Here is a 72,089-nt window from a genome sequence, read left to right on the forward strand (position 1 = left end):
GAATAGGGGGTATCAAGAGCTTTCTAATTCGTTCGTAGGGTTTCAAGCATATAGCTTAGGTGATTCAAGACTTGTTCAAATCGGGTAATCTCTATCTCTTGTAATTTTATTCTTTTATAGTGAATATATGTCACTTTGTACCTTAATACATCCTCAGTGGAAGTCAACTGACCAATGAATTGTTCTGCATCACCCAAAAATGTCTCCCACTTGTGAAAATTAAAAACTATGCATTCTGTGCAAAGATGTGGACCACTGTAATCAAACTATTGTACAAGGACACCAAAAAAGTTGATAGTCAAACACTATAGTTTGAACTCTTTTCACTACAGTACAACTCATACACATGATAAGGACACTACCCTATTTCACGTGTATACCAACATCTAATATATAAGGAAAGGACTACATCTCAAACACATGCATCATGAATTTCTCCATCTTCTCTTGTTCTAAGGCCATCCATACATTGACACCTCCTCCTCTCCTCACCCCAATACCATCAGAGAGCAATAACACAAACTCATCAATTCCACTCACAACTGGGCCACAATAGGTGGGCTTCCCATACCTAAAATCCAGCTCATGGAAGGGCAGCTTCCATCAAGCTGACACATAAAAATTCTCATCTAAAGTGGAAGGGACCCCTCTATAAACCTCCAACCAATCCACTACTGATTTCACATACTTATCTGCCACCATCTCTATTGCTTCCTTCACCTTCTCAACACAAAACCCCAAAGACTCCTTATTCAAATCCACCACCTTTGCACTTGCACAAGCTGTTACAACTGCATTCCCAACAAACCCATGTGCAAGGGTGGAGTTATCTTGCTCCTAATGTCCACAACAAAGAGTACTGATGAAACCCCACATAGGTCTTCAAAGACAGCCCTTGTCCTTGATTTCCACAAGTGGGCCTCAAAAGTTGAGCACTTGGATCATGGCCTTGTTTTTTAGGGTGGTGATCATTTCAGGTGTGAAGTGGAAAAGTTTGTGGCTGTGATTGTGTAATACTTTTAAGAGGGATTGGGGTGGGAAAGGTTGGTTGGGTGATTTGAATGAGGTGGGAATGTTAGTTATTTCAGTTAGCTTTGTGTATTCCTTGTGTGGGTATTTGATCTGAGGTGGGATTCTTGTTTTGATACATGTCCTGTCATTGTTGAGAACATGGGTCTTGAGGCCTTCACCCCTGCAGATGGAGGCCAGGTTGTGGAACATCTCAGCCGCTGATTTCCCATCAAGTATGCTGTGGTTGATCACAAACCCAATTGAGAATCCTCCACATTTGAATCTTGTGACTTGAAAACATAAATAGATTTTATTTTTAGTTTTTTTTTTTTTTTTTAAAAGATCAGAATCTTGTTGTAATTGCTGATTGATCACATAGTGTTTTTTCTTCTTCTTATTTTTTTTTTATTTTTTTAATATCAAGAAGATGGGAGGAATTATCTCATCCATGCATTGTACCATGGTCCATACATTTGAGCCCATGGTCGACCAATCTTTGCTGTTGATACTATGGGGCCTACATTATATCTGGATTTTCCAAACCCCCCCCCCCCCCCCCAATCAGAATGCAGTAGGTCATCAATACGCGGCCCACAAATAGACGGCTGAGAAAAAAACATAGCAATTCACCACGTGTCTAAAAACTGAGACAAATATTTGGATGGCTGTTATCATTCAATCAGGGAGATTTTTAAGGAAATTCACATCCATGGTAGACTGGATCAGATCAATGGGTCTGGATCACCACACGATGACCATTGATCAGATAACTCCATAACAAGGAAGTAACAACATTGCCTGAATTGTAAAAAGGGAAAATTTCTTGAGACTCATACTTAAGTTTGCCCCGCTCATATTTCAGTTTGCCCTACTCATAATTTAGTTTGCCCCGCTATTTTTCTAGTTTGCCCCGCTCATAATGCAGTTTGCCCCGCTGTTTTTCTAGTTTGTCCCGCTTATATTTCAGTTTGCCCCGCTGTTTTTCTAGTTTGCCCCGCTCATAATGCAGTTTGCCCCGCTCATAATTCAGTTTGCCCCGCTGTTTTTCTAGTTTGCCCCACTCATATTTCAGTTTGCCCCGCTGTTTCTCTAGTTTGTCCCGCTCATACTTAAGTTTGCCCCGTTGTTTTTCTAGTTTATTCCGCTCATACTTAAGTTTGCCCTGCTCATATTTCAGTTTGCCCCGCTGTTTTTTTAGTTTGCCCCGCTGTTTTTCTAGTTTGCCCCGCTCATAATGCTGTTTGCCTCGCTCATATTTCAATTTGCCCCGCTGTTTTTCTAGTTTACCCCGCTCATATTTCATTTTGCCCCGTTGTTTTTTTAGTTTGCCCCGCTTGGGTGGTAGACTCTTAGGAGTTTCAACACCCGGTCAAGCGTTCGAGTATCCGTAGGTGGTGAAATTCCACTAGTGTGAGTGTGTGTAAAAAAAAAATCATTCTAGTTTAGGAGATATGCTTGTTAAATACGTAGACAAAGAAATGAATTAAAAGATAGGAAAATATTTTTATATACTTATATATACATATTTACATAATTATGTATTAGAGAAAAATGTAAGGGAGAAAAAGTTCTCCCTGTATTAAATAAAAAAGTAAAAAATATCTGCCAGACTGTCGCGGCACTGCCGCCGAACCGGCGATAGTGCTGCGACAGTCTGTGTTTTTTTTTTTTTTTTTATAACTATGTTGCTTTTGTGGGTCCAAACCGTCCATCTATTTGACGGGCTCATATTAAGGCTTGAGACGAAAAATAAGATAGATCTAACTATCAAGTGGACCACACTGTAAAAGGTAGTGGGGAATTGAATGTCTACCATTGAAACCCTTTTAGGGTTTACAGAAGTTTTGGATCATTATGAAATTTGTTTTTCCTCTTCATCCAGGTCTTTGTGACCCTATGAATGAACTTAGATGGGGAGGATTTCTCACAAACATCACAGTGGGCTCCACCTGAGTTTCTAATGGTTGACGCTCATTCAACACTGTTTCCTGTAATGTGGTACACTTGAGATTTGGATATACCTCATTTCTGGTCTCATACCATAAAATGATCTGGAAAAATATATGGACGGCATAGATGAAAAGAATACATCATGGTGGGGCCCACAGACCACCGACGATCTGCCATGGGGATTGGGTAATATATCAGCCTAATGCAATACTTCTGCTGCCTCGAAAAGTTTTCAATGGTAGGCATTCAATTCCCACTGTCATCTAGAGTAGTCCACTTGAGCACTTTATCTACCTGTGTTTCAGTCCCACCATCTAAATTTATCTGTCAAAATGTGTCAAAATGGATGGACAGTATGGATAAAACACATACATCGCGTTGGGCAATAGATCTCCTCCCAGATCCATCAGTCTCTAAGTAGGTCCCGGTGGGGGTAGTACCCAATCCGTAAGCCCTAGTGGGGGTAGTACTCAATCTCTAGATAGGTCCTCGATTGGAGCGGGTAGACATTTGATACGGTGCAGCCTTTACTGTGGCCCACCTTAATGTATGTATTTACATCCACGCCGTCCATTCGTTTTTCCAGGTTAGGTCCACCTGAGATTTGGATCTTCTTCGTTTTTTGTCTTGTTCCCTAAAATGATCTGATAAAACGGATGGACGGTGTGGATATAGGATACATACATCAAGGTCGGCCCCAAGGTAAGGGCCGCACCATCTTGGGTTAAGCCGGGGATGCGTCTAATCCGCTACCATTCGATACTATGGCAGCGTGCGAGGGCCGACGTTCCAGCATCTTTAAATTCTAACATTAGTCCAACTGAAGCATTCCAGCTGTGAGAATCACATCAGACGGATTTGGTTCTATACTTAATGTAAGTTAATGGTATGAATATTCTATCAAATATTTATTTTGTTGAATTTGAATTATTAATTATTTTCATTTGGCCTTTTATGATGAATGGCCTATTTGGATACTCTCTAATAATTAACTTATTTAATAAGTTAATAAATTACATTTTTAAAGAGGCTCTTGGATCTAAAGTACAAAAGTATGTTTGGTTTCTAACATCAAATACATATTTATATCTCAAGTTTGTTCAATCCTAATTTAATATCCACCATCTATTGTGTGGCCCAATCGTTAATGTGGACCATTCATTATATCGGGCCCGCCTTAACTGTGTCTTCGATGCGAACTGTCCATCACGTGGGCCTTACCTTCAATGTGAAGCATCCACCTTGCGAGGCCCACATTCAATGTGAGCTATCCATCATGTGGGGCCCACCTTGGATGTGGGTAGTCCATCAAGACCTTCGATGTGAACATCCTTATGTGGGGCCCACCTTGATATGGGTCGTCTATCATGTGGGGCCCACCATCAATGCTATTGTCAATCATGTGTGGCCCACTTTTAAAATCCACCGCCTATCATACAATGCCCACCTTTGTTGTGGATTCTCCATTATATGAGACCCACCTTAATGTAGATCATCCATCATATGGGGCCCACCTTCAATGTTATTGCCCGTCATGTGGGGCCACCTTCAATTTCCACCATCCCTCATGTGGAGCTCACATTTGATATGGATTGTCCATCATGTAGGCCCCACCTTCAATGCGGGTCATCCATCATGCGAAGCCCGCTTTGGATGCGAACCATACATTATTAAGGGATTACCTTTGATGTGGACAATCCATTTTGTGAGCTCATCTTGATGTGGGTCATCCATACTATGGGGACCACCTTTGATGTGGACGGTCTACCATGTGACTCCACCTTTGATGAGGACAGCCCATCATGTTGAGCCTCCTTTGTCATGGACCCTCCATGAGAGAGAGGTAAGAGAACTCAAAAGTTGAAAAGCAAAAAACAAAATACAAAAAACTTAACAAGTAACTTTCACTGCGTAAGTTAATTTTACAGTAGTCCTTACTAAACTAACTTAAGTTAAAATGTACTTATTAATCTTGCATAAGTTAAAAAATTACTGACTATTTGTTTTCTAAACGGACCCTTCAAAGTTTCATTGTAAAAGTAACTTCCTCAAATTTTCTTTTTTTTTTTTTCCTTTTCAACTTCCTAGTTTTCTACTTCTCTCACTCATCTCTCCATGTGATGGATTGTCCATGTCAAAGGAGGCCTCGCATGATGGACAATTAGCATCGAAGGTGGGCCAACATAATGGATAGTCCAACATGATGGATGACACATATTAAATGAGCTCATATTATAAATGGTCCACATCAAAGGTTGACTCCTAATGATAAATGGCCCATATCCAAGGTGAGCACCTCATGATAGATGAGCCACATCAAAGTGAGCCCCATATAATGGGCGGTCCACATCAAAGGTTGGCCCCCGATGATGAATGGGGATAGCTTGCATTGAAGGTGGGGCCCACACGATCAACGACCCACATCAAGGGTCTGCTTCACATGATGGGTAATGATATTGAAGGTAAGCCTCACATGATGGATGACCCACGTTAAGGTGGGCCCCATATAATAGATTGTCCACATCAAAGGTTGGACCCTAATGATGAATGACCCACATCTAGGGCGGACCCTTCATGATAGACGACTCACATTGAACTAGGCCAATACGATGGATGGTTCACATCAAAGGTGGGCTCAACGTGATGAATGGTGGATATTGAAGGTGGACCTCACATGATGGACACTAACACTGATGGTAGGCCTCACATGATGGATGATCCATACTGAACCCATACGAGGACAGTTCACATGCATCGAAGGTCCCTAATGATGAATGACCAACATCCAAGGTGGGTCTCACATAACGTACAACCGAATTTGAAGTTGGACTCCACGTGATGGATGACCCACATCCAATGTCCAACATGATGGACGACCCATATCTAATGTTACCCCACATATTGGATAGCCCATATCGAAGATGAGCTTCACAAGGTGGATGGTACACATTGAAAGTTGGCCCCATACGATGGATGATTCACACTAAAGACTAGACCTAACATAATAAGCTGTCCACATCAAACATTGGCCCACATGATGGACAGAGGATATATATCATGGATGTACCCAACAAAATTAAGGGATAAATACTTATATAATATTGAAAATGAAAAGTTACTTCCTACCATTTGGCTGATAAAATGTGTCATTTACCAAACATACTTGTCTACTTGCAAAAACCAAAATAAGCTATTTAAAGTATTTAGTAGCTTATTGAAAGTAACTCACGATCCTCGTCCTAAATATTCACTAATCATCGATTCAAAAAATCAAATCAATGTATTTTTTATACAAATTCATCTGAATCAAAACCTATGATTCCACAGTGTAACTTTATTTCATTGTCCGGCTTAATGCAATGATAGATAATGAGAGATTCATTGACAAAATAGCCAGATAGCTTGCTTCAACCAGTACCTTCTTAGATCAGTCACAACAGCTGTCTAACTCTGTTAAAAGCTATAGTGAACGAACTGCAACCCGACCCAATTGATAATATATTTTTAAATTAGCCACATACCATTTTTTTGTTAAAAATTTTCTCATTTTTTTCTTAAATAAATTAGCAAAGTTATACCTCATCCAAAAAATAATTGTGTGGTTACATTGCCCAAAAAATACTTGTATTATATATAGTAGAGATTAGTAGATATAGCACAGCAACGCATAAGGAGAGAAGTGGTTCATAAGAATTGTAGAAAGGAATGGCTTAGTTGTTGACTGAAAAGGGAAACTTTTTTGATATTCTATCATAGTGAGATGGCTAACTACTGAGAAACATTGAAACTGTGCGCATGCATATACTAACTGATCAATCTCTCTTCGCTAAGTTTTACAATCATTCTAAATTGATTAATAAGCATGCGTACATTAAATTTGGACCTAGATTGTTTACATTTTGACCGTCCATTGATATCCACCAATCAGCTAGGTTTCCTAATTGATCATTGTAATTTTTGATGTATGGTTGCTTTAAGTCTTTCATATGGGATGTGAACAATATTTCAGTGCCTGGGAAAGTAGGTGCATGGGGCCATGGATATTTTAGATGATGCTAATGTTTGTGTTTTTCCATCATCCTGGTCGGAATCTCCTTATGAATCAGTTAGATGTCATAAAAACTTCATGGGGCAGTAAGGTTTCAATGGCAGAACTTTTCATCACCACTTTTTCCTGTGGTGTGGCCCACTTGAGTTTTGAATCTATTTCATTTTTTAGCTTATGTCACACAAACATCAATGTAGGTGTTACAAAGCTTTTGATTACCTATGCTCTCTATAGCAAGGTATTTCAAAATTTGTTTGAGAGGAAGAGCACAATAAGGGCATGTTTGGATACCACCAAATAAGTTATTTTTTCTACTTACAACAATAGATAAGCAACTTATTTGAGATAAGTAAGTTTAGTTTAAGATCAATTATAAATAACTTTCATACTAAAAGTTACTTAATCACTTCCGCCTAATAAGTAGAAACCACTTGAGGCATGAGTAGATTATCTTAAGTAACTTACAATCCAAATGCTCCATAAGTGGCACATGTGTGAATGAGGAAGGGACCATTGCATTGCATGCATGTGCATGGGAAAGAGGCAAGGTAGAGGATTCAATGCCTACAAATACACCTCTACCTACAAGCCACTACCAACTTGCCATTTGTGTGGAACATCTCATAGTTGCATGAAGCAGTTATAGTCCTTTGATATACATTGATACACCGTCATACAGTCCGCTTAAGCGTTTTAAAGAAATTGATTATTTAGCAGAATGTATTGTATTCAAATTCAGATAACAGCAAATATGACTCTTTAATATATTCTCTCACCAGAATAGCAAATATTGATCCCCAATCAGGACTGTTCAAATAACTGGCAAAAAGTGAGCACGTGTTTAATTAGTAAGATACGAGTTTGTGGGGCCCACTGTGATTTCTGTGTGATATCCACCCGTCTATCAATTCTTCTTATGTTAGGACGCTATCCTTAGAAATGAGTAAAATCCAAAACTCAAGTGAGCCACAACACAAGAAACAGTAAAGATTGAAAACCCACCATTTGATACGTTGGTTCTACCTACTGTAATATTTATATGCCATCTAACTCATTCAGAAGGTGAGCATGCCCTCCCCCTCCCGAGAAATTTACAACTGTGGACCCCACCTTTTATCCAGTGGTTTTTACAAAGCAATACAAACTTAACATACACACTTAGACCTCCTTGTACGGACATCGAATTTGAGGACGAAAATAACCCTACCTTCCTCATGCTGGCGTGCAGAGATGAGTGCTGACGGACAGTCCGGCAATGGGAACTCAAGTGGGGCCCACTGTGATGTTTATGAGAAATCCTCCTCGTCTAAGTTCATTCATAGGGTCACAAAGACTTCGATGAAAAGGAAAAACAAATTTCATAATGATCCAAAACTTCTATAACACCTAAAAGGGTTTCAATGGTAGACATTCAATTCCCCACTGCCTTTTACAGTGTGGTCCACTTGATAGTTAGATCTATCTTATTTTTTGTCTCAAGCCTTAATATGAGCTCACCAAATAGATGGACGGTTTGGATATAACACAGACCTTATGATGGGACCCACGAAAGCAACTTAGCAAAAAAAAAAAAAAAGAAGCACAGACAGCCGCGGCACTACCACCGGTTCGATGGCAGTGCTGCAGCTGTCTGGCAGATTTTTTTCTTTTATAGAAAGAACTTTTTCTCTCTTACATTTTTCTCTAATACATAATTACGTAAATACGTATATATAAGTATATAAAAATATTTTTCTATCTTTTAATTCATTTCTTTGTCTATTTATTTAACAAGCATATCTCTTAAATTAGAATGTTTTTTTTTCTTTTTTTTTACACACGCACACACACCCCCATGCACTCACACTAGTGGAATTTCACCACATATGGATACTCGAATGCTTGACCGGGTGTTGAAACTCCTAAGAGTATACCACCCGAGCAAGAGTAAGAATCCTAAACTAGAATGATTTACATACAGGGAAAAATTTGGTTCATGGTGCGACTCATTAGATGACTGGCTTGGATCACCAATTGGGAGCAGAAAGAAAGATTCAAACCCAAAAAACTCGAAAACAAAAGTTTCATCCAAACAAGGAAACTATGTGGTTTATATATGACGAAATCACTCATGAAAATTAGCGGGGCAAGCATGAAAATAAGTGAGGGAAACTAGAAAATGAGTGGGGCAAACTGAAATATCAGTGAGGTAAACTAGAAAAATAGCAGGGCAAACTGAAGTATGATCCGGGCAAACTAGAAAAACAGCGGGGCAAATTGAAATATGAGCGGGGCAAACTAGAAAAACAACAGCGGGGCAAACTGAAGTATGAGCGGGGCAAACTAGAAAAATAGCGGGGCAAACTGAAGTATGAACGGGGCAAATTAGAAAAACAACGGGGCAAATTGAAATATGAGCGGGGCAAACTAGAAAAACAGCAGGGCAAACTGAAGTATGAGCGGGGCAAACTAGAAAAACAGCGGGGTAAATTGAAATATGAGTGGGGTAAACTAGAAAATGAGTGAGAGAAACATTAAAATGAGCGGGGCAAACTAGAAAATGAGCGGGGGAAACATGAAAATCAGCGGGGCAAGCATAAAAATGAGCGGAGCAAACTAGAAAATTAGCGGGGTAAACTGAAATATGAGCGGGGCAAACTAGAAAATGAGTGGGTCAAGCATATGAATCGTCATTTTTGCAAACACAATTTTGCTATTTGCCTGTGTCATATATAATTGCTACACCTGCATATGAATCGCCATGTTGACAGTGTGTAACAATAAAGCCCATTTTCTCTTCTTTTTTAGTGCAAAACTGACTAAAAAATGAAGGAAATTCTTCCACCGTATACGGCATACCTGCAGTTTGCCTCGCTATTTTTCTAGTTTGCCCAGCTATTTTTCTAGTTTGCCCCACTCATACTTAAGTTTGCCCTGTTGTTTTTCTAAACTAAGCCCATTCATCTAAACTAAAAAATGAGTTTAAGCTTTAAAGTATTGTCTTCTAATGTCATCCATCAACCATACGACTCATATCATCCCATATCATCCTGAAAAGCCTGATACAAGGCGACATATGTTGTTGATGTCTCAAATCTTTCAACAATAGGGTCAGTCGATGCCATCGACAGACCATTTGATGCCATTAAGAGCTATTCAATGCCATTAACAGTTGTTCAATGCCAGCGGAAAAATACGAAAATCTCACGATTTGTTACTGAATACTTTTGGTGTCCTGCTCAAAGCTTTCAAAAGAGGTTCGATGCCATCGATAAACCGTTGATGACATCAAAGTCTCATCGAAGTGCCATCGAGAAAATTTGAAAAATACATATTTAGTCACTAGAACATTTTGGTTAATTCGATAACATCGAAGATGTTCGATGTCATCGAAGTGTTATCGAATGTTTCATTGAACGATCATACAAAGTCACAAAATTGCATAAGTGCGGGATTTATTTCCTATTTCGATTGCGATTCACCTAGATGCCATGCATATATATGGGTATAATCGGGAATAGGGGGTATCAAGAGCTTTCTAATTCGTTCGTAGGGTTTCAAGCTTATAGCTTAGGTGATTCAAGACTTGTTCGAATCGGGTAATCTCTATCTCTTGTAATTTTATTCTTTTATAGTGAATATATGTCAGTTCGTACCTTAATACATCCTCAGTGGAAGTCAATTGACCAATGAATTGTTCTGCATCACCCAAAAATGTCTCCCACTTGTGAAAATTAAAAACAATGCATTCTGTGCAAAGATGTGGACCACTGTAATCAAACTATTGTATAAGGACACCAAAAAAGTTGATAGTCAAACACTATAGTTTGAACTCTTTTCACTACAATACAACTCATACACATGATAAGGACACTACCCTATTTCACGTGTATACCAACATCTAATATATAAGGAAAGGACTACATCTCAAACACATGCATCATGAATTTCTCCATCTTCTCTTGTTCTAAGGCTAGCCATACATTGACACCTCCACCTCTCCTCACCCCAATACCATCAGAGAGCAATAACACAAACTCATCAATTCCACTCACAACTGGGCCACAATAGGTGGGCTTCCCATACCTAAAATCCAGCTCATGGAAGGGCAGCTTCCATCAAGCTGACACATAAAAATTCCCATCTAAAGTGGAAGGGACCCCTCTGTAAACCTCCAACCAATCCACTACTGATTTCACATACTTATCTGCCACCATCTCTATTGCTTCCTTCACCTTCTCAACACAAAACCCCAAAGACTCCTTATTCAAATCCACCACCTTTGCACTTGCACAAGCTGTTACAACTGCATTCCCAACAAACCCATGTGCAAGGGTGGAGTTATCTTGCTCCTAATGTCCACAACAAAGAGTACTGATGAAACCCCACATAGGTCTTCAAAGACAGCCCTTGTCCTTGATTTCCACAAGTGGGCCTCAAAAGTTGAGCACTTGATCATGGCCTTGTTTTTTAGGGTGGTGATCATTTCAGGTGTGAAGTGGAAAAGTTTGTGGCTGTGATTGTGTAATACTTTTAAGAGGGATTGGGGTGGGGAAGGTTGGTTGGGTGATTTGAATGAGGTGGGAATGTTAGTTATTTCAGTTAGCTTTGTGTATTCCTTGTGTGGGTATTTGATCTGAGGTGGGATTCTTGTTTTGATACATGTCCTGTCATTGTTGAGAACATGGGTCTTGAGGCCTTCACCCCTGCAGATGGAGGCCAGGTTGTGGAACATCTCAGCCGCTGATTTCCCATCAAGTATGCTGTGGTTGATCACAAACCCAATTGAGAATCCTCCACATTTGAATCTTGTGACCTGAAAACATAAATAGATTTTATTTTTAGTTATTATTATTTTTTTTTAAAGATCAGAATCTCGTTGTAATTGCTGATTGATCACATAGTGTTTTTTCTTCTTCTTATTTTTTATTTTTTTTATATATTTTTTATTTTTTTAATATCAAGAAGATGGGAGGAATTATCTCATCCATGCATTGTACCATGGTCCATACATTTGAGCCCATGGTCGACCAATCTTTGCTGTTGATACTATGAGGCCTACATTATCAATTTGGATTTTCCAAAAACCTCCCCAATCAGAATGCAATAGGTCATCAATATGCGGCCCACAAATAGACGGTTGAGAAAAAAACATAGCAATTCACCACGTGTCTAAAAACTGGGACAAATATTTGGATGGCTGTTATCATTCAATCAGGGAGATTTTTAAGGAAATTCACATCCATGGTAGACTGGATCAGATCAATGGGTCTGGATCACCACACGATGACCATTGATCAGATAACTCCATAACAAGGAAGTAACAACATTACCTGAATTGTAAAAAGGGAAAATTTCTTGAGACTCATACTTAAGTTTGCCCCGCTCATATTTCAGTTTGCCCTGCTCATAATTTAGTTTGCCCCGCTCATAATGCAGTTTGCCCCGCTATTTTTCTAGTTTGCCCCGCTCATATTTCAGTTTACCCCGCTGTTTTTCTAGTTTGCCCCGCTCATAATGTAGTTTGCCCCGCTCATAATTCAGTTTGCCCCGCTGTTTTTCTAGTTTGCCCCGCTGTTTCTCTAGTTTGTCCCCCTCATACTTAAGTTTGCCCCTTTGTTTTTCTAGTTTATTCCGCTCATACTTAAGTTTGCCCCGCCCATATTTCAGTTTGCCCCGCTGTTTTTTTAGTTTGCCCCGCTGTTTTTCTAGTTTGCCCCGCTCATAATGCTGTTTGCCTCGCTCATATTTCAATTTGCCCCGCTGTTTTTCTAGTTTACCCCGCTCATATTTCATTTTGCCCCGTTGTTTTTTTAGTTTGCCCCGCTCGGGTGGTAGACTCTTAGGAGTTTCAACACCCGGTCAAGCGTTCGAGTATCCGTAGGTGGTGAAATTCCACTAGTGTGAGTGTGTGGGGGTGTGTGTAAAAAAAAAATCATTCTAGTTTAGGAGATATGCTTGTTAAATACGTAGACAAAGAAATGAATTAAAAGATAGGAAAATATTTTTATATACTTATATATACATATTTACATAATTATGTATTAGAGAAAAATGTAAGGGAGAAAAAGTTCTCCCTGTAAAAAAAATAACAAATAAATAAATAAATAAATCTGCCAGACTGCCACGACACTGCCGCTTTTTTTTTTTTTTTCTATAACTATGTTGCTTTTGTGGGTCCAAACCGTCCATCTATTTGACGAGCTCATATTAAGGCTTGAGACGAAAAATAAGATAGATCTAACTATCAAGTGGGCCACACTGTAAAAGGCAGTGGGGAATTGAACGTCTACCATTGAAACCCTTTTAGGGTTTACAGAAGTTTTGGATCATTATGAAATTTGTTTTTCCTCTTCATCCAGGTCTTTGTGACCCTATGAATGAACTTAGATGGGGAGGATTTCTCACAAACATCACAGTGGGCTCCACCTGAGTTTCTAATGGTTGACGCTCATTCAACACTGTTTCCTGTAATGTGGTACACTTGAGATTTGGATATACCTCATTTCTGGTCTCATACCATAAAATGATATGGAAAAATATATGGACGGCATAGATGAAAAGAATACATCATGGTGGGGCCCACAGACCACCGACGATCTGCCATGGGGATTGGGTAATATATCAGCCTAATGCAATACTTCTGCTGCCTCGAAAAGTTTTCAATGGTAGGCATTCAATTCCCACTGTCATCTAGAGTAGTCCACTTGAGCACTTTATCTACCTGTGTTTCAGTCCCACCATCTAAATTTATCTGTCAAAATGTGTCAAAATGGATGGACAGCATGGATAAAACACATACATGGCGTTGGGCAATAGATCTCCTCCCAGATCCGTCAGTCTCTAAGTAGGTCCCGGTGGGGGTAGTACCCAATCCGTAAGTCCTAGTGGGGGTAGTACTCAATCTCTAGATAGGTCCTCGATTGGAACGGGTAGACATTTGATACGGTGCAGCCTTTACTGTGGCCCACCTTATTGTATGTATTTACATCCACGCCGTCCATTCGTTTTTCCAGGTCAGGTCCACCTGAGATTTGGATCTTCTTCGTTTTTTGTCTCGTTCCCTAAAATGATCTGATAAAACGGATGGACGGTGTGGATACATACATCAAGGTCGGCCCCAAGGTAAGGGCCGCACCATCTTGGGTTAAGCCGGGGATGCGTCTAATCCGCTACCATTCGATACTATGGCAGCGTGCGAGGGCCGACGTTCCAGCATCTTTAAATTCTAACATTAGTCCAACTGAAGCATTCCAGCTGTGAGAATCACATCGGACGGATTTGGTTCTATACTTAATGTAAGTTAATAGTATGAATATTCTATCAAATATTTATTTTGTTGAATTTGAATTATTAATTATTTTCATTTGGCCTTTTATGATGAATGGCCTATTTGGATACTCTCTAATAATTAACTTATTTAATAAGTTAATAAATTACATTTTTAAAGAGGCTCTTGGATCTAAAGTACAAAAGTATGTTTGTTTTCTAACATCAAATACATATTTATATCTCAAGTTTGTTCAATCCTAATTTAATATCCACCATCTATTGTGTGGCCCAATCGTTAATGTGGACCATTCATTATATCGGGCCCGCCTTAACTGTGTCTTCGATGCGAACTGTCCATCACGTGGGGCTTACCTTCAATGTGAAGCATCCACCTTGCGAGGCCCACATTCAATGTGAGCTATCCATCATGTGGGGCCCACCTTGGATGTGGGTAGTCCATCAAGACCTTCGATGTGAACATCCTTATGTGGGGCCCACCTTGATATGGGTCGTCTATCATGTGGGGTCCACCATCAATGCTATTGTCAATCATGTGTGGCCCACTTTTAAAATCCACCGCCTATCATACAATGCCCACCTTTGTTGTGGATTCTCCATTATATGAGACCCACCTTAATGTAGATCATCCATCATATGGGGCCCACCTTCAATGTTATTGTCCGTCATGTGGGGCCACCTTCAATTTCCACCATCCCTCATGTGGAGCTCACATTTGATATGGATTGTCCATCATGTAGGCCCCACCTTCAATGCGGGTCATCCATCATGCGAAGCCCGCTTTGGATGCGAACCATACATTATTAAGGGATTACCTTTGATGTGGACAATCCATTTTGTGAGCTCATCTTGATGTGGGTCATCCATACTATGGGGACCACCTTTGATGTGGACGGTCTACCATGTGACTCCACCTTTGATGAGGACAGCCCATCATGTTGAGCCTCCTTTGTCATGGACCCTCCATGAGAGAGAGGTAAGAGAGCTCAAAAGTTGAAAAGCAAAAAACAAAATACAAAAAACTTAACTAGTAACTTTCAGTGCGTAAGTTAATTTTACAGTAGTCCTTACTAAACTAACTTAAGTTAAAATGTACTTATTAATCTTGCATAAGTTAAAAAATTACCGACTATTTGTTTTCCAAACGGACCCTTCAAAGTTTCATTGTAAAAGTAACTCCCTCAAATTTTCTTTTTTTCCTTCCTTTTCAACTTCCTAGTTTTCTACTTCTCTCACTCATCTCTCCATGTGATGGATTGTCCATATCAAAGGAGGCCTCGCATGATGGACAATTAGCATCGAAGGTGGGCCAACATAATGGATAGTCCAACATGATAGATGACACATATTAAATGAGCTCATATTATAAATGGTCCACATCAAAGGTTGACTCCTAATGATAAATGGCCCATATCCAAGGTGAGCACCTCATGATAGATGAGCCACATCAAAGTGAGCCCCATATAATGGGCGGTCCACATCAAAGGTTGGCCCCCGATGATGAATGGGGACAACTTGCATTGAAGGTGGGGCCCACACGATCAACGACCCACATCAAGGGTCTGCTTCACATGATGGGTAATGATATTGAAGGTAAGCCTCACATGATGGATGACCCACGTCAAGGTGGGCCCCATATAATAGACTGTTCACATCAAAGGTTGGACCCTAATGATGAATGACCCACATCTAGGGCGGACCCTTCATGATAGACGACTCACATTGAACTAGGCCAATACGATGGATGGTTCACATCAAAGGTGGGCTCAACGTGATGAATGGTGGATATTGAAGGTGGACCTCACATGATGGACACTAACACTGATGGTAGGCCTCACATGATGGATGATCCATACTGAACCCACACGAGGACAGTTCACATGCATCGAAGGTCCCTAATGATGAATGACCAACATCCAAGGTAGGTCTCACATAATGTACAACCTAATTTGAAGTTGGACTCCACGTGATGGATGACCCACATCCAATGTCCAACATGATGGACGACCCATATCTAATGTTACCCCACATGTTGGATAGCCCATATCGAAGATGAGCTTCACAAGGTGGATGGTACACATTGAAAGCTGGCCCCATACGATGGATGATTCACACTAAAGACTAGACCTAACATAATAAGCTGTCCACATCAAACATTGGCCCACATGATGGACAGAGGATATATATCATGGATGTACCCAACAAAATTAAGGAATAAATACTTATATAATATTGAAAATGAAAAGTTACTTCCTACCATTTGGCTGATAAAATGTGTCATTTACCAAACATACTTGTCTACTTGTAAAAACCAAAATAAGCAATTTAAAGTATTTAGTAGCTTATTGAAAGTAACTCACGATCCTCGTCCTAAATATTCACTAATCATCGATTCAAAAAATCAAATCAATGTATTTTTTATACAAATTCATCTGAATCAAAACCTATGATTCCACAGTGTAACTTTATTTCATTGTCCGGCTTAATGCAATGATAGATAATGAGAGATTCATTGACAAAATAGCCAGATAGCTTGCTTCAACCAGTACCTTCTTAGATCAGTCACAACAGCTGTCTAACTCTGTTAAAAGCTATAGTGAACGAACCGCAACCCGACCCAATTGATAATATATTTTAAATTAGCCACATACCATTTTTTTGTTAAAAATTTTCTCATTTTTTTCTTAAATAAATTAGCAAAGTTATACCTCATCCAAAAAATAATTGTGTGGTTACATTGCCCAAAAAATACTTGTATTATATATAGTAGAGATTAGTAGATATAGCACAGCAACGCATAAGGAGAGAAGTGGTTCATAAGAATGGTAGAAAGGAATGGCTTAGTTGTTGACTGAAAAGGGAAACTTTTTTGATATTCTATCATAGTGAGATGGCTAACTACTGAGAAACATTGAAACTGTGCGCATGCATATACTAACTGATCAATCTCTCTTCTCTAAGTTTTACAATGATTCTAAATTGATTAATAAGCATGCGTATATTAAATTTGGACCTAGATTGTTTAATTACATTTTGACCGTCCATTGATATCCACCAATCAGCTTGGTTTCCTAATTGATCATTGTAATTTTTGATGTATGGTTGCTTTAAGTCTTTCATATGGGATGTGAACAATATTTCAGTGCCTGGGAAAGTAGGTGCATGGGGCCATGGATATTTTAGATGATGCTAATGTTTGTGTTTTTCCATCATCCTGGTCGGAATCTCCTTATGAATCAGTTAGATGTCATAAAAACTTCATGGGGCTGTAAGGTTTCAATGGCAGAACTTTTCATCACCACTTTTTCCTGTGGTGTGGCCCACTTGAGTTTTGAATCTATTTCATTTTTTAGCTTATGTCACACAAACATCATTGTAGGTGTTACAAAGCTTTTGATTACCTATGCTCTCTATAGCAAGGTATTCCAAAATTTGTTTGAGAGGAAGAGCACAATAAGGGCATGTTTGGATACCACCAAATAAGTTATTTTTTCTACTTACAACAATAGATAAGCAACTTATTTGAGATAAGTAAGTTTAGTTTAAGATCAATTATAAGTAACTTTCATACTAAAAGTTACTTAATCACTTCAGCCTAATAAGTAGAAACCACTTGAGGCATGAGTAGATTATCTTAAGTAACTTACAATCCAAACGCTCCATAAGTGGCACGTGTGAATGAGGAAGGGACCATTGCATTGCATGCATGTGCATGGGAAAGAGGCAAGGTAGAGGATTCAATGCCTACATATACACCTGTACCCACAAGCCACTACCAACTTGACATTCGTGTGGAACATCTCATAGTTGCAAGAAGCTGTTATAGTCCTTTGATATACATTGATACACCGTCATATAGTCCGCTTAAGCTTTTTAAAGAAATTGATTATTTAGCAGAATGTATTGTATTCAAATTCAGATAACAGCAAATATGACTCTTTAATATATTCTCTCACCAGAATAGCAAATATTGATCCCCAATCAGGACTGTTCAAATAACTGGCAATGGAAAAGTGAGCACGTGTTTAATTAGTAAGACACGAGTTTGTGAGGCCCACTGTGATTTCTGTGTGATATCCGCCTGCCTGACAATTCTCCTTATGTTAGGACGTTATCCTTAGAAATGAGTAAAATCCAAAACTCAAGTGAGCCACAACACAAGAAACAGTAAAGATTGAAAACCCACCATTTGAAACGTTGGTTCGCCTACTGTGATATTTATATGCCACCTAACTCATTCAGAAGGTGCTTTTCACTTGGATGATGGGAAAGCAGAAATATCTGTCTTCACGAAACTGATAGATCGAGTGGATGTCTCACGAATGTCTAGTGCATATGTGCCAGCCTAATACAAAGTTACGTCACTCCTCTTATCAGGTGGGCCACAATATTGAAATCAATGGACAACAATTGGTCGGACTCAACATACAAGTGAGGTCCATCTAGTGATAAAAGTCAGCTTTATTTTTAAAAGAGTGAACATACACATGTGTGACTGTAGCGGATGCAGATGAACCTTGCCGAACACGTGTGTAATTTGCTTAGTGCCCAAATTTGATAGGCCCGCACATGTATTGACTATAAGCTCCAGAGATGCAGTTGTTCATGGCCCACTGACCAGAAGTTCTAATTAAGTGGCTGAAAAGCAAGGACGCTGATAGGGTACTGTTCCTTTGATGTGGGGGATTTGATTGAAGGAAGACTAGCCTTAGAGTTGGGGCCCAATCAAAGCATGTTTGAAAGTTGTCTAATCAAGTATGCACTCGACATCCTCACTCCTGACACGACTTATGATCCAGTCAAATCTCGCAGGGCAATACCTAATTCATGAGCTTGATGAGATCATGTAAACACCAAAGTTAGGTAAGGCCATCTTATGGTAGGATTTAATTAAGTCATGTGCCACGGTCAAAGAAGTAGTCCTGCAAAGCATGTTTGAAAAGTAGTTTGGTGTAATACATACTCAACTAATGTCAAAGCATGTGGCACAATCAAATCTCAGTATGTCAAGGCCTCTCCGGCCTCAGTGTTTTCCCAGCGTCACCCAATGTGGATCCCCTAAGTCATGCCAAGTAGTAGAATCGCAGGACGCGAAGATGCAACTACGACGATTGGACGTGGATGGAATTTTTAAAAAGATGGTCATACTCTATTTATGTACAAAAATAATGGAATGTACAACCATCATACAGCTTCACATCATAACTAAACTTACATAGTTTTATTCTAGATAATTTTATAAATTTATTTTAATTTTTTTCCTTTTAATAAAACAAAGTTTTAGTCGTCCAAAGAACAAATTGCGTAGAGAATTTTGCCCCTACCTGTTGGAGCTACAAGACGGGTAATCTACCATCCATGTAGTATCCTACCGAAAATGCAACACATGGAAGAAATCTCATGTATATGAAGATCTTAGGCACCAGTATTTGGACCTTCTTGCTGTTGAATGTGGACCGTTGATGTGTTTCCTCATTTTCAACCTTTGGACGCGTTTGTCTCTTTCAATGATATTTCTTGGAAGTGGTCCATCCACAGTGGAGTGCGACGGCAGCATTGGATACCGTGGATATCCTAATCGGACCCGTATCTGCAGTTCACCCACGTGCACGAATGTCTGTATGTAGACGCAGATATTAGAGATTTCTCGACGGACCACGACCTAATTAGGTTTAGATTTTGATCGTGGCCGTTCAATTCTCAACTGTCTCTTGTGGTGTGGCAAATTTGAGTTCCAGACTAATGAAGAGCAGGTTGCGGACGCTTTCATGTTCAAGATGGACCAGAAAAGGTCCAATCGGAAGCGGAAGTGATCGGGCCGTCAGAACCTTAAAACAAGCTTATCTCTCAAACTGAAATGAATTATTTGACGTGCCATGTATGATTTTGAAGTAGGAGAAGCTACTTTAGCCATCCAACCCTACTATGCTGTGTAAAGTCCTTTTTAATTCTATTTTTACTATTTATAGTAAGTTTTAATTCGATTATAACTTTTGAACCATTGAATTTTAGGAGTTGTGTCTAACATAAAAAGTGTTTGGTTAAGCCAAATAGGACACTTAAGGCCTATTTGTTAATGATGAATTTTTGTACTTAACGCAGAATTTCGAAAATGTTCCATGTTTAGTGGTGTTTGTTAATACAGAGGAAAAAAAGCGCTCTACCATTTTATGTTGAAATTTTACGATGATGGGAGTCCTTTATGTTGAAAATTTTCAGTGATGAGTAGCTTAATGGGGAATGAAGAAGCTCTCTGATTATTATTATTTTCAATCCAAAATTGTCCTTGCGAGAGGGATTTTCTCCCTTGCATTATATGCATCCCAACTTTTAACAGGGAACACTTCTCCGAGCCAACCATGATGTATATGTTTCATCCCTTTTTAAAGATCATTTTAGGGCTTGATACAAAAAAATGAGAGATATAAATCTAAGGTGGACCATGCCACAGGAAAACAATAGTGATTGGATATCCACCATTAAAATTCTCCAAAGGCCCAATGTACGGTTTATTTGACATCCAATCCGTTGATTAGGTCATATAGACCTAGATGAATGGAAAAAAAAAAAAAAACAAAGATCAGCTTGATCCAAAACTTTTATGGCCTCCAAAAAGTTTTTAATGGTCGACGTTCATTCAACACTATTTTCCTGTAATGTGGTCCACCTAAGATTGGGATATACCTCATTTTTGGTTCATACCATAAATTGATCTAGGAACATAGATGGATGGCATGGATGAAACACATACATCATGGTAGGGTCCGCATAGCACCAACCATCGGCCATTGGCTGGTGGCAGGGGAGTAGCCAATCCATTTTCGCGGACGCAGCTTGATACTTACAGGTTGAGTAGCTAGACTTGCCATTGAAGTTATGTCACCAAGTTACGTGGGCCCCATCATGATGTATATTTTGTATCCACGCCGTCCATCCATTTGAAAATATAATTTTAGGTAAAGATCCAAAGAATGAGTCAAATCCAAAGCTCCAGTGGACCTCACCACAGAAAACAGTTGGGAGAGTGACGCCCACCATTAAAAACTTAAATAGGCCACAATAGTTTTTGATCAAGTTGATATTTGTTTTTTCGCTTCTTTCATGTCTGTGTTAACTTGTGAACAGGTTGGATTTCAAATAAAAATCATGGTGAGCCTTAGTGAGGTTTCAACGGTCAACATCAATCTCCCTGCTGTTTTTTGTGGTGGGGTCAAATACGTATTCATCTACCTAATTCTTTAACTCATGCCTTAAAATTATATCTCCAAGTAGATGGATGGTGTAGATAAAACACATACATCATAGTGGGGCCCACGTACATCATAGTGGGCCCACCGAACTTGGTGACGTCACTTCGGTAGCAAATCTCGGGGAAACGGATTGGCTACTTCCCCTGCCACCGGCCAATGGCTGGTGGTCAGTGCTTTGTGGGCCCCACCATGATGTATGTGTTTCATCCATGCCGTCCATCTATTTTTCTAAATCATTTTATGGTATGAGAACAAAAATGAGTTATATCTCAATCTCAAGTGGACCACATTACAGGAAACAGGATTGAATGAACATAGACCATTAAAAATTTTTTGGGGGCCATAAAAGTTTTGGATCAAGATGATCTTTGTTTCTTCCTTCATCTAGGTTTGTATGACCTAATCAAGAGATTGGATGTCAAATAAACGATACAGTGGGCCTTAGGAAAATTTTAATGGTGGATATCCAATCACTATTGTTTTCCTATGGTGTGGTCCACCTGAGATTTATATCCCTCTAATTTTTTGGGATGATGCCATAAAATGAGCTGTAAAAATGGATGAACAGAATGGATGAAACACATACATCATGGTGGGGTCCACAGAGCACCGACCACCAGCCCCGGGGCTGGTGGCAAGGGGAGTAGTCAATCCGTTTTGGACGGAGATGGACGCGGATTGCGTAGTGAGTAGCGTATTGAGTTAACCCCGTGAGGTCGCAGCTCGGGCCGAGTTCGAGCCAAGATAGAGCTGAGTTAATCATTGAGACATTTCCACAAACACCTGAACTGCAACTTCAAAAACCCACTGTTTTACAAACAGAGGCAATGGTTATACAGGTGTTTTATTAAACACATTCTAAGTAACATTAAAAAAAGAAAAAAGAAAAAGGGCATTTATTTAATGTACATACCTCGCCTACCACCGGTCAAATCTTCTTTGCCACCAGCCACATTGTAACGCCTCGTGTTTTCAGGACCTGATTATATGATCCGTTTTCCAAGAACGCGAGTGTTAACTTAAAAAGAGTCAAATTACATATATAATCTTTTTCTTTTATCAAAGTTACCAGATAAACGTAGAATGGACAAGTCAGCATAAAGGAAAATTTTTATTTATATTTTAAGTATACAAGAGTTTACCCATAATGACTTATACAAACTAATGTCTTTACACTATCAATTACAAGATTACATATATGAGAAATTTAACGTATATAAACATATAAACGAAAGCCGCAAGGTCGCATGGCTTCCTTGACAGGTGCAACCATGCATCCTTGACCACCACAACGGCTCCCCGTCTGTCTGAACCTGCAAATTACTTAAGTCACCTGTGCTACCTGTATAGTTATATATTTGATGGATGAGTGGCCAACTCAATGTGAATTTCCCTCAAGATTACACATCACCGCCTTAGCTAAGCATAGTTAAAACGACAAGGCAATCAAAACAATACATGATCCAGTCTTTATATGCATGGATGTGTGAATGCACATCGACCTGGGGATGCACATCCAATCGGACTTGGGCTCGCACCTATGCAATCATCGACCTAGGAATAATCATCCAGTCGGAACAAAGGGTCGATAGTTGGTGGTCTGGGAGCTAGCGAAACGATACCCCAACAATTCTAGGGCGCGTGCTACAACATCCAGAATTAACCACCCGTCATCGTCAATATGCTATGAATGCATGATTAGCCAAACCATTATTATTCCAATTATAATCAGCCAATTTAAGTAAACTTAATGGTCACTACAGGAGGGTTCGTCACTGAGCGTAGGCCTACAGCTCGGGCATAGTGTCCCATGACCACCATCCCCGGCTCATGAGATTTTTCCCACCTTAGGATGCTTAATGAAGCTCATCGATCTGTGGCCAATCAAATTCAATAAGTAGGGATTTCCATCGCATGGTATAGGTCATCAAAGACACACAAGAAAATCATCAAAACATGGGACATGTGTTAAATCGCAGTGGTAAAAGAATGCTCGGAATACTAATCAAGACGACAAGGGTCAAGTAAGATTAAATTAGAGCAGTTAAAGAGGTCATTTCAAGTCATTCAAGCCGTATAACCTATGGATGGTAAATCCTACATTAATATTCCATGTCCCACATAACCTCCAATCGAGGGTCCATTCCATTCCACACTCCATCATCGTACATCCTAAGTATGGGTCCACATCTACAAGAGGGCTTACCTACTAATAAGTGTAGTGAATATAGGTTCATAATGACTTACAACAATTCATGTGAGAATATACTACTATAGCATGACAGACATATATTAAGCATAATAATCATAATAGGTCATGATGTGAACTAAAAATTAAAATGAGAGCTGTTATGTAAGTAACTATCGCATGCAATCATGTTTCACAATTATCAACCGTAAATCAGATATAAATCATGTAAGAGATCGCATGCTATGAATTAACAATTTTGATTCTTAATAAAGACTATAACTTAAACTAATTTGGAGCTGGAAAGCTTAAAGGGAAGAATCATCACCTTATGTTTTGAACCGCCTACGTCATCACTAAGTAGTGCGTGAGCCCATAGACTTTGACCCAAGCCATAAATCATGGGATTGTACCATTATATCCAAACTTAATTTACTATTTACATTTTACGTATTGACTTAGGGTTTAGATTACTTAGGTCTAGGGTTTCACCCTAGAGTTTAGGTTTAGGCTTAGGCTCCAGATTTTTGTAATGGAATTTGAACTCTTATTTTGTGTGGTCATTAATGATATTATCAAATGGAATAATAAGTGAATAAAATTAATCAAATAAATTAGTTATTAATTTAGGAATATTAACCATGGCTACTATTATATTTAATTACCTAACAACAACCCACTATGAATAATAATACTAGTACTTCCAAAACAATTATTAATATTAACCATGTCCTTAATATTAGCTAACGTAACACTAATAATCATTTGATGAGAATTAAATAGTGTGCTCTACTATTAGTGATAATATGAGAAATAAAACGCTTATATTGAGATTTTGTCTATAATAACTAATTTTAGTATATATGAAATTTACTAATGGTTAATTATATCTAACTTTAATAATCCAAAAATTGGTAACAACAGTAACAATGATAATTGAAATAATTTAAATTTGGGAAGTGAATGTGGGCTCACCTAGCCGACTCGGTTCGTGTCGAGATGACCCGGCTCAACACCTCCACCAACACCACTCCTCTCCTTCTTTTCCTCTTCTCCACCTTTTTCTTCCTCTTCTTTCTTTCCCCTCTTTTATCTCCTTTCTGCTAGAACCCCAGTTGGCTTGACCCAACCCAACTCGAATGGGCCACCCCCTGAGTTAGACTTGGTATGGTTTGAACTGGTGCAACGACGCACCCCTTTCTCTCACCCGTTTTCTTCTTCATTTCTGCTTCTCTTTCTTTTCTTCTTCTTTTTTCTTTCTGCAACCCGCATTGCTGAAATGTCCAACAAAACAGGGACCCACCCGGCAAACTCGGTCCGTTTTTGGGCCTGAGTCACAACCGTGACTCGGTTTAGATCAAACGGGTGCATCAACGCAACCGCCCCTTTCACTGCTTCACCTTGCTCCTTCCTCTCCCTTCCTACTTCTCTTTTATTTATTTATTAATTTATTCTTTCTTCATAGCTAGGCCATCAAGGAGATTAGATCGGATCCAACACAACCCTATTCTACCAGACTCAGTCCTGGTCGAATCGAGTCAACTTAGTGCGGCAGGAACCGGCAGCGAGACAGCAGCCATTCCCTCACCCTCTGTTTTCTTTCTTCCTTCTTCCTCTCTCCTCTTTGCCTTTTTCTCACCTCAGCGAGATCGCTGGGCTGAAACTCTGATAGCAACTCGCACCAGCGTGAGTAGAGTGAAGTGGTGCAATGGCCGCACCCACCTCCTCTTCTCCGTTTACTATATATGGTTTCTTCTTCCTTTCCACTATCTGCTTCTAGCAATGCCTAGAGTGAGTTGTCCCGACTTGAGCTAGTGCAACAGGAGGTCGAACAACAACCCCCAACTCAGTGCGGCCCGGTGCAGCTCGAATAGGGAAGGAGGTCGGACAATTATGGCGGATTGCTATCAGGCAGGATTTTCTCCAAAGCGAGGTAGGTGGATGTCTTGGATCGGCCTTGTAACGACCTTGGAATTTTTGTGCTAATCTTTCCTTAAGTAGTTGTTTTGGGGTAATTAACGCTTTACTCGATTGCTTGTGAAATTCGCATCAATCACTTTAAATTGTATTTGCATGGCTCTAAACGTGTAGATTAGTGAGCGCTACGTTACTCTGAAATCTGGGATCCATCGCTAAATCCAGTTGTTCTGGGGATTTTTTGGAAGATCTGGATCGGACCTAGACCGCGCGTCGAAAGTCCGATGGCTAGGCTGTTGCGGTCACTGAGTTGGGCTTGGTCTTCACCTCGAAAATCAAGTCGATCTGATGTTCTGGGTCGATTTGGTTGAGTTCGGAGTGAAGAGTGTGAGAACGGTTGGAATTTAATAAGCTTTTTATGAAATCTGAGTCGTGTCGCCGATGATTTTAAGCTATCGACCGTTGGATTCGACCCAATTTCACCCTCCGATCAGGATGTTGGCCCAGGCATATCCGAGTGCTTGTGGACCTGATCCCGTTCAGTGGCCGTGAAGATGTTGTCCGCCCTGGCTATCTGAAGAGTCGGTCGGTACGAAAACTCACCGACCTAGATCCATGATCGGTGAGCTTAAGTCCGACCTTTCGTGGTTATAGGCCCACCGAAGTGCTTCGTTGGATCGAGAAAGGCGTGCTTTGGTTATAACCTAAGTATACCTTGACCATGGGTTATTTCCATCATTTTAAGGTCTATATATAGTCCTTAAACCATAGCTCTCATTTCCATACGAATTTTCTCTAACCCTAGCTTGGAAAGAGAGTGGAAAAGAGAGAGTTAGTGAGAGAGATTGGTTGGTGAATCATCTTGATTCTTCCTTGTTCTTCTTCACCTTTGAACCTTCACTTTGAATCGTTCCTCTGACGATTTTGAGTTCTTTTGGGGGTAAGTTAACCTAACCCTAATTTGTGTTAGAGCTTAGACTAGACTTGGTGTTGTTGTATCTCATTTCTATCCTTATTTTAGGGTATTCTTGCGCCGTTGACGAAGACAACTCGTCTAAATGAGTTCGGCGGTTCTTTCTTTGCTTAAGGTGCGGACTTTAAGTGTATAGGTTATGGTTTTCAAGGCTTTCAATCCCGTTAGTGATTTATTCTTGTTATGGATGAGATTTCACATGTCAAATGTTATGTTTACATTGCTTTCGATATGCATGCGCTATATTGAGATTTGTGTATTTTAAGTGTATTTATAAAGTACCGTATACGTATAAAATACGCACTTGTGTTTGCCATGATTTTTGGTCATGTATGTATGCTAGATGCATGTATGACAACTCCTTGGGAAAAGGAATTGTCTAAGTGCACGTATTTCAACATGCGTCATGTATGTTGTTCCATGTATGCTAAGTGTTTGTAGAAATGCATGAATGATCTAAGTGTAACTGATTACACTAATTGTGGGCGTTGAGAAGTGATTCTCAATACTCCTATCGATGCGCATGATTTTCTTTATGCAATTTACATTTCAAGTCATTTAAATTCAAGCATTCCCATGCTTACATTTATATTAAGTTGATTATTCTTCAGATGTGTATGTAACATGATTTGAGTTGTTGATCCATTACTGTTTTACATTCCATATGAATACCTGTCGTAGTGTAGGATGTTTGGGACTATGCCTTAGTCCAGGAAATCGGTAATTGACCCTATGGTCGTGGTTGAGATTGCTTTCGCCATGTGAGACGCATTAAACGAACCCGAGTCGTATTAGAGTTGTCGGCAGTGGTTCGACCACGCGGAGTGTTTGCGCACTCCATGTCGTTCAATTCAACGTGCGCTCGTGCTAGTCGAGTTCGTCAAATAACCCGATTGTCCAGTGTATGTTAACCATGTATGGACGCTACTGCTTGAATCTAGGGTACCGAACTTACCAGTGAAATCCTAATAACCATGGTACCTGATCCGCTAAGACTCATGAGCCGGACATGGTGGTATGGGACACCGTGTTCGAGCTGTCGGCCTACGCTGGGGTGACGAGCCTCCCCGTAGTGACCAGTGAGCAACTAAACTCGTGAGCCGATTATGGTGGTATGGGACACTATATTCGTGCTGTCGGCCTACATTGATTGGTGATGAGCCCTTTGTAGTGACCTCGAGCATACCTGGATACCGCAAGGAGGTGACGAGCCGATCTGTGGTAGTAAAGGCATGAAAGGCGTGCATTGATTGGTGACGAGCCCTTTGCTACGACCTCAACTATATGATCGTATGCAATGTCTAGGATTGACGACCCTAGTATAGATCACTGTTTGGATGGTGATATGAGGAAGGTATCTTAGCTTCCCAATCCTGTTGTATGAATTGGACTAATAACAACTTGGTAATCATATCCATGCACCGCATTTGCATGTGCTTTGTAGATGTGGCGCACTTTGAGGCGATGTCATGCGTAACGTAAGATGAAGACGCTGAGGGTGTACGTGTGAGGGCACGCATCATATTGCATTCATACCTGCATTAATAAGAGTACTTAGGCTTTATTTAAGTGTTCTGCTTTATCATTACTGTTTGATTGAACTGATAACATGTTAACCTTGCCTTATTGTTCCACCGAGTTGATCACTCACTCCCACGTTTCGGGCGGTGTTACACACCCACCGGACTCGTCTTAGGCCCTGATGTTGCAGATGTGGATGCGACGTCTGAGGCAGAGCGGGAGCTGGATGACGACGAGGCTGCCTTCTCCTATATGCAGTTTTCAGACGGGTTCTAGCGAGCCTCGGTCTGTTGCGCGGGATCTATGGGATTACTATTTTGGGAACTGAAATGATGTAACTTGTACTTATAATTTTGATAAATAACACTTTTACACAATCTGGTTGTATATGTAATTCAGGGACTTTCACTTGTACACATATTTTACTATAAGTCTTCCGCTTGCTTTATTCACTTATCCCTGAATCATATCTGCGTTTTGGCTTAATCTATCCCATGTTTATGTGCTAATACAGTCAACATACATCATTCATTAATTATGTTGCATAAGTGATGTTTTGGAACTCGGGAGCTGAGTTATGCTCGACCCCCGAATTTCAGGGCGTTACAGGCCTCTAGAAGCTTGCAGGAGCAAAAGAATGGAGGTCCTTCAAAATCCCATTGTTTGTAAAACAACAGTAAAGGTTGTTTAGGCATTTTATCAAATACCTTCCAAGTAACATAAAAAAATCCAAAAAAAAAGGGTATTTGTTTCATATATATACCTTCCTTGCCATCAGCCACACTTCGTTGAGTCATTTCATCAAACACTTGGTAAACAACATCAATATCAAAGTAACCGAGTCACTAAACTAGTTTGATCCAAGTTCGATTCGAGCTGGGTCGATCCGAGTTGAGTCGAGTTGGGCCCAGCTCGAACTCAGCTCAATCTCATTTTCGAGCTAAAAAAATCAACTCGACTTGGCTTGAACTCAGCTTCAAACTGAGTCGAATCGAGCTTTTTGGAGTTAAGTGGAGCGAGCTAACCGAGCTAGCTCGGTTCGTGCACACCCCTAGGGACGCAGATTTCCTGCGAAAGCCTTTTGTGGGGAGTTCCTGCGCTAGGAACTTAGGTGGGGCCCACTGTGATGTTTGTCAGGAATCCACTCCGTCCATCCATTTTGTGAGCTAATTTTAGGAGATTAGAGCAAAATTGAACAGGATCTAATACTTAAGTGGGCCGTACTAAAGGAAAAGGTAGTTAGGAAAATTCCTACCGTTGAAACTTCCTTGGGTTCGACAGTGATGTTTACATGTCATTCATACTGTTAATAATGTCATTCCTACTGGGATGAACTGAAAACACAAATATAAGAATGATTCAAAACTTATGTGGTCCCACAAATATTTCAACTGTGGACGTTCAATTATCACGTTTTTATCCCACTTGAGCATTGTATACAGTTCATTTTTGGCCTCATGTACTAAAATGAACCCACAAAATGGATGGACGGTAAGGATTTCTCACAACCATCCCAGCAGGCCCCACTTGCATTCCCAGCGCAGGAACTTCCTGCCTTGCGTAGGAAATCTGCGTTGGCTATATAGAGGGTGTGTGGTACACCAGCCAATCTGCTTCCGTCCAAGTAGTACTTGGACGCGGATTTCTTGCTAAAGGCAAACTTCTTGCGCAATGATGTTGGGTGGGGTCCATGAGATGTTTTTGAGAAATTCACCCCGATCCATCCGTTTTGCGAGGTCATTTAAGGACGTGTGACAAAAATTGAAGTTTTTCAAATACTTAAGTGTGCCATACAAGAGGAAACAATGGGCATTCAGTGAGCACCATTGAAGCATTTTTATGGCCATAAAAGTTTTGTATCAAACTATATTTTAAGTGTTTTCACTTCATCTAATTGGGAATGACCTTGTAAACAGTTCGGATAATATAAACATCAGGTTGGAGCCTAAGAAAGTTTCAACTGTATGAACTTCTTTTCCTAAGTTTCCCTCTTGTGTGACCCATTTGAGTTTTGTATGCAACTCGTTTTTTTGTTGAATGTTCTAAAATGAGCTTGAAAAATGGATTGATGGAATGGATTTCTCACATACATTCCAGTGGACCCCACCTAACATCCTTGCGCAGGAACTTCTTGGGAAAGGCTTTAGCAAGGTATCTGCGTTCGTTGTATCCAATCAGACACGGATTTCAGGCTTTCGAAGTTCCTGCGCTGGGAACCATTGTGGGGCCCACCATGATGTTTTTGATAAATCAACAACGTCCATTTGTTTTTTGAGCTCATTTTAGGATAAAAATCGAAAAATAAGCCGGATCCAAGACTTAAGTGGGCCGTCGTAAAGGAAAAGGTGGGCCGGCAGGGAAATTCCTACTGTTGAAACCTCCCTAGGGTCGACAGTGATGCTTACATGCCATCAATACCGTTCATAATGGGATGAACTGAAAACGAATATACTAGCCTGATTCAAAACTTCTGTGGCCCCATGAATATTTCAACTGTGGATGTTCAATTCTAACATTTTTGACCCAATTGACTATTGGATCCGGCTCATTTTTGGTCTCTTCTCCTAAAATGAACTCACGAAACGGATGGACGTGGTGGATTTATCAAAAACATCATGGTGGGCCCCACATAGGTTCTCAGCGCAAGAGCTTCCTGCGAAAGCCTTTTCCAGGAAATCCACGTCCTACCCAATCCGCATGCATCCGGATGCACCCAAGATGCACCATTGTCTCACCAATTTTGTGGGCCTTATTTGAAGGTTTTGTTGCTACTGATGCTCAAGCCTACACGACACATAGTGACAATCTTCCCACTAAGAGGAATTAAAGACCTTATGAATAATGATGTTTTAGTCTTCTAATAAGTATTTTAGTTTATTTGAATTAAATATAATGATTTTATTTTCATTTAATAAAAAATAATTTCGTTGTTTCAAATTCAGTGCTTAATTTTCAGACTTCAATCATAATTATCAAACAAGTTTTTTAACTTCGGATTTCAGATTTGAACTTCAGATTTCAGGATTCAAGCTTTAGATTTCAGATTCAGTCTTTAGACTTCAAATTTAACAAACGGGACCTTACTATTTTTGGCCCAAAACCATAAGGTATAGTAGAAATCATAACAATCTATTTATAGTAGTTTTGAGTTGTATTTTGATCCCAAAATTTATTCCAAAGATTGGTATCACTGTTTACAGGGTTGTAGACTCTTTTATTTTTATTATTTTTATTTTTATTTTATTTTTATTTTTTTATCATCAATCAATTTACTTCCAATTTATTTACAAATTCAGAGTAGTTGTCCCTTCAAAGAAGACGGTGATCGACCTCATCACACCATCCTTGCGTCGCAGACCTCCGTAGTTTTTTTAGGGTCACATCCTAACATAAGATGGAGAAATTGATGGACGGAATAGATGTCACACAAACATATCAGTAGGCCCCACAAAGTTTTGTGCTGTACGGTAGCATTAAGACTGAAGCGGATTGGTCCTGCCGCCGCCTGTGCCGATGTTGGTCCAGGTGGGGCTCTGTGGATTCCACAGCCACGTATGGTCTTCATCGATGCCGTTCATCAAATTTCCCATATCATTTTATGGTATGGATCCGAGGCTTAGGTGGACCCATCACGGTATGATAGCTTGATCCAAAACTTCCGCTGCCCCTAAGAAGTTTTTAACGGTTAGCGTTCAATCCACATTGTATGGACTACTTAGGCCCTGGATCTGTCTCAATTTCATAACCAAAAATAATATGAAAAAATGGATGAACGGTGTGGATAAAACACATACATTATAGTGGGTCCCACAGAGCCCTGCCTGGACCAATTCATTCAAGACGGGAGCAGGACGCAATCCACTTCCCATTAAGACTGCAGCATGATTCCTCTTGCCTATGAGTCCACCAAACAAAAAGTCGGGACGTGGAACCTTGTCACGTACGTGAAAAAGAATAAAGGAAAGACGGGGAAGCTGACAATCTAGTGCGTTATGGTTAGGAAAAAGTGCATCTGATGGATACTAACAGCGACAGGTAACTTGTAAAATTATCAAATGAGCAAGCAATGCAAGTTGCCCAAAGCCAACAATGCTTGAGCCTGGCTGGACTCATTTGTCTACTTGTCATTGTCTCTACATGCTCATTCCAGATTCATACAAGACGTGATCAGTCATTATGATAGTGGGTATCGCATGTGCAATGCAACTCAAGAGAGAGCATGGTTTTGAGACTTGGATGAGTCCCTTGCAACTCGACTGAGTTGGCTCGGAGTTGATACTGTCTAACACCCCGATGTAAGAACTCTATTTAGTGGCCTCACTGATCAACAGTCTGGATTGTCATTCAGTTGGACTGGATGATTGAGTAGACCGGTGGGCCCCACTTCAGGTGATGCACTGCGAAGTCTATCTGCGCAGCTTTGCGTACTAGGGTTGGAATGCTATAGCTGTCTTATGCAGACAGCAATTTGAGTTGCACTAGGTTGCTACAATGTGGAGCGTGGGAGAGAGAGTTGTGATGGGTTTCAAACTTTCTTTCCACAGATTCTATAAAAGAGAGTTAGGTCCCCGATTCTACACCACAGTAGAAATTCGAGTCCCATCTACTGATTTGCAGAAAGGGTGTTAAGGAGAGGAACATCCTGAGCTCTAAAGGAATTCTGGTATTCTACTGTTCTTATCCAGTTTCCATGGCGGCGTCTCAGCTAGGTAAGCTATCTGAACCCCTGATCGCTATGTCCCATGCACAGACAGATCTGTGGGCCTATTCCACGTATAGATTAAGTCCCACAGTTGGTATCAAAGCTTCCTGTGCATAGGTATGGATGATCGCATCCAGCTATTTCAGATCAAATTAGGGATTTTGAATTCCTGAAACAGATCTGCATCAGGGATTTTCGAATTCCTGAAACAGTTGTGATCAGGGATTTCCGAGTCCCTGAATCCGGAAATATTAAGATCAGGGATTTGAATTTCGAAAACCTTAAAGACAAATAAAGCAATTAGGAATTTCAATTTCCACATCCAGAATTAGGGATTTCGAATTCGAATCCCTAAATTCAGATATCAATTGGGGTTTTTCAATTCGGAATCCCCAAATTTTGCAATTAGGGATTTTAATCCCAAATACAGCAATTAGGGATTTTGAATCCCAAATCCCAAATTGGGAATTTCAGATTCCCATCCCCAAAATTCATAGTAGATTAGGGGCTTCAATTTTCAATCCCTAAAATTAGATTTTCAGATTAGGGATTTGGATTCAAAACCCTAAATTCAGAGTTTCAAATCACAAAATTTGGATTTGAAATCCTAAATACAGAAACCCATATTAGGAATTTTGAAAATTCCTAAATCCAGATTTTCAGATTAGGGATTTCCGATTCCCAAATCAGAAATTAGGGATTTCAATTCCATAACCCCAGATTCAGTAAATATTAGGGATTTTGATCCCATCGGACCTCATCAATCTAGTCTCTTACCTTGACCTGATGGATCGACGGCCATTGACGAACAGCGTCACAGCTAGACGAAGGTGATGGCTCACAACCATCTTTCTCCCTCTTTCCGAAGCCATTACCAGCGTCTCGAGCTTTCATGTTCACCAATGGCAGCCGCAGCCACCGCTATTTCCGACACCGTTTACAGTGCCGTGTTGCTGTGACTGCAAGAAATCCTGAAAAATAAGAGGAGCTTGATCTTTACTTATCGCGTCGGGCGGACTTCCTGATCGATTCTCTCGTTCTCTCTCTCTCTCTCTCTCTCGGTGAGAAATTTTCGGAGATGGCCTCGAGAAGAGTCTAGGGCATCCTACCCTGTTGAGAATATAATAGTCGGGTCTGCAATATAGGACTCGAACTGGATCGTTTTTGGTTACAGACTATTGATTGATGGGCCCTGATATCTTTCTAGGCCCATTAATTCAAGTGTCTGGTTCACTCAATAACATTAAGTTTTATTTTGGTATAAACCATTTACGTGTTCAATCACGAGCATTTAGTCTGCCACATTCAGGAGGTTATGAGCTGTCTATTTTGATATGGGCTGCCTATTTAATCATGAACTTCCATCTATAATTAGACTTTGAGTTGATCTGTTCAACTCATGTACAACCATACATGAATCTGCCCATCAGATTATATAGTTCATCTATCATTAGAATGACAGTAGCATGATTTAGTTTCGCTCATTTGAACTAGCACAGATCAAATAATAGTTTTGATTTGGCCCTATAGTTGGCCCATCACCCATCTTTAAGTATTGATATGGACCGTTGGAATATAAGGTATGAAACCTATTTATATGTTTCACTTTAAGGATTTTCAAAAGGTCAAAATCAACTAACTTATGGACCGCATCAGACTATTAAGATATAATTCATGGAAAGGCAGGATTATGATCGCAATCTTGAGTCTGTCTTTGTGGTGTTGGATTCGGTTGTGTTAGCCACTATAGCGACCTCAATCGATGAAAACTTTACAAGTACAGACTTGTAACATTGGGATCAGAAAGATTACATACAGTTACGTTCACGTTTTCATGCTTACGGTAACGAAAACACAGACGATTATCGTTTGGCAGTCAAGTGAACAAGTGAAGTAAATGGTGCTAGTAATATAAAGCTGAAAGACTCATCTCACCCACAGGTGTTGAGTGTCTCAGATTTACATGACTTACATCACTCAGCTTCATGTTCAGGAGGATCACTAACATGTTGTTATTACCTCCCACAGGAGGAATGATGATGATGTAACAGATTCTCACTAAGATGTGATGGTTGGGCCCATCTTCATCTTGGATGATTCAGTCAATGCCTCCCTTAGCAATTGAATCAGTTATGCCTCCCTTATCAACTGAATCAATTATCTTTTGTGAAATAATGAACTAATGTGAGTATATGTGTATCTCTTATATTTCAGTCTCAATTCCAACTAATACGCATCAAGTCCCTGTCTTAAATGGGTCTAATTATACTCAATGGAAGAACGCCATTGAAGTTGTACTGGGCTGTCTTCAATTAGATCTTGCCCTGATAATACCAGAACCGCCAAAGCCATCTGATAATGCCACTGAAGCTTAATATAATAGATGGGTTGTATGGTTTAGATCAAATGATACATGCCTGAAAGTCATTAAGTATTCAATTTCTGAATCGATGAAGGGTGCCATGCCTGAAACAGATAAGGCCAAAGTTTTCCTGACTGAAATGGGAAAACGATTCAAGAAATCTGATAAATCTGAAGTGGGCATTCTTCTGAATAAATTGACTCACTCGTCCTACGATAGAAAAGGCAACATCCATGAATACATTGTAGAGCAGATCGAAGTTGTTTCTAAGATCCGTGCTTTAGGGCTTGTACTCACTGATGATCAACTGGTTCATTTGATCATGAACAACCTACCTCCCCAATTCGGCACGTTCCTGGTAAACTATAACACTCTGAAGGACATGTGGACATTGGATGAACTCATCACTCAGTGCGTCCAAGAAGAAGACAGGATCAGACAGATGATAAAAGTTCAAAATGTTAATATGGTGACTTCAGGACAAGGGCATGGGCAAGGGAATAAAGGTAGAAGGAAGAGGAAACAAGGTTCTAATAATGGATTCTCTGGTCCTCCATCTGGAAACCATGAGAATCAATCTGAAAATGGATCTAAACGCAAACGGGTTAAAGGCAAACCGTGCTACTTTTGTAAAAAGACGGGTCATCTAAAGAAAGACTGCGAAGGTTTTAAGGATTGGCTCATAAAGAAAGGTAATCATTCTGTTCTTGTCTGTTTTGAATCTAATCTGACCGATGTGTCAGTGGATTCCTGGTGGATAGATTCAGGAACTACTATTCACATATGCACTTCTATGCAGGAATTACTACAGGCCAGGCCACCAACTGATGCGGAGCGCTCAGTATACGTAGGCAATGGTGTCAAAGTTGACGTGGAGGCAATAGGAGTCTATAGGCTTAAGTTGAAGACTGGTCATTTTTTGAATTTAGTAAATACATTCTGTGTGCCGTCTATAAGGTGCAATTTAGTTTCAATTTCCTGTTTGGATAAGTTGGGATATTTGTTCCACTTTGGAAATAAAAGTTTTAGTATTTACTTTAATTTGATTAAAGTTGGAACCGGCTCTTTAGTAAACAACTTATACCAGTTAGACTTGATTGCCTCTCACGTTTATAATATTAATACCTTGCATGGAAATGTAGTGGGATCCAAGCGAAGACTAGACTATGAGAATTTCTCCATGTTGTAGCACAGGCGGCTATGCCATATATCTCGTGAGAGATTAGACAGGCTTGTGCGAGAAGGAATTTTACATTCTCTAGACTTCTCTGACTATAAAGTATGCATTGATTGCATAAAAGAGAAACAGACTAGAACGAGAAAGAAATGTGCAACCAGGAGTGTAGATCTATTAGAAGTTATACATACAGATATCTGTGGACCATTCCCTACAGCCTCATGGAGTGGCCACAAATATTTCATCACCTTTATAGATGACTACTCTCGCTTTGGGTACCTATACCTTATCAGTGAGAAATCAGATGCCCTGGATGCTTTTAAAATCTATAAGGCCGAGGTTGAAAATCAACTCGATAAGAGAATTAAAGTTATCAGATCTGATCGTGGTGGTGAATACTATGGCAGATATGACGAATCAGGACGTAATCCAGGGCCATTCGCTAAATACCTGCAGGATTGTGGCATTGTTGCTCAGTATACTATGCCTGGTACTCTAGAGCAGAATGGAGTTGCTGAGAGACGTAATTGCACCCTTATGGATATGGTGCGAAGTATGGTCAGCAATTCACATTGCCAGAATCTCTGTGGGGTGATGCGATTAAAACTGCAGTTCATATATTAAATAGGGTTCCCAGCAAAGCAGTAAGCAAAACTCCTTTTGAGTTGTGAAATGGGAGAAAACCAAGTCTTCGATATCTACATGTTTGGGGTTGTTCTGCTGAGGCCAAAATTTATAACCCGCATGAAAAGAAGCTTGATCCTAGAACGATAAGTTGTTTCTTCATTGGATACCCAGAAAGATCAAAAGGCTATCGATTATACTGTCCTTCCCGCTCCATCAGGATTGTTGAGACTGGGAATGCCAGATTCATTGAGGACACTGAAAACAGTGGGAGCACGAACATAAGAAATTTTGTATTTGAGGAACAAAGGACTATGACTCCTGTCATAGTCAATCCAGATCACGTGGACATTAATGATGCAGTCGATTCTGCAGTCACTGCAGAGCACCACGAAGAACCTCATATACAAATCACTGATGAAAAAAATCAAGATCAAACCCAACAAGCTGAACCATTAAGAAGATCTGAAAGAGAGAGAAGGCCTGTAAATCGAGACGATTACATCGTATACTTACAGGAACACGACTTTGACATAGGGGTGGAAAAGGATTCTGAATCTTTTACACAAGTCAAACAAAGTGCTGATCTTTCTCGTTGGTTTAATGCCATGAAAGATGAGTTGAAATCCATGCAGGACAATAAAGTGTGGGATCTTGTAGAGTTATCCACTGGAATAAGGCCGATTGGTTGTAAATGGATATTTAAAACCAAACGGGACTCCAAAGGTAATGTCGAATGATATAAAGCCAAACTTATTGCCAAGGGTTTTAACCAACGTGAGGGCATTGACTTTAAGGAGACTTTCTCACCAGTATCTAAGAAAGACTCATTCAGGAACATAATGGCTCTTGTAGCTCATATGGATTTGGAGTTACATCAGATGGATGTAAAGACTGCATTTCTCAATGGGGATCTAAATGAGAATATGTACATGTTGCAGCCTGAAGGCTTTGTAGCTACTGGCTTAGAACATTTGGTTTGCAAACTTAAGAAGTCTATTTATGGGTTGAAACAAGTATCGCGGCAGTGGTACCTTAAGTTTCATGAAGTAATTTCTTCATATGGCTTTGTAGAAAACACTGCAGATGAATGCATCTACATCAAAATCAGTGGGAGTAAGTTCGTTAGGATGATTTTGTATGTTGATGACATTTTGTTAGCTAGCAGTGATGCCAGGATGTTGAGCGACATCAAGAAATTTTTATCTCAAAGGTTTGAAATGAAAGACCTTGGTGAAGCTTCTTACGTTATCGGCATTGAGATTCGCCGTTACAGAACACTTGGACTGCTCAGCTTGTCACAGAGGGCCTATATTACTAGGGTACTCGAAAGGTATGGCATGCAAAATTGTGCTTCAGGAAAGTCGTCCAGTGTGAAGGGCGATAAATTTGGTTTATTTCAGTGTCCAAAGAATGATTTAGAAAAGAATCGAATGAAAGAATTTTCGTACGCATCAGTAGTAGGGAGCATCATGTATGCTCAAGTCTGTACGCTACCGGACATTGCCTTTGTCACTGGAATGTTGGGAAGATATCTATCTAATCTAGGAATACAACATTGGATAGCTGCAAAGAAAGTATTACGGTATCTTCAGAGAACGAAAGACTTCGGACTCACATATAGAAGGTCTGATCAGTTGGAGTTGATCGGATATTCAGATGCAGACTTTGCAGGCTGCGTCGATACTAAGAAGTCTACTTCAGGATACATCTTCATGATGGTGGGAGAGCTGTGTCGTGGAAAAGCGTGAAATAATCTACCACAGCCTCATCCACTATGAAAGATAAATTTATTACTTGCCATGAGGCATCTAATTAGGCACTATGGTTACAGAGTTTCTTCTCAGGTTTGCGGGTACTGGAGCGTATCCCGAAACCGTTGAGAATATTTTACAATAATTCGGCTGTTATTTCCTTCTCTAGTAACAACGAGCATTCGTCAAGGTCGAGGCATATTGACATCAAGTATTTTGTTGTAAAAGAAAGAGTTCAGAATCATCAAGTATCCGTAGAATTCATCGGCACTAAGCAGATGATTGCAGATCCGCTCACTAAAGGGCTCCCTATCACGCCATTTCAGGAGCCTGTAATATCCATGGGAGTCATTGATCCCACAGATGTTTTCAGTTAGTGGGAGCTGAGCGTACTTTGTTTGGATGATTTTGATATAAATATTTATTTCTGCTTATTTATATATATGCGCAAATTTTGAATAAGTGGAACTACAGTTGTGTCTCGTTGGAGACATGAAAAAGCTTCAGGACCTCTTAAGGATAGACACATATTATCACACTAAAGTGTGTAATCCTTATACCACATTTCCTAGTTCGTGATCTATGTCGTTAAGATTGAAAGTATTTGTGATCGCGCTTAGACTCACTTCGCCAAAATTAAATGTTGTGATGACTACAGCGTTTCGATACTGACTGTCTTAATGGACTAGATTGAATAGCATTACTCATATTATCTAACTATTTTCATTGTTTAACCATTTAGATATTTTCTTAAAATATCAAAACTTGTTTACAAAATTATTATATATGTGACCATCATTGACATTTCTCAATGAGGCCCAAGTGGGAGAATGTAAGAACTCTATTTAGTGGGCCTTACTGATCAACGGTCTGGATTGTCATTCAGTTGGACTGGATGATTGAGTAAACCGGTGGGCCCCACTTCAGGTGATGCACTGCGCAGTCTATCTGCGCAGCTTTGCGTAGTAGGGCTGGAATGCTATAGCTGTCTTACGCAGACAGCAATTTGAGTTGCACTAGGTTGCTACAATGTGGAGCGTGGGAGAGAGAGTTGTGATGGGTTTCAAACTCTCTTTCCACAGATTCTATAAAAGAGAGCTGGGTCCCCAATCCTACACCACAACAGAAATTCGAGTCCCATCTACTGATTTGCAGAAAGGGTGTGAAGGAGAGGAAGATCCTGAGCTCTAAAGGAATTCTGGTATTCTAGTGTTCTTATCCGGCTTCCATAGCGGCGTCTCAGCTAGGTAAGCTATCTGAACCCTTGATCGCCATGTCCCATGCACAGATAGATCCGTGGGCCTATTCCGCATATAGATTAAGTCCCACACCCGAGTCACCCATAGGTTTGTAGGGCCCGCTTGTGGGCAATCATCAGTAGATGGGTCTATTTTCTATTTTCGTTTGAAGTTGAATTAAACGAAAATCCACTAGCGTGAGTGTGTGGGGTGTGTGTGTGTAAGAAAAAAAGAAAAAAGGATAAGACCAGATAAGCTCTGGTCTCATCCAAACTTTCGATTCTTCCCAAAAAATAGAAAGAGTTCATCTCATGAAAATCATACACAGAGAAAATTGAGACCATTAGATCCTGATGGCCCACTGTTCCAGACAAACTTTCACAACTTAGGTGTGTCATGACTCAACTCAAGTTCAGATGAGTTCACCCAAGATGGGAGACCTTATGAATATTACACATAGATCATCTCATTTATAGGATTTTTGCATAAATGGGTTGGAATATGCATGGCTATCAATAGTAAAACTAGAACAATCATCCCATCCATGCCAATGTTTTTGGATAGTCTACGAAAGTTCTGACCTGATGAATAGGTAGAGCTTTGTATAGAGTATTAGATCCGTGGGGAATTGAGATAATGGAAAGAGTACTTAAACCTTAAAAAGGTATATCTCTCACCTGACATGCTAAAAAGCACTTTTAAAAAAATTCATATGATAATAATATAATATCAAACCATTAAAATTGCGGACCCATCTTTGAGTGGATAATAACCACACCCTTAGATTAGATAACCGGTCATAATGCCCATTTGGTGAAACATCTAACAGATGGTTAAAATAAATATGAATTTGGCAAATAAATATCCATTGTTCATCGTAGGTTAAGATGTACGCATGGCTATCTGCAATAAGTTCTTACTGCTTAGAAGGTTCGAATACTGACATGTGTGTGTCGCATACGATGTATGCAGATAGGATAATAGTGAGCATGCCATGAATCAAAAATAATGTTGGTCCAATAATCTCTAATCAAGCCAGTCAAAAGGATGGTTAGAAAAAATGGTCCAACAATAGAATTTCAACATGCACATGCTCACTAATCAAGTATACTGCCCTTATTTTAGATATATTGCACGTTTATAGTGCACCTTACCTTATGAATGGCTGAGATTTCGGACATGTGTGCCACGCGGGATCTCCGCTGCATATTTTGACTCCTCACGTGAGATGCAGGCTAGTTGGCGGCCAGGCAGCTACGTTGAAATTAATGGACAGCGGATGGCCTGACGGGTGTAGCCCACCTAATAAGTGAAAATGGCCTGTTTTCACATCATTTGATCTTTACGGTGCAACCCACGTTTTGTGGGGCCCATATGTTATGCAAAAGTTGTTTGAGACTGCGGAAGCACATGGAATTGAATCGAGTGAAGTAATCCGGTCGTACCAAGCAAGCATAACGCCAACACTCAGGATTTCATGTGGAAAAATCCTTTTGAGAAAAAACTACGGCACAAAATGACAGTAAACACTATGAAATCAGAAGTTACAAGGGAAAGAGAATACCTGATTCAAACAAACCTCAAATTTTCCTTACAAGTCCTTTGAAACCCTAGTAACGAATTACAAGGCTTAAGATGCATCCCAATCCGGATTATACTCCTATATATAGCATTTTGGAGAATCCTAATCAAAATTGAAAACAAATCCTATAAATTTACAAATCTACGTAACTTTACGATATGCTCGACGACACATTCGATGAGGCTTCGATGTCATCAAATTACATCGAACCCACTTCAATAGCATCGAGATAATACCAAAACGTTCCAGCGACTAGACATGGAAAATTCGAATTTTACCTATGGCATCAAACAGCCTTCGATGACATCGAAACTTACTTTGATGGCATCAAACAGGCTGCAATGGCATCGAGCAAAACACCAAAAGTATCCAACAACTAAACATATAAATTATGAATTTTACCGATGGCATTGAGCCAACTTTGATGACATCAACGCCGGCTCGATGGCATCAAACTTGTCATCGACAGATAGATTTAAAACATTTATCAACAAAAGTTACATGTTGGAGGTTTTATATATATATATATAAGCCTTGGTATTTGTTGTATGTGAACATTGGGAGGAAAGAAGGATCTACAAAATTCATAATTTGTTAAATCCCAGGAATTCCTAATTCCTTAATTACGACAGCCAATCAATAAACTTTCTAGATAAACAGATTTAGATGGTCCAAACAGGCTTTTAATGTTAATTTAGAGAGTTTATGATAATATGCACTATCTCAATACTAAAGGGAGAAAATATGCGGTAGACATGCTAGCCAAGAGATGATATCTGTAACCGTTCATGCTGATGCGTCAAGCCTTCTTGTTCTAGCGGTGAACATGCACCCGACATCGCTGTTTCTCACGCAGGCAGGCTGCCTCACTCTTCAGACTGGCCACATGTGCATTTAATGTAGACCATTGATTATTCTTTATCTATCCATCCATCTTTGTAACACATGTGGCCCATTTGATCAGCTTACTGACTAGATATTGTTCCAGGAACATTCACCATGGCCCACCTAGTAAACTCCATGGGTGTGATGCATATGCCACATCAGCAAGTGAGGAATGTTTAAATATGGCTGTCTTCTGGATGAGTTACTGCCATAACTAGGCTCCGTTTGAGGAGGGCCACAAGAGTGGTGGGCCCCATGCCCATTGAAATCACTGCACTAAAGTAGCAGTTTTCTCAACTCAGCTGTGATTGTAGAAGTGTTTATTTGTTGATTTTTACTTCCAAAGTCATAATGGAAATGCCACGTGGTTTTTGGGAAATGCTACTGTAGGTCATGTTGTACCATAATAGGGTAATATATACCAAGTAGCGATCAGTGGTATTTCATGGAAGAGCTGTGAAATGGACAACTGCGAGACAATCATTCCCATTCAGTCCAAGAAAGCGATCCATGTGTTTTGTTTTTAAAATAAAAAAATACATTTTAAAAATAAAAAATTATTTTAATAAATATATATATATATTGATAATTAAAATTTTTCATAAATAGAATTTGTAGTCCAGAATGGATTTTTGCTTCTGCAACCAGAGTAACCTCCATTGTGTACAAGATTCTTTAATTTCTAACACCATACACGATAGAAGTTGCACCAATGGGACAATCCCAGCCGCTCAATAATCAAATATGGACACAACGGCAATTTTCTTTTCTTTGGACTGTCCATTTGAAGGATATAATCACATGGTTGACATATTTTAACTCTTACGACATTTGTAAAGTTGTCCATCGATCCACAAGTGCCAATCGATGTATTCTCCGTCAGTACAGATAAGAGTCGGCATCTTAGCCAACGTTTTAGAAAAAAGAAAACTAAACATGCAGCAGTTGACGTATAGCCTTTTTCTTGACTGCCAATGCGTCACATATGTTTGATATTCCAAATGTTAAAATCCTGGTGAGAAAATCAACACAAACCTGCATTGAATTGAACCGGATACAATGTTTAGGGCCTGTTTGGGTTGAGAATTATATGATTTAAAAAAACGTCATTGTTATGGTTTTACTATTGTGAAACCAAACATGATAATCTTTAGTCAAATGTAAGTGTTTTCAGGAGACTGACTGAATAAATTTATAATCATTACATTTTTTAATTGCACTATTGGGAAATCCTAAAATTTAAACGGACACATTAGTATGTATAGATTTGATAATCTGGCATTAAAATAAAGAAAAAGGTGTTATCATGATTATTATATTGTCAATAAACTAAGTAATCCCTGGTCAAATGCAGATTTTTTAGGAGATCAGCCAGTTCTGTTTGATGTAAATGCTTATAAACAGTGGTAAAAACATAATTATAATGAATCTTGATCTTCAGCTTACCAAAAGTAAGGATATCCAGTTTGTTGCAATGTGATTGGTTCACATCATCATTGCTGCGTTGATTATAACATGTGTTTGTAGCAAATAAAGAATCCTGGCTCGATTATAACGTGTACAAGCTGTTTTAAATAAAGTCTTAATACCTGAAAAAGCAAGAAACTCTCAACCTTATAATAGATGGGGGCCTCCATGATGCACGTATTATATCCATGCCATTTATTCATTCTTGCAGATCATTTTACGGCATGAGTCTCAAAATGGGGTGGATCCAAAGCTCAAGTGAGCCATGTCATAAAAAATAGTGAGAATTGAACACTTGCCATTGAAAACTTGACGGGGCTATGGAAGTTTGGATCAACCTCATTTTTAGGATCATGACCTAAAATGATATGAAAAAAATGAAAAAGTCAATGTGGATATATTACACATTATGGTTGGCCCATAGAGAATCGGTGACCCAATTCAGGTCTCTTTTCAATCATTACTAGTATGGAAATATATAAAAGTAAATCATTATTACATATTTATCACTAGTTTACATGCATTTAGAGCTAACCAAATAAGCACTAAAGGAATTAGAAATATTTTTTTTCCACACGAACCCAGGCCTGTACACTCATACATCACATGAAGCGGATTGTCTGGTGTACCACGAGCTGCGAGCTTCAACGTTTAAGACAAATAATGGTGATGGTGATGGTGATGGTGCCTCCCCTCATGAATAGCAAGCCCGCCCCTCTAGACACGTGAAGGTGGATTGGGCTTTGGGGTAGCTTCAACTTTAGCACTTTCATTCTGTGGAACGTGGAATCAATCAAATGGCATAGTATAGGGGGGCTTTCCTTTATAAGAAATTCAAAGAAAAAAAAAAATGATTGAACTTTAAAAGAAATGCAACATGAGAAAGAGCTTCTTCAGAATTGGCGGGAGCCTCGGAGGGTTTTGGTGATATAGCTCTTGTGGATAAGTGTTGTGTGAAGCCGAGTGCCTCGAGCTCTGTTCAAAGGAGGTCAAAGTTATTTGGGCTCCAAAATGATGTATTTATTATATCCACACCATTCATCCATTTTTTTTAGATCGTTTAGAGCATGAGCCAAAAAATGAATCATAGCGAAAGCTTAAATGGACCACACCACAAATAGCAGGAGGGTAATGATTTTCATCGTTAAAACACTCGTAGGGCCCACCATAACATTTATTTTCCATCCAATCTATTAGTAAGGTCACAAAGACCTGAATGAAGAGGAAAAACAAATATCATATTGATCCAAAACTTTTGTGACCCCAAAAGGGTTTGAATGGTAGACGTTCGATCCCCCACTGCCTTTTGCAGTGTGGTCCACTTGATGTTTAGATATGTCTTATTTTTCGGCTCAAGCCTTATGACAATCTCACCAAATGGATGGACGGTTTGTATATAACACATACCTCATGATGGGACCCACAGAACTTGCTGACCTCAGCGCACCTTATATTGCTGGTGTGTGGTTCCCACATGGGCACTCCATCCTTGGTATTAGTGTTGAAACATAGTCTGTCTGCCATTGAACTAATGAGCCAATTTCCTCTTTTACATTACATTATCATGGTAATCATAAATCATAAATCATTTGAAATTAGATCATGCCATTGCTCAAAGGACAAGTACTGATGGCATTGCTGGAATTATAGGTGACCCACAACCTTTACCCTGCCCATAGCTCAAATATCCTGTCACGCACTGGGGAAAGGAAGTAAATTCTGTGGGATCCACCGTGATTTATCTATTTTATTCCCTCCATCTATCTATTTTACTAGATAATTTTAGACCTTTAGCTTAAAAATGAAGCACAGCCAAAGTTCAAGTGGACCACACTACAGTAAACAATGCGAATTGAATGTCTGCCGGTGAAAATTTCTTGGGGGCAGCCGATATTTGATTTTTCCCTTCATTTATGCCTTTGCGATCTTATGAACAGGTTAGATGACAAATAAACATCACCGTGGGCCCTAGGAAGGTTTCAACAGTGGGAATCACTATTCTCACTCTTTCATTTGGTATGGTTCACTTGAGTTGGATATGCTTCAATTTTGGGCTCAACTCCTCAAATGAGCTGAAAAAATGGATGGACGGAGTGAATAAGCCACGTACATTCAAGATGGGCCCATCAGAGTTTACTCGGTATGATAAGAGCCTGCTGAATAACTCAGTAGTACGCAATCCGATTTCTTGGGAAAAATAAAAGACTATAAGGGCCCGTTTGGCCGGTCGGATTGGAAGGTATTGGAGGGTATTGGAAGGGATTGGAAGTCAAATCCCGGGATTGGCCGGGCGTGCCAAACAGAGTCGGTGATCTGATCCCAATCCCACGGGTCTTGAGACAATCCACTGACGACAGCATCATTACCTTTAAATCCCATCCAATCCACCTTAATCCATACAAATTTGCCTGAAACGTGTTTGGTTTGAGGGATTCAATGGGATGGGAAGGTTTAATCCCGGGATTGGCCGGGCGTGCCAAACAGACTAGATATAGCAATCCAGGGCAGTAGCAATCCCATGTATCTCAAGACAATCCACTGACAACACCATCATTACCTCGAAATCCATGCCATCCACCCTAATACCATTCAATCCCTTTCAATCCACCTGGCCAAACGGGTCCTAACTGACATCCCACGTTCCACCACTGCACATGATCACTCAGGTTGATGATGGTGATGAGAAAGATACTCAATAAAAGATAGTATAAACATAACAATATATAGCTGTATAGGAGTATATTTTAGGTAGATTGTCATAATTAGGTACATATCCATGTATGCACATACTCCTCACATATACCATGTATATTATCTACTTATTGAAGAAATGTATACAAGCATCTATCACTATGATTGTGTTGAAAGCTAATTTTAGAATATAATCCGAAAATAAAGCAGATCCAAATATCAGATGGACCATAGTACAGGAAACAGTGGTAATTGACAATTAAAAACTTCTTAGGCCACAAAAGCTTTGGATCAAGATGAAATTTTTGTGTCCTCTTCATCTAGGTCTGTGACCTTTTCAACAAGTTGGATGGTAAATAAACATTCCGGTGGAATCCAAGAATTTTTTACAAGTGATGATTCAATCACAATTGTTTCCCATGGTATGATCCACTTAAGATTTGGGTCAGCCTCATTTTTAGGATCATGCACTAAAATAAGCTTTCAAAATGGTTGCACAGTGTGGATTTAAGGCACATACATCATGGGGAGCCCCACAGATAGGGTCCCACCCACCTCGGTAAGTCGCGGCCGACGGTATCTATTCAATTTAAATTCATGTATGATATATATACACGTTAGCTATCCACTGGCATAAGCACGTGTATGCTCAAGAAAACAAAATGGCCCGAATAACCCATGACAACAGTTGTACGCACTGTAGCTGTATGGGGCCACTATGTTTTCTTACTAAAGTTTGTTCCGCCTGTCATGTGCGCTTCCTTATCTTCACCGTACATCTAGAAAGTTTGCCCAGTTCAATGCTTAGGTGTGCCATGTTGATTTGATTGTATGTTTTTTTTAAACAAAAGATAGAGAGGATGAGGAAAAGTGCTATGAACTTTTTAGTTTTTTGCTTGTGGGAATAGTCACGTATTTGAGAGAACAGAAGACTTTTTCTCATTTGCATATAGTAGCATAAAAATAGCTTGTGTTGAGCTCTTGAGCATGCTAGGTCTTGGACCATGCACATGCGCACTCGCTCCCCGTGTCGTGTCTGCCGAGCACGAGCTACATAATACCTTTTATTTTTTTCAGAAATGTTTTTCCTTTTGACCGAGTCTCTCACTTCAACACGTTGCATATATTTACAATGATGTTGTGATCATTTGTAAAATTGATGTTTACATTGGCTAACAAATCCCCCTTTATTTGTTATTTTAATCTTGCCTAGCGATATATTAAGCATCATCTACTTGGTGGTACGGCCGGCCACTTTTTGCTGATTGGTGGTTGTATACCAATGGCTTTCGTTGTTGGACATCTGTATCGTTCATTTAGGTTGAGAAATGAGTGCGAATAGTCTTTAGGAAAGCAACATAGTTTCACACCTCCATTAAGTTCGTTGTGATTATTTCTTAAATCTGTCTACTCTTTCATTGATCCAAGTGCATTCACTCTTAATTAAGTTCCATTTAACTTAGATTCCTTTATCTGTCGAGTTGCGACCCTAACTAAAGCTTGAATTGATAATTTATATGCGCTCAAAACAACAATATGAAGACTAATTGATAAGTGTACATAGATTATTTATATGTCTAGATCCGTCTAGATCTTTTTTTTTCTTTGGCTCAAATATGTACAAATCTTTTTTCTATTTCCCAGATTTGTTCCATTATAATTTTCCAGAGATCTATTTCATCATTTTATAGATCTGGTTTATAATACAGATCGCTAGCATAATCCAGTACATATCTAATTATCTGAATGATCAATTATTTAGATTTGTTATTTATTTTGCATCCATTTCTTATATCATGATATTATATTTTACTGCATCTGTTTGTTAGATCAACTTTTTCATATTGCAGATCACTCTAATTAACTATGATTTTACATATCATTATTTTTATCAAATTCATTTGATTTTTCAGATCCATCTTATTTTATTAATCATGCTGAGGTCATATTCATCTGATCTGTCAAATTTACTTAATTTTTTATATCTAACTGATATGACAAATTAATTATATGTGTTATTAAATCTGCCTGAGTATAAAAGATTGTTCTTTACTTGATAGTTAAATTAGTCCATCATTTGTGTGGTAACGTTGATATAATTTCTGCATATCTTTTTATTTGAGTAAGTTGATGTCCTCCTCAAAGAATCACTCTCTCTCCTCTGTGATCATAGATCTATTTGACGTATCGAATTTTAAGAGATAGGAGAAGAAAATTGAATTTCTCTTGAGATATGTTGGGTTGGATATATTATGGTTTAACACCAATGAACCGTCCCAGCATCACTAGATTATCCATATGGCTAACACAACAATTGCTAAAGTCAATAAAAAAGGGAATGTGACACTCAACTTCACTTCTAAGTGAGAACTCACTTTGAAAGATGTAATGCATGTCCCGGAACTAAGGAAGAATTTAGTGTCTTGTCACTTATTGAATGAGGCTGGCATTAAGGCCGTAACTGAATGTTGGCAAGTTGTATTTTCTAATTATGGAAAGTTTGTAGTGAAGGCTTATAAAGTAAATGAAATGCACAAGCTATCTATTAACTTAAATAAAGCTACCTCTACTTACTTTATTAGTGTCCATGATGTGAATGTATGGCATAATAGATTCTGTCACATCAATCCTAAATATGTAAAAATGATGGGTGCCTTAACCTAATTCCTAAGTTAAGTGATATGTTCTCATATGACAAGTGTGTGCATTGTAGTATGGAAAAGTCTATCAAGAAACATTTTCAATATGTCGATAAAAATGCTACTCCTAGGCCTAATCCGTTTTGATATTTATGACTTGAAGGAAATTCAAAGCAGAGAAGGTAAAATATATTTTATTACTTTTATAGATGACAACTCTAGGTTTTATTATATGTACCTCATTATGTCTAGGTTTTAGTGAGTTTTGTAAATCCCAATGGATTATTCATCAATTCACTGCGCCCTATATTCCTCAGCAAAATGGAGTTGGTAAGAGGAAAAATAGAATATTAATAAACTTAATGAATGTTGTGTTTAATTCATCAGGACTATTGTACAACTTATGGAGCGAATTTTATTTTATTATTATTTTTTTTTTTACAACTGCTTATATCCTAAATAGGATTCCTTCCGGTAAAAGTGACAAATCTCCTTATGAGTTTTGAAAATGTATGATTCCTAATTTAAATTACCTTAGGACATGGGGTTGTCTAGCTAATGTTAGACTAGTTGATCCCAATATAACTAAATTAGGAGATATAATTGTGAGTTTTGTATCTATTGGATACACAATCAATAGTAAAGCTTATAGGTTTTTAACTTTATGTGACTCTACGATTATAGAATGAATATGCTAGTGTCATTGGTACCTAGTGTCATTGGACTGCAAACTCATTTGCACTCCTTTTAATCATAATGTGCACATATATCCCAATAAAGGGACAAGTGTGGATCAAAATGAATATGCTAGTGTCATTGGAGTTTGATCTATGCAATAAATTGTACTAAATTGGATATAACTTATGATGTAGGAAAACGAAGTAGATTTACTAATAATCCCGGTAATGAACATTGAGAAGTTGTACATAGAGTGTTGAGATACTTGAAAAGACCCAGCACCATAGTTTACATTATGATAGATATCCATTGGTATTAAAAGGGTATTCTGATGCTGATTGAAATTCTATATATGATGGTTGTAAAGCAACTAGTGGCTACATCTTTCTCATAGGAAGAATTATAACTTGGAAATTTAAGAAACAATCTATCATCTCTGACTCAACTATGGAGTCAAAGCTTATACCTTTGACCTCTATTGCAAAAGAAGCCAAGTGGATAAGAAATATTTTGTATGATAATCCGTTTTAGAGTAAACCGGTATCTTTACTTAAACTAAATTGTGATAGTAATGCAGCTATTAGGTGTGCAAATAATGCACAATATAAAAGTAAGAGGAGACCAATAAGCCAGAAACACAACAAGATTAGAGAATTACTCAAAGAATGAGTAGTCTCTATAAGTAAAATTAGACCGCCAAAAAATCTGGCGGATCCTTTAACTAAGGGCATTGCAAGGGAAAAAATTATAAGACTGCGAGAGGAATGAGACTTAAGCCAATTGAGTGAATTACCTAAAATGATACCCAACTTGAATAGCTAGAGATCCCAAAAAGTGGGTTCAATGAAAAAAAAGAGTTACAGAGTGGTTCTATGTGGTAGTAGATTAAGGAAAGTGGGTTTCCTATCCCATTTTAATGAAGAACCAGTACAACTTGTGATAGATTGGAGGATGAGGTTAGACCTCTTAATGGGTTCTATAGTCCTTATGTATGGGACGCATGGTCACAATTGTGTTCTTGATAGACTTACCTATATGAGTATTAAGGTGTGACTGCCTTCTATGAGAATCTCACTAATTCTCTAGAGCGCTCAAGAAAATGGAATTTGCACATGGCCTCAAAACTGCATTGTGTTTATATGCACCATAGAAGTGGTGATCATACATGTTTGTGAAGTACTAATCTTATTGTTCAATAATTAAATTTTGAAAGACTTTGCACACTAAGCTTATGGTAAATTATTACTTCCCACTAAGATAAAGTTCAAGTCTACACGACACATTTGTTTATGCACGTGAGATCGGATGCTCACATTTATTTTGTTTTAAAAAATAATAGGGGATTGTTGTTGTAGTTGTATGTTTTTTTTAACAAAAGATAAAAAGGTTGAGGAAAATTACTCTGAACCCTTTTTTTTTTTTTTTTTTCCGGTGGCAATAGTCCCATATTGGAGAGAACAAATGAGTTTTTCTCCTTCACATATAGATGAATGTAGATAACTTATGTTGAGCTCTTGAGTATGCTATGTTATGGATCACATGCACGTGTGCGCATGCCCACCACATCGTGTCGTGCATGTCTGGCCAGACTTGGGCTTGTCTACATGATACCTTTTGTTTTTTTTTTTTGTTTTGTTTTTTTTTTCAGAAATGTTTTTCCTTTTGATCAAGTCTCTCACTTCAACACATTGCATATATTTGCATCAATGTTATGATCATTTGGTTTTCATTGGCTGACACCTCAGCACTAGGTAGGGGTGCACACGGAACCGGTAGAACCAGTAAATCGGACTGGAACCACACGGTTTAGTCCATTTTTTAAGTGCACCGCTTTTAGTTCCGAAAATTAAAAAAAAACCTATTAGTTTGGTTCAGTTCTCGGTTTGAGGTTCTGCAAAACCTAACCGAATCGTGAATTGGATTGTAGAACCGAACCTGGAATCGAACCCCTTGGTCAATAAATATTTAAATTTTATTTTAAAAAAAACAAAACATAAATAAATAAATAAATAAAAATTAAACCATTCATCAAATGGATCACAACACGAATAGACATTTGTAGCAAAATCATTTTGGAAATACGAAAGGGTCGTGAAAGCAAACCATGACAAGATTACTCTTTGTGAAAATTTTCAGTAGAGGAGCTTGGGATAAATTATAAAAGAAACCATACTATTGGGTTGGATTATAAAAAGAAACCATGCAATTGAGCTGGACTATAAAAAGCCCTGAACTATAGAACTGAACAAGAACCAAACCAGTTTTTTACAGTCATGTTCTAATTCGGTTCTAGGGTGCAAATGGTCTGATTCTGGTTCTAGTTTTTCTGAAGCTGTTAGGAATGATTCAGTTCTAGTTTGACCCTAAAACGGACCGAACTGAACTATGTGCACCCCTAGCGCTAGGTATCACCAAATGTCTGCCACGTAAGTCATTTGTGTTACTATATATAGCAAGTTTCAAAAAAACCTAGAGTATTGAACAAAACGCTGTGCGACCAAAAAAAAAACTATCCATCTTCCCAACCTTCTTCTTTGTTTTTACAAAAAGAAAAAAATCCTCCACTATTTTCTGTTTTAATCTTACCTCCGGCTATATTGAGATAAGCCGCTTGGTGGTACAGTTGGTCATTTACTTATTGGTGGGTGTATCCCGAAAGCTTTAGTTGTTAGACATTTAGATTTTTATCTAGGTTGGGAAACGGGCATGAATAATCTTCAAGAAAGCCACATAATTCTGCGTCTCTAATGAGTTCGTTGTGATCATTTCTTTAATCTGTCTACTACTTCATCGATCCAGGTGCACTCGCTCTTAATTAAGTACAGTTTAATTTAGATTTCTTTATCTATATATCTTTAGTAATTGTTATATATATATATATAGAATTATCCATGGTGTGCCCCACTAGAGTACTTGGTATTGGAGATTTTTGGATTGTTCCTTCGTTATGCTGAGGTATACCTGATCACAGCTGATGGATGGGTCCACCATGGCATTTCCTCCATTGCTTCAAGAGGTGCTGCTTCACATGGACAGTTCAGATTTTGGATCCACATCACCTACGGTTCTTAAAAAAGTTCGCACCAGTTCTTCACAGGTGAGCATGACTCTCTCTCTCTATATATACACACACACCTGTGCTCGGAGCTGTGTGGAGCCCACGGAGATGTATGTTACAAATTCAATCTGCCCACCTGTTTTGAAAGGCCACAATACGATAAGAGTCTTAAAAAAACAGACAGACCCAAAATTTAAGTGGGCCACACTAACGAAACAGTAGGAACGAAATCATCTACAGTTGAAACCTTGCTGAAGCTGACCATGATGTTTATGTGCCATCTAAACCGTTCACAGGGTTATTACCACTTAGATAAACTGTAGGCACTAATACCGTCCTGATACAAAAATTTTGTCACCCCAGGCATTTAATCTCCACTGTTTAATGTGATATGGCCCACTGATTGTGATCTTTCAAAACATATTGATGGAGTGAATTTGTCACAGACATCTAGGTGGGCCTCAGGCAGCCCCAGCACAGAAATATCCCCGTGCTGAGGGTGACAGGCAATCCGCTTCCTGAATTTGGGCACGTGATGAGAGAGAATGTCATATAACACACTTACTAAGGCGGGCCCCACGCAGCTCGTTCTAGAGAGCGGATTAGTTGAAACCCCGGCCTCACCCAAGCCTTACATTGGGGTTACCGTAGGGCCCACCTTGATGTATGTATTATGTATCCACACCGTCCATCTACTTTTCCAGATCATTTAATGGCAATATCCAAACAATGAAGTAGATCAAATCATCAGGTGAACCATACCATAAGAACAGTGGTGATTAACCATTAATAGCCACGAAAGTTTTGGATCAAACTGATATTTTTTATTTCCCTTCATCCAGGCTTACGTAACCTTATCAACCGATTCGATGGTAAATAAACCCTACTGACACATTAATGTGAGCCCTAAGAAATTTGTAATGGTAGGACAGTCAATCACCACACTGCTTCTTATGATATGGCCCATCTGTTAATTGGATCTACTTAATTTTTTAGACAATATCCTAAAATGATCCGTAAAAACGGATGGACGGCTTGGATATATAATAGATAAATCAAAGTGTGCCCCATCGTCTTGGGTGAGGCACTCTCGATTGTTGTACCGGCAGCCGCCTACCATAAGTGATGCAGAGGATTCCAGTCCAACGGATGTAAGACAAACGAAGTGCCGCGTCAAAATTCTCCACGACTTGAAAGCATGTAAGCATGTGCGGACCACCTACTGCACTATGCATGTCGACATCTGAAGGCTCCTCGCAACCGCAGCTATCCATGTCCAACTCTCCCTACATAATGTCACGGTACGTGTGAGATCTAGATCGTTCATCTGATGTTCTTGAGTGGCCTAATTAAACACCGGGGCGTCAGATCGAAAGGTGGGCTGGCCGCACGTGTATTGACCGGTGGTCCACCTGAGGAACGACTTGTATTTCAGGAAGACGTGTCAAATTACACGTGTTTGGAGTGTTGGATTTGAATGGCTACACATGCAAAATAGCCACGACACTGCCCAGCTGGATGGCTACGGAGCCGCATGCCACCATCGTTCAATAACAGCTGGACGCGGATTAGCTCCTGACAGGTTGAGTAGCGAGGCTCGCTACTGAAGTGACGTCACAAAGTTATGTGGGCCCCACTATGATGTATGTTTTGTATCCACACCGTCCATACATTTTGAGAGATCATTTTAGGACATGATACAAAGAATGAGGTAGATCCAAGTTTGGAGTGGGCCCCACCATAGAAAACAGTGGAGAGAGTGACGCCCACCGTTTAAACCTTCCAAAGGTCCACCATGATGTTTATTTGAGATCCAACCTATTCATGTGTTAAATAAGACATGAAAGAAGGGAAAACACAAATATCATCTTGATCGAAAACTTTTGTTGCCCTTAGAACTTTTTAATGGTGGGCGTCACTCTCCACACTCTTTTTTCTGGTGGGGTCCACTAGAGCTTTGGATCTTAATCATTCTTTGGATTATGAATTAATATGATCTCTCAAAATGAATGGACGGTGTGGATACAAAACATACGTCATGGTGGGGCCCACAGAAGTTGGTGACGTCAGTATCTAATCCGCTCCCGTCTATATGTTTCAGATATGTGGGGTCCACCGTGATGTATCTTTGGAACGCGGATTTGGTGAGTCGGGGAAACACCAACTTCGATGAGGCCGTGACCGGGGGGCCCACCTTGATGTATGTGTCGAAATTCCACGCCGTCCGTTCATCCGTTTTGCAAGCTCATTTTAAGGCATGGACCGGGAAATAAAGCAGATTAAAATCTCAGGTGGACCACACCACAAGAAGAAGTGGTGAGAATGCTCACCGTTGAAAACTTCCTAAGGCTCACCGTAATGTTTATTTGCCATCCAACCTCTTGAAAAGGTCACACAGACATAGATGATGGGAAAACACATAGATCTGGTTGATAGAAACTTTTCAAATGGTGGGAATCCAATCACCACTGTTTCCTGTGGCGTGGTCCACCTGACTTCATTTTTGGCCCATAACCTAAAATGATATGGAAAAACGAATGGACGGAGGGGATATACAACACATACATCATAGTGGGCCCCATGTTCACGGCCTCACCCGGGTCCCAAAATCAGTCTAATTAAATATTCAGGTGGGCCAAACAACAAGGAATAACAGGACGCAACAGGGATGGGACGCCCACCATAGAAATCTACATATTGTGTGTGTAGTTGTTCACTCCCCAAGTATAGGGTTGTGATGTAGTAATAAACTCGGTAAGACCGAGGTCGAATCCACAGGGACTGAAACTTGTACGTTTCCTGAAACTAACTAGAAATAGAACTAGCCTAAGATGCAATCTAAATCAAATATAAATTGATGAATAATGATGAGAGATTAATGTAAAACTTAAGGAATTTAGAGGAAGGAAACTAGGGATTCAGAGGATCCACTTGTAGGGATCAGGGAGATCTTATGCCTGCATCAAGAATTATAAAATTTAAACTGAACTTACTTGATCTGGTTTTCAAGAGATGAAAGATATATAAATTAGAATGGATTCCATCATCTAACCATGCCCAAGAGACAAAGCAAATAACAGGATTAAACTAATTACCAACTAATCAACAATGCATGAAAATTAGAATGGATTCCATCATCCAACCATGCCCAGGAGACGATGGTGAACAACAGGGCTTCCTGGCGTCATAAAAAAGGAGAAAAGGAAATATTCAAAGCCATTGCAGACCCATTGTAATTTCAGTCACAACAGACCATTAAAGACTAAAAACATTCCTTCCATAATCAACAAAAAAACAAATTCAGTCCATAAATTTACATTCAAAGCATAGAATAGAATCGTCCATCTCGCTACAGGCTTCACCTCTTAGCCCTAGCTAAGAGGTTTAGCCGACCATGATTAGGCTAAAATCCTTAGGAGTCATAAGGAAAGAAAAAAATAACAGCAAAGAAAAAAATAAGAAAAAAAATATCAGAAAAAAAATTCCCTTTTCTCTTCCTGTCTTCTCATTCCAACCAAGCCAAGCTCACGTGCCACCTCCCCCCTCTTCTCTCTCTCTCTCTCTCTCTCTCTCTCTCTCTCTCTCTCTCTCTCTCTCTCTCTCTCTCTCTCTCTCTGTTTTATATGTGTCAGGGCAGTGCAGACGGAGGTTTTTAGAGAGAGACCTTGCTGGAAGCGGACTTCACGCACACCCTCTGCTGCGACGATACCTCACGCAGTCAGGAATTCGGCATCTCCACTCTTCTTCTTCTTTGCTTTCTTTCAAAAAGGACAACGTCCTCTAGGAGTGTTTTGACAGACCTACATGATGAACGGTTCAGATCGTCCGTCTAATCGCCCCCAAGAGTGCACAACCTGCCGCAAAAGCTGGACAGCGTCCGGCGCAAAAACAGGGCCTGCGTATCGTTACACTGTGACGATGGTGGGGTCCACAATCAGCTTCAAATGATCAATCCAAACCATCCACTGCATTCTGCTCGAAAAGCCAGGCGGGAATCACTGTTTTTGGATCACAATCGGTGTGGTCCATGGATGCTTTCATTCAGCCGTCCATTCCTGCGTTTGAACGGCTGGATTTCTCTCCTCGCGATCTTTTGCCATTCCGCCACCTAGGCAGTGATAATAGGTGTCATGGGGATCTGATGGACCGTCCGGATTGGACCGTTGAAACACGGTGGTGGCCCACAAACGCCAGCCGCAGATGACAGCGCCAACGCTGTTGCGTTTTTTTGAAAAAATTTTAGTTTTTTGTCCATCAGCGCCTGCTGACCGACTTTGAGTGCACGGGTGCACGGCTGGTGCACGTGCACACTGTACACATGCAATGCACATGTGGGGTCCATCATGGTGTATGTACAAAATCTCCTCCGTCCATCTGGTTCTCCACATGATTTAAGGCGTTGAGACCGAAGATGAGGTGTATCCAGAGATCAGGTGGGCCCCAGATCAGTAAATTATGGGCTAATCTGTCCGTTGGGCCACTTCCACAGCGATCCAATGGATGAAATTTTACGTGTACGGTTCATTTATGGTCCTCAGGCCACGTATGGAGTTTCGAACTGATCAGATGGTGGGAACCCTATGATCTTGCATTCTGGACACTTTTCAGGCCACTTGAGCTTCAATTTCTCGATTTTCTTGGATTCATGGCGTGCAAATCTGTCGATCTTGGTCTCCTAGGGTCCGTCGCTTGCCTTGGTGACTTCAGACTGTTAAATCCATGCTTTTAGTACCCTTTCCCAGTCCAGGCTCGTGAATACGCCCTGCATCACAAACATGATTAAATCAGGCCGTTAAACAGTACTATGTTTGTAAATCCTGGCAATAACTGGGGTCTGATATGCAATATTCGACCCTCAATAGTGGTCCAACGAACGGTCGCGATCATTCCCATGATTCTAATTCGTCTGGCGACAGGTCTTTGTAAAAGAGCCACCTTGCCCCGTAGACTGGCTGCAAGAAAATTCGAAGAGTACAAATTTCACACGGCTAATAGCACCTCTCACATTTTACTGCACACGTGTTAACAAAAGGACACGTGCGTGGAAAAGATCTGGATTGCTTGTGGGGGGAAATTGACCATTCTGACCTTAATGTATGATCAAATTTCCTAAAGAAATTCAACCATTCAAATATTCCGACTTCAGCCTTCTAATAATTTTTCGAAAATTACTTGAACCAAAATGTCATTTGTCCTCGATTCAATAGTTGTACAGTATTTCAATGAATAAGAAGTTACATCGTATTTTAATGACGTGTACGGAGCCCTTTTCAGGTGTGGGCAAGGCCCAACTCATGAGGCCCACACTAATGTATGTGTATGATCCATACCGCCCATCCTTCTTGCTATATCATTTTAGGGCTATGGCCCAAATATTAGCCTGATCCAGTACTCGTGTGGCCCATATAATAGAAAATAATGATGACTGTTGAAACTTTCTACGCTTACTGTGATGTTTGTTAGAAGTGGACACTGCCCAAGTCAGGACTTCCATGTCTAGCTGGTCGACAAGGTGGATGGATCGGATACCCCATGCAGGCCTTAAGCTATGATACTAACGGTTTAGTAGAAGAGGAAGTGAATACATTGCAAAACATGATCCATGCAACATGACAACCACTATCCATGCAACACGACAACTACAACCCATGCAAACCACAACCCAAATGGGCCCACATTGATGTATGTGTATAATCCATGCCCCCCATCCTTTTTGCCTTGTCATTTTAGGGGTAGGGTGCAAATATCAACTTGATCCAACGCTCGTGTGGCCTACAAAATAGAAAATAATAATGACTATTAAAACTTTTCATGTTCACAGTGATGTTTGTTAGAAGTGGACACTGTCCAAATTGGGACTGTTTGGGCCCATAACAAGTTGGCCAACAAGGTGGATAGATCGGATCTCCCCATTATGGGCCTTAAGCTATGGTACTAATGCTTTGGTAGAAAAGGAAGTGAACACGTTGCAAACCACCATGCAATATTATAATCACGACTCGACAACTATGACCAATACAAACCACAACCCAAATGGGCCCACATTGATGTATGATTACAATCCATGCCGCCCATCCTTTTTACCATGTCATTTTAGGGCTAAGGCTCAAATATCAGCTTAATCTGGTGCTCGTGTATGCCACAAAATAGAAAATAATGGTGACTGTTAAAACTTTCCAAGCTCACCGTGATGCTTGTTAGCGGTGGACACTGCCCATTTCAGGACTTTTTGAGCCCACGACGAGCTAGCCGACAAGGTGTATGGATTGGATCACCCCATTTTGGGACCATTTGGGTCATGGTTTGTGATGTAGAACCTGTCACAGACACGTTCCTAGCATGGTTGAGCCAAAAGAAGATGGACCGTGAATTGACTGTAACTTTTGATCCGGGTATCATTACGGGGCGCGCAACCTATCAATCTTTACTGAAATGGGCCATCTGAGGTGAACCGACCCACAAAAGTGGGTCGCATCTGTCCGTTTCGTCAAAAAAGGCGCGCTTTCAGCTCAAAAACGAATTTTTAGGAAAATTTTACTATTTTTAGTAATTCCGATTTTTTAAATATTTTTAGAGCTTTAGATTTTCTTTCCTTTTAGAAATAACTTTTAGTTATACTAGGACTCTTCTAGAGAAAGTTTATTTGCAATTTTTATTTTTAGAAATTAGGCCTTAGAAGAGTTTTATTAGAATTAGGATTTTTATTAGAGTTAGAATTTTGCTATTTTTGGTAATTACGAATTTTAGTTTTTTTTTTCCTATATTAATGGTGTAAGGAGACACATTAGGGAATTATCAATTATTCATCAATCAATTTCGAATTTATTAGAATTTATTTCTATTTTCTACTTTCTTTCCTCGTTGATTCGAGAAGTCTCTGTGAGGAGTCCAGAGAAGTTCCGTGGATTCGGAATAGTTATCCTCTTGAGGAAGACGGTGCTCGACCTCACGTCCTCCCCTGCGTCAGTTTGGTATCAAAGCGAGGTTTCTCCTCGGATTGATGGCTTCTAACGACAGGTCGGGCAATAATCCCATGGGCGGTGCTCCAGGGAATTTACCTTTAACGGCGGCAGCTTTCGAAGCAGCACGGCGAGAGAATCGGCAAGCTATGCAAGGGCTGCAGGCTTCCATCGATCGCATGGCGGATCGTTTGGCGGAGGCCCTAGGGCAACTCCGTGTTCATGGTGGTGATCCACCATCAACAATTGCTAGAATTCGTAATCATATTGATCGTAGGGCGACGCTATCAGTGAACCACAGGATCACTCTTGATAAAGTGAGATCTAGCGACATGATTTTACAGCATCCTAGACGAGCCATTGATCAGATGGATCGGATGGACCAAGAATTCAAGATGAAAGTCGATCTTCCTAGTTTTAATGGTCAACTCTACTTCAAGGACTTCCTCGATTGGTTGCTTAAAGTCGAACGTTTCTTCGACTACATGAACATAATGGAAGAAAAGAAAGTTAAACTCGTGGCCTACAAGTTGACGGGCAGAGCTTCAGATTGGTGGGAGCAACTTCAACTCGAGCGAATGAGACGGATGAAGGCGCCAATCCGCATGTGGTCGCGGATGAAGAAGTTATTGTGCATGCGATTCTTCCCTACCAATTACAATCAGGTATTATTCCAACAAAATCAAAATTATTGGCAAGATAACCAATCATTAAAGGGTTATGCAGAGAAATCCTATTATTTGTCGGCGAGAGGTGACCAAGTCAAAACGGAGTTGTAACAAACCACAGGATTCATCAGTGGAAAACACCCCTATGGAAACGGTGAGCCAACTCAAGACTTCTAAAGTAGAGGGACAATCTCTCATGACTGAACAGGCCTTTGTTAAACAATCTGAGGAAACGGGAAACATATATGCAGTAGTTGAAGAGAAAAAATATGTGGAGCCTGTGAATATCCTAAAGGATTTGGAACCAGTATCGCAGGAGTTCAAGGGGGTTGTGCTCGATGAACTCCCTAATAAATTACCTCCCATACGAGATATGCAAAATTACGTTGATCTCATCGCAGGGGCAAGTCTGCCTAATTGCCCACATTATCAGAAAAAATATGAAATCTTGAAGACAGATGTGAACGAATTAATCGATATTAGTCAAGTCAAGGAAAGCATGAGTATATGTATCGTATCGGCTCAAAAGCTTAATGCCAAGTAACAAAAAAGTCTAATGAATATCGGCGTCAGAAGTTATCTCAGACTCATGTGCCAAGTCTCTTACGTAACTCGAGGACGAGTTTTTTTCAAGTGGAGGGGTCTGATGTAGAACCTGTCACAGACACGTTCCTAGCATGGTTGAGCCAAAAGAAGATGGACCGTGAATTGACTGTAACTTTTGATCCGGGTATCATTACGGGGCGCGCAACCTATCAATCTTTACTGAAATGGGCCATCTGAGGTGAACCGACCCACAAAGTGGGTCGCATCTGTCCGTTTAGTCAAAAAAGGTGCGCTTTTAGCTCAAAAACGAATTTTTAGGAAAATTTTACTATTTTTAGTAATTCCGATTTTTTAAATATTTTTAGAGCTTTAGATTTTCTTTCCTTTTAGAAATAACTTTTAGTTATACTAGGACTCTTCTAGAGAAAGTTTATTTGCAATTTTTATTTTTAGAAATTAAGCCTTAGAAGAGTTTTATTAGAATTAGGATTTTTATCAGAGTTAGAATTTTGCTATTTTTGGTAATTATGAATTTTAGTTTATTTTTTTTCCTATATTAATGGTGTAAGGAGACACATTAGGGAATTATCAAGTATTCATCAATCAATTTCGAATTTATTAGAATTTATTTCTATTTTCTGCTTTCTTTCCTCGTGGATTCGAGAAGTCTCTGTGAGGAGTCCAGAGAAGTTCCGTGGATTCGGAATAGTTATCCTCTTGAGGAAGACGGTGCTCGACCTCACGTCCTCCCCTGCGTCAGTTTGCCTGGGTGGCAGTTGTCATGTTGCATGGACAGCGGTTGTCATGTTGCATGGATCATGGTTTGCAATGTGTGCACTTCCTCTTTTATTAAACCATTGGTATCATAGGTTATGGCCCACGATGGGGTGATCTGATCCATCCAACTTGTCGGCCAACTTGCTGTGTACCCAAAAAGTCCTGACTTGGGCAGTGTCTACTTCTAACAAATATCACAGTGAGCCTGGATAGTTTCAACGTCATCAATGTTTTCTATTTTATGGTCCACACGAGCGTTGGTTCATGCTGATATTTGTGTCATGCTCCTAAAATGACACGGCAAAAGGGATGTGTGGCAGAAATTATACACATACATCAATATGAGCCCATTTAGGTCATGTTTCACATGGGTCGTGGTTGTCATGTTGCATAGATCGTGGTTGTCATGTTGCATGGATCGTGGTTTGGAACATGTTCACTTCCTCTTCTACTAAACTATTGGTACTATAGCTTATGGCTCATAATGGGGTGATCTAATCCATCCACCTTATCGGCCAGCTTGCCGTGGACCCAACAAGTCCTGACTTAGGCAGTGTCCACTTATAACAAACATCACAGTGAGCCTGGAAAGTTTTAACAGTCACCAATATTTTCTATTTTGTAGCTCACACGAGCGCTAGATCAAGCTGATATTTGTGCCGTACCCCTAAAATGACACGGCAAAGAGGATGGGCGGCATAGATTATACACATACATCAATGTGGGCCCATTTAGGTCGTGGTTTGCATGGGTCGTAATTGTCATGTGCATGGATCATGGTTATCATGTTGCATGAATGGTGGTTTACAACGTGTTCACTTCCTCTTCTACTAAACCTTTGGTATCATAGCTTATGGCCTACAATGGGGTAATCTGATCCATCCACCTTGTCGGCCAGCTTGCTGTAGGCTCAAAAAGTCTTGACTTGGGCAGTGTCCACTTTTAACAAACATCACAGTGAGCCTGAAAAGTTTCAATAGTCACCATTATTTTCTAGTTTGTGGCCCAGACGAGTACTAGATCAGGATGATATTTGGGCCCTGCCCTTAAAATACCACGGAAAAAAGGATGAGCGGCATGGATTATACACATACATTAATGTGGGCCCATATGGGTCATTGTTTGCATGGGTCGTAGTTGCTACATTATATCATTGTTGTCATGTTGCGTGGATCGTGGTTTGCAACGTGTTCACTTCCGCTTTTACCAAACCACTGGTCCCATAGCTTAAGGCCCACAATGGGGTGATCCGATCCATTCACCTTGTTGGTCAGCTCGCCGTGGGCCCAAAAAGTCCTAACTTGGGCAATGTCCACTTCTAACAAGCATCACGGTGAGCCTGAAAAGTTTCAACAGTCATCATTATTTTCTATTTTGTGGCCCACATGAGCACTGGATTGGGCTGATATTTGGGGCTTAGCCCTAAAATGATACGGCAAAAAGGATGGGCGACATGGATTGTACACATACATTAACGTGGTCCCATTTGAGTTGTGGTTTGCATGGGTCGTAGTTGCCATGTTATACAGGTCGTGGTTGTAATGTTGCACGGATCGTGGTTTGTAACGTGTTCACTTCCTTTTCTACCAAAGCTTTAGTACCATAGTTTAAGGCCCACAATGGGGAGATCTGATCCATCTACCTTATTAGCCAGCTTGTTGCAGGCCCAGAAAGTCCTAACTTGGGCAATGTCCACTTCTAACAAACATCACAATGAGTATAGAAATTTTCAACAATCACCATTATTTTCTATTTTGTGGCCCATATGAGCACCAGATCAAGTTGATATTTTGGCCCTAGCCCTAAAATGATACAACAAAAAAGATGGGTGGCATGGATTATACACATACACCAATGTGGGCCCATATAGATCATGGTTTGCATGGGTCGTAGTTATCGTGTTATATGAATCGTGATTATCATGTTGCATGGATCGTGGTTTCCACTTGTTGGGTCCACTTGATATTGGGATATACCTCATTTTTGGTCTCATACCATAAAATGATCTGGAAAAATATATGGACGGCATGGATGAAACACATACATCATGGTGGGGCCCACAAAGCACCGAGCACCAGCCATTTGCTGGTGGCGGGGGGAGTAGCCAATCCGTCACTTTCTCGAGTTGCAAAAAGAAGGAAACTTCTTATTCACTCCAGGACCGTATGACTTCTGAACCAAAGACAGGGGCATTTTTCGTCCGAAGCAATATCCAAAAGTTGTGAAAGGACACTCTTGGGATATCTGAAAGGTAGTATCTCACAAGGTAATTTGACCAAACGTTGAGGTCAATATGGTCAAAATTCCCTCTCATGGGAGTGCAGTACAAATCTGGCTGACCACACAAATCTAATTCCTCCACATGATGAAAAGATTTTCATCTGATTAGTTTTCAGGTGTTTAATATCATGCGTGCAGTACGCATGTCTGAGATCCAGACCTTTCATACATGGAGCTCTAATACATCACACCATTCAGCCCGACCCGGCCCGGTCCAACTTCATATATTCCATTCTAATCTTAAATTAGGCTACGCTTGTTGGTTTTTATCTCTAGTTGTCAATTTCTTTGTGGGTGTGGCCCACTTCAACAATCAATTAAGTAGGAATATTCAAGTGGGAAACAGGGATTTTATCATTTTTTGGGCTTGGGCTTGGGACTGCTAGCTACACCCATTTAGCATTCAATCCAGCCCATTGAAATCTGTACTAAAAATGGGGATGAGGGGCCCAACAAGTCATCAAAGCCCAATGCTAGATTGATAGAAGCCAAGATGGAAACTGGAATGACCATTCTAGAGGGAGCTGTGAAGTCATTGACAATAACATAGTTTTGTCCTAGAAAGCACCTTACTAGTTATGGGCACAAATGGGTCAGGTCAACCCAAGGGATCATGATGCCAAGGCCTTACCCAACACCATAATGCCCTGATGTGGCTATGTTTGATTATGCCATGTTTCGTTATTAGAAATAGAGCCTTATAAAGCATGTTCGAAAGTTATTTGGTCGAGCTTACTCTAGTGAGGATTGGCCTAATTAAACGTCAACACGTCAGGACTTCACCTAATCCACTCTTGTTTGGGTGCCACTTTAAAACGAGTATATTTCATTTTATTAATTGTAATTACTTATTAGATGTCAATGCTTCCATAGGAATTAAAAAATATAATAAACCATTTATATAAACTTTAATATATGATATGTGATTGATGTTAACTAGAATGGGCTAAACTCATTTTTAAGTAGCTCCTAAACATGCTCTAAAAGGTTTGTATTCTCCAAATAGTGTGATTTTGGGACCATGGCCTATCTAAAATTTAATGTATCAAATGAGTTGTCTCAATCTAGTCCATGCAAGCCACTCGTTCATGTTTTAACCGTCATAGTAATATATCTTAAACTCTTTATCCAAAAATACCTCAAGGGGATTGACAAACCATAAATATATACTTTTCTCCTAAGCCAAAATTCAAACAATCCATTAGGCTTAAGTACACAAATAAAAATATTTCTTGGTCCAAGCAAAGCAAAATCAAATATTTGAATAGCGTAGGTAGAAGCCTACACAAGGCCTAGCCCATTAACAACCTACTAGCCAATGCTCGAACCTATCAATATACATGCTTTGCTTCGTGGTGGTTTGGAGATCATAAAGTAACTATTAGGTTGGAATGCATCATGCCTTCGATGGTTTTAACTCTTTTTATACAAACATGGACTATCTTCTCAACCAGTGCTTTGTGGGCTGGTTTAGACTAGTGAATAATCTAGTAGAGTTGCTTTGTAATTTTAAAGTGGAATAGCCCCCAGCGAGGTAGCTATTGTGCAGAACCGATGCTCTGTTAGAGTGAGAGAGCATTTGGGAATCTATGTTCTCTGTCTCGTGAAGGGATGATCTTATAGAGTATTGCTAATTCCACGGGCATGGGAGATTTGCTCATTCACACAGCAGGATGATATGCTACCATGGATCGAAAGTGGATTGTGTACTACCCCTGTGTGGACGGAAATCGGTCTAGGCAGGGGCTCTGTGGGAGCCACTGTGATATATAGGTTTGACCGAAAATGAGGTAGATCCAATACTCAAGTGGACCACGCCATATGAAGTAGTGGTGGTAATGAAGCCAACCATTGAAACCTTCTCAGGGCTTACCATGACGTTTATTTGTCATACAAACTATTCATAAGGTCACATAGACATGGATGAAAGGAGAAAATATCTTAGCTTGATTCAAAACTTATATGGCCCTCAATAAGTTTTTAATCATAGGCGTTCAATCCCCACTGTATGGTCCACTTGTGTCTTGGATCATATTTTTTGGTTAATAGCTTGAAATAACCTGAAATTTTTTTATGAACAGCGTGTGTAAAATCCATATGTCACTGAAGCCCCCACACAACCCTTGCCTAGACCGATTCCATCCGGGCGAGAGCAGGATGCAATCCACTTCCCCATGGATCATTAGTTTACGCCTATTTTTTACACATCTACTTGAACCAGTGAAATGCCTTCATGTGTTAATACTATGCGTTTAATGATGGATGATACTCGCGTCTTGAGAATTATCTTTTGCCTCGCCTCATTCAGAGACATGTCACATATCAAAAGCAGAGTAGTGTAGAGTTGTATGCATGTTTGTAAATAAGATAATGACATGAAGCCCTAATACATGTGGCATGTGTAATCGAAGTGGTATGCTCGATAAGACTATAAAAGACCTGCAAAGACGGGGTTCTTATCACAAATCCAAATATACTCAACATGGTCGTCTCACACAATCCTTCAAAAATGGGAGCTCCTCCTAGAGACGAGCATTGCTCTTGCGGCGATTACGAAAATCCAAGAAATGGATCAGCCTAAGAGCATATGGGAATCAAAGGTATTGTGATAGATCTGGTCCAGTGAGACTAATCCTATAAGATCCATGAAACACTAGCAAATAAATGAAATCAATTTCTGACCTCAGAAGATCTCTTTAGCCAGGTTGGTTGATCAGAGAATAATTGAGCATCGTAATTGCCAATAATCCTAGACTAGCAAGAAAATCCAACAAGGGTTTTGCCGCCTCCCAAAGCTATAAAAGGGGCATCAGATGAAGAGTTCAAGGCCCATGTCAAACACAATCTCTTATACATAGTGCAACGTTGTTTATCCTAGTTGAGATCCATCCAAATTGCAGAACGTTTGGAGTTTAAGTTAGCTTTATATTGCTATTGTCCAATAGCATTGCTATAGTACGCTTAGGAGTAGCATGAATTTATGTGACCTACCCTCATCGAATCCTCAATCAATCGAGTCCTTATTTGGAATATCACACCTCAGTCACGTCCTGCTGACCAATCTACCTAGATTGTTTGTCCACGCAGATGATCATAGGTATTTATCTTTCGTTTATTTCTCTACTCTATTTAATTTGTTAATTGTATTGAGCTCTATATACACATCAATTAAATTGACATTCTTAGGCTCTAGTTTTAAATATGTTCATCATTGTTCTATTGAAAAATACAAACTTCTCTATCATTGGTGAAAGAAAAATCTTAAACACAAGGTTAAAAGAATCCTTTCTCCTTTTAAAATCGTGTGATCATTGTAATGTCGATAGTTGAGAGGGCAGCCAATTTGACAAGTTCGGCCTTAATCGGTCTATCTCAATGCAAGGGCACAAACGTTCAATCAAACTAGAGTTGAGTACGACTCTAGCACGACTGTACTATCCTAATTACACATGCTAACCAAATACGGGCCTTCATTAACCCATGTGATCTCGTGCTTGATTGAATTGAGCAAACACCATCTAGCTAGAAAACAATGCCTCGATGTCTAAACAATATAGCCCATCTGAAGTTGGAAGCCTCGTATGTATGTCACGCATGTGTTTCACATTAGCATGTGCTTGCTTGTGAATGGTCCATTCCCACAAGCCTCTCTAATTAAAGAGGAAATTACTCGGGTGGATCCCTAGCTATGGGGGCCATAGTGATGTATGGGTCTTATATCCAAGTCATCGGTACGTCTCACCAGAGCATTTGAAGGCATGATCCCAAACATGCAACGGTCCTCATGACGATTAAACATTAAAAACTTTTTGTGGGCCATAAAAGTTTTGGATTAAGTTGATATTTGTGTGGTCCCTTCATTTAGGTCTGTTGACCTTATCAACCAGATGGATGGCAAATAACAATTCTGGTGGCCTCTATAAAGTTTTTAATGGTGGGCATTCAATCACCATTGTTTCTTGTGGTGTGGTCCACCTAAGAGTTGATTCCACTGCATTTTTGGGGCTCATGCCCTAAAATGATTTGGCAAAACATATGGACGGCATGGATATAAGATACATCATGGTAGGCCCCATAATCAGGGATCTGTGGTCTAGGAATCCACCTAAGCCGCGTCTGATTAAAGAACTTGTTACTCTATAATGCGATGCTCCGACCAAGACCATGTACAATGTTGTAGTTTTAACACTACACGAAGTGCTATGGCTCAGATCAAGTATTTGATATTATGGGCCACATTGTCCATGACCCATGGACCAAAAATATACCAAATAGGAAAACCCTAACCCTTTTGTTGTATTGCAAATAATAATAATAATAATAATAATAATAATAAAGAAGTAACAACAATCCCCAACATTCATAACACGTATAGGATATCCAACTTGTGAAAATCTTATCCCCATGATGAAGATCTCATGGTGTGAAATAAGCCCAATCAACTCATCATGCCAACCAACACATCCATGTCGGATCGGATAAGTAATCCACCCACCCAATGCATGGTGTTGTTACCAATTCAATCAAACATGGCCACACGTGTGAATGGCCCTATATTCAGTTTTCATGTGTGGGTATGATGCGTGGGCATGCTGAAGTCTACTCGACTTAAGGTTTTATTGGTATTCCCCCGCATTGAGACGGACTGATCGGAGGCTGGACACAGGATTCAATTATCCTCTTAACTACTGGATGCACTCAATGTTCAGGTGATTTGTGAAAGGGTAGGCGTTAACCCTTCTGAATAGATTATTTTTGTCTTGTAACAATAGTCATGCGTCTACCGACTTAAGGACTTATATATTTCAGTGTGATTCGTTATAGTAGTTCATCGATAAAAATAGAGAAATAAGATATAAGTCAAAAGTGTTCTTTTATTAATGATTTTTACAATAATAGCACTCATGATCGACTCAAGGGACGACGATCTATTCGTTGCCCAATTGAGATTGAGATTTGTAGTGGGATAGTTGTGATGTGCGGGGATGATCATATGTTCGCTATTCTATTGAAAATCGGGCCTCATGGCAAGACGACTAAAGGCATGTGGATATTCAATAATTTGTTCGTTGCTCGATCAGAATTAAGCTTCGTGGCGAGATGATCAGTAAGGTGATAGCCTGTTCGTGGTCTTGGTAGGAACCAATTACGTGTCAAAACAGTTGTGATTCAACTATCCATTTGTTATCATGTGTGGACCAAACTTCGTAGCGAGATGGCAAACATAATCACCTAATACGCAGTAAGAAAGCTCCACAACCTTCCATTCAAAACTAAGTGATCTTTCTTGCGATATAGCGGGATGCCGTGAATGAAGGGTTGAGAGATAAACCAAGAATTAAAAACTAGGGCTCTTGTGCTATGATTAACGATGGGGGTTAAAAATAAAATAAAATGATAAATGTCTATGGTGGATGGATAAATAAAGCCAGGCTTGGTTGTCATGGCGTAAGCTATAGAGCTCTTCATGGAGTGTTGTTTATATAGTCTTCTAAGAGACGTTGGACTCACGTAGTTTTCAACATCGTAAAAAATTGGGGTGTTCACCTATGCCGATCTTCTTAATTTTCTCACGTAAGCATAACTATTAGGGTGCAATGTATACAAGAGAAAGACTCTTCCATGCGTCAGCTGGAATCCCCACATTGGAAGGTTGTTGTGATCCTTGTGTCACTTGACTTAGACATACATAAAAATTTACTTTTGGTAAGACTTTAACATTTAATGTTAAATAAATATATTCTTTAATGAGATTTTGGCATTTAATGTTAACTGAGATGCTTACTTTAATAAGACTCTTGTTTTTTTGGAGAGAATACTTTTTAATAGAATTTTACAGAGCTGGGCATCAGACCGAGTCGGACCAGATTGGATCCAACTCGAATCGGTCCGAAATTTGCATGGATTGACCCGAACTCGATCCGATCCGGGACCGAGTTCGGGACATATAACCTAAATCGATCTGAAGTACGGTTGGCCTGACTCGAACCGAGTCCGACTCGGTCAAGAAAACCGAGTCGGATCGGGTAAGGTATGGTGTGGATCGGTTGAATCTGTGGGTCATTTTTTTTTCCAAATGCTTTAAAATGATCGTGAAAAAATGGATAAACAGTATGGATATAATAAATATATCGTGTGGGCCCATGTAATTTTGATCTCATTTAGGCCGTCCGTACAACTCGGAGCTTGAGGCACGTCTCTGCTAGTATTTGCACAACACGTATCTGCACACAACTGTAGCCTGTAGTGACTAGTGACGTGATTTGTAGCTGTAGCCTGTAATGAAACGGATTTGTTCCTGCGAAAAGATGCTGGGTGGGGCCCACCGAAATGTTTTTGAGAAATCCATCCCGTCCATCCATTTTATGAGATCAGTTTAGGATGTGCGACCAAAAATGAGGTATATCCAACACTCACGTGAGCCATACAAGAGGAAAAAGTGGGCATTCAGTGAGCACCGTTGAAGCGTATGTATTGCCATGAAAGTTTTGTATCAGGCTGTAATTTTAGTGTTTTCAGTTCATCCCATTGGGAATAACCTTGTAAAAGGTTTGGATATCATATAAACATCAAGGTGGAGCCCAATAATGTTTCAACGGTAGAAATTTCTTTTCCCAATTTTCCCTCTCATGTGACCTACCTAGAGTTTTATCCACCTCATTTTTGGTAGAATGTACTAAAACTAGCTCTAAAAACGGATGGACGGAATGGATTTATAACATACATTGTAGTGGGCCCCACCTAGCATCTTGCGCAGGAACTTTGAAATCCACGTCCAGCCTATAAGGTCTGTGTTAACGTGTCGTGCACGGCACGAAATTTGAATTCGGATTGCGACTTAGTGAGTACGATCTTATTGTACTTAGTAAACTTAGTTGGGCCCACCATGAATGTATGTGGTCTATCCATGCCATCCATCTGTGTTTACACCTCATTTAAGGGGTTGGGCTCAAAATTGAATAATATGAAAGGCTCAAGTGTATCATACCACAGAAAACAGTGGGAATAATGATTTCCACCATTAAAACTCTGCTAGGCCCACAGTGATGTTTATTTGTGATCTAACCTCTTCATAAGATCAAACCGACATTGATGAAGGGAAAATAAAAATATAAGCATGATCCAAAACTTCTGTGGTTCCAAGAAATTTTCAATGGTAGACTTTCAATCCACACTTTTTCCCATGGTGTGGTTCATTTGAGATTTGGATATGCTTCGTTTTTTAGCTTAAGCCCTAAAATTATCTTATAAAATGGATGGAAGGAGTGGATAAAATATATAAAACACGATGGACCCCACAGAGTTTACTTAGTATGCTTAGCGTAGTGAGTTATTTAGTACCCAATCCGCTTCCCAACGAAATTACACTGCGGGCTCTGATCTTACTAAGTAAACTCTGTTGGGGCCTACGGTGAATGCATGTGGATTATCCACGCCGTCCATTCGTTTTTCTAGATCATTTTAGTAGTAAACCCAAAATTGATACATATCCAAAGCTTAAGTGGACCATACCACATGAAAAAGTAGAAGTATTGATTTCCACCGTTTGAATCACTCCGGATCGGATCGGATCCATTCAGTTCGGTTTTCGGTTCGGATCAGTCCAAATCCACCATGATCCGACCTCGATCTGATGAACGGTCGGATCTAACTAATCCAAGTCGTACCGCACCGATCAAAGCCTTCGGTTCGGTTCGGTTCGGATCGGGTCGGATCCACCGGATCGGACCAAAAATGCCCAGCTTTAGAATTTTAGCATTTGATGTTTTCTCCCTCACGTGCACATATTTGATTCTCTTCTTGAAGTTATTTATACCACATATGATTTGACGGTCATGCGACATCTTGTAAATCGTTTGAACTGGGCATACCAAA

At 39.8% G+C, this 72,089-nt stretch overlaps 1 protein-coding gene across 1 annotated transcript; it reads right to left on the minus strand.

The window, feature by feature from the left end:
• Nucleotides 1–405: 405 nt before the first annotated feature.
• On the minus strand, nt 406–33,723 carry LOC131248785 (acyltransferase GLAUCE-like). Its single transcript, XM_058249240.1, has 6 exons — nt 33,607–33,723; nt 11,673–11,804; nt 11,192–11,340; nt 10,972–11,074; nt 689–837; nt 406–571 (listed from the first exon to the last, which is right to left on the minus strand). The coding sequence occupies exons 1-6, from the start codon at nt 33,721–33,723 to the stop codon at nt 406–408; spliced, it is 816 nt and encodes a 271-aa protein (XP_058105223.1).
• Nucleotides 33,724–72,089: the final 38,366 nt, after the last annotated feature.

The sequence above is a fragment of the Magnolia sinica genome, chromosome 1 (genome assembly GCF_029962835.1).
Source record: "Magnolia sinica isolate HGM2019 chromosome 1, MsV1, whole genome shotgun sequence".
NCBI lineage: Eukaryota > Viridiplantae > Streptophyta > Magnoliopsida > Magnoliales > Magnoliaceae > Magnolia > Magnolia sinica.

Excerpts from the sequence above, each read along its gene's own strand:
- LOC131248785 (XM_058249240.1), bottom strand. The coding sequence starts at position 33,723 with ATGAAAGCTCGAGACGCTGGTAATGGCTTCGGAAAGAGGGAGAAAGAT. Across the intron at positions 11,341-11,672 it reads GTGAAGGCCTCAAGACCCAT|GAGCAAGATAACTCCACCCT; the intron begins GTTCTCAACAAT and ends TGTGGACATTAG. Across the intron at positions 11,075-11,191 it reads ATAGAGATGGTGGCAGATAA|GTATGGGAAGCCCACCTATT; the intron begins GTATGTGAAATC and ends GCTGGATTTTAG.